Source organism: Muscardinus avellanarius (genome assembly GCF_963383645.1).
Source record: "Muscardinus avellanarius genome assembly, chromosome: 14".
Lineage (NCBI taxonomy): Eukaryota > Metazoa > Chordata > Mammalia > Rodentia > Gliridae > Muscardinus > Muscardinus avellanarius.
Window position 1 is genome coordinate 35,987,085 of NC_137800.1, and position 67,467 is coordinate 36,054,551.

At 43.2% G+C, this 67,467-nt stretch overlaps 1 protein-coding gene and 1 pseudogene across 3 annotated transcripts; both read left to right on the forward strand.

The window, feature by feature from the left end:
• Window positions 1–18,489: 18,489 nt before the first annotated feature.
• On the forward strand, window positions 18,490–20,295 carry HELT (helt bHLH transcription factor; the record flags this gene model as incomplete). 2 transcript variants are annotated; one of them, XM_080709759.1, is made up of 4 exons in its annotated part: window positions 18,490–18,516; window positions 18,925–19,029; window positions 19,299–19,395; window positions 19,796–20,295. In XM_080709759.1, the coding sequence occupies 4 exons, from the start codon at window positions 18,490–18,492 to the stop codon at window positions 20,293–20,295; spliced, it is 729 nt and encodes a 242-aa protein (XP_080565885.1). The 2 variants fall into 2 exon arrangements, with proteins under 2 accessions (XP_080565885.1, XP_080565886.1); XM_080709760.1 differs by having other exon boundaries at window positions 19,799–20,295.
• An 11,940-nt stretch (window positions 20,296–32,235) lies between these two features.
• On the forward strand, window positions 32,236–60,666 carry LOC308273125 (glomulin-like; annotated as a pseudogene). Its single transcript has 8 exons — window positions 32,236–32,361; window positions 34,525–34,605; window positions 39,601–39,709; window positions 55,616–55,703; window positions 58,143–58,243; window positions 58,852–59,018; window positions 59,075–60,111; window positions 60,303–60,666. The product of its transcript is annotated as a glomulin-like (transcript).
• Window positions 60,667–67,467: the final 6,801 nt, after the last annotated feature.

Genomic DNA, 67,467 nt, shown 5'->3' on the forward strand with positions numbered 1-67,467 from the left:
GTCTGGTGAGGAAAGCAGTGTTATCTGACTTTGGGGCAGAAAGGTCTGTGCGGAGGCTTTGGAGAAGTTGGCACAGAAGGAGAGAGAGTGGAGGCAGGAGGCAGGAGGTGCCATGAAACTCACCACACCTGAACCAGGGCTTGGTGGTGGGCCTGGGGCAGGGAAGGGGCTGGTTAGAGGTAAGGGTGAACATATTTAAGAAAGAGTATGACTGGACACATGGCACATGCCTGTAATCCCAGTTCTTGGGAGGGTGAGAGGGGAGGATCATAGGTTCAAAGCCAGCCTCTTTAACTAAGTGTACTCTGTTTCAAAGTAAATAAAAAGGGCTGGGGCCTGGTGTGGTGGCGCACGCTTGTAATCCCCACGCTTGGGAGGCAGAGACAGGAGGATCGCGCAGGTTCGAAGCCAGCCGCACATGCTGGCTTAGGAGACCCTGTTTCCAAATAAAAATGTAAAAATAGGTCTGGGAGTGTAGCCCGGAGGTAGAAGGGCTTCCAGGAACCCCAGTACCACCAAAAATAAATAAATAAATAAATAAATAAATAAATAAATAAATAAGGCTGGGGGGTGTGGCTCAGAGAGAGAGAATGTCCCTGGGTTGAATCCCCAGCGCACGTGCGCGCGCGCGCGCACACACACACACACACACACACTCACACACACTCAACAGTGCTTGGAATCTCTGTTGAACATCTGCAGGTACTACTGCAGTTCACTGAAATGTGAAATTGAGGACAGAAATACTGGAGCATGTCAGCGCACACAGAGGAAGACCCTGGACACTGTCCTGAAGGACTCAGTGTGATCCGCTTGCCTCAGGCACATCCAAGCAGAGATGCGTATCTAGCAGTCAGGATGAAGGTCGAATGAGAGAGAGACACAGAGAACAAAGGTGACAGCTGGATACTAGGGTATGGACAAAACCACTCAATCTAAGTGGAAGAGTAAAAAATTAAAAAAAATAAAGAAAATAATAAGAGGACCTAGCAGGGGACAGAACAATGGGGGCACTTATACTTAAAGGAGAAGCAGAGCAAAAAAGAAAAATCCACAAAAGAGACTGAGAAGAGGCCAGGAAGACCAGGCAAAAGGTTGCCATAGAAACCAAGTGAGCGAGGCATTTCAAAGAGGTCAACTGTACAGAACGGCAAAAGATGTCAAGTGCCCATTAGATAGGACCCCAAGCAGGCGGGATGGTGTTATTGGTGTGGTAAGGACGTAGCTGGAATCAGTGAGGGCTGCAAGTGACACAGGGACAGGGAGCTGGAGAGTGGAGGCAGCCAGTGGTGCCGATTCCTGCTGGATGCTTCACTAAAAATTGGAGATGTGCTAAAGTGAGCCTAGGCCTTAGCTTCAGTGACGCCATGATGTTAGCCTAGGTGACCCCAAGGCACTAATGTTCGTCAGCCTGAGAAAAGGTTCACCAGGTTTTTTGCTACTAATGCATTACTGCTTGTTTGGCTTCTGTAACTCCTGCTTAGCTTGCACCTGCAGAGGAACAAAGGCCATTAGAGACTTTCTATTCTTAAGACAATAAAAAGTGGACAATAGAAGGGACCGACATGGGTTGCTGAGCTCCTGTGCAATGCTGTTCCTGGCTGCTGTACCTTCCACTTGACTTGTACACTAAAAGAAACAGCTGATTGTTCATTCTATGGGAACCTCAACTCTGCACACCAAGGAGACCTGAGATACAGCTCGGGCTGCACTCGGGACTCAACACCCTGCAGTATAGGTGTCGGTCAGCTAATCAAGACTTTCTAGTTGGTTTAAACTAAGTCTGAGTGGTCTTTTCTGGTGGTTGCCCTTTAATAGAGGTAGAGAAGAGGTAAGAGTGGGATTCCCACTGTGTGTTTGTTTGGGGATGTGAAAATTTTGAGGATGCTTCTGAGCTAAGGAGAAGGGACCTAAGAATGGAGAGAGAAAGATAATATGAAAAAAGAAGGGGTGACTAGTGGAATGAAGGCTTAGAAGCAGGGAGCAAGAACACAGAACACAGGGGCCCAGTAGGAGGTGGCAAGAAGAAGTCCTAAGGACACCTTGTCATCGGGCTGGGGGGAAGGAAGGAGGCAAGAATGAATATAGCCTAGTCTTGTGTGTGGCAGAGCAGGGCAGTGAGGGAGTTCATGGCGGCAGTAACTATTTTCTTTGAGAAATAAAACACCAAAACCTTGCCTGAGAAAAGGGCGTAATATCACTTGGAGGTAATAAGGACCACGGAGAGAGTTTGGACTGACCACTGTTGAGACTGCGGTATGTGTGAGCAGCACAAGAAGTCCTAAGGTGCAACTGAGATTGGATGTCACAAAAGTGGAAGACACTGGTTGTGATTCAACACGTGACATACAGTTGAGTTCACTGCGTGCTTGTTGCTCTGCCAAAGGAGAAGAGGCAAGGGTGCGAGGGAAGAGTGGGAGTGGTTGAAATGAGATGCCATGGCATCTGGGCTGGGAAGGAAAGAAAGGAAATACAAGAAGGGCACATCATACCTAGAGAAACCAAGGAGCAGACAAGGATTAGTGGTCAGAATTGTCATGACATGGAAGTTGACGGAAAAGAATTTCCAAGACAGAGTAGAGCTACAGACAGGCTTATTGAGGAAAGCGAGAAATGCACATTTAGGATGCAGGCCATCTCCAGAGTGAGGAGACTTTCGTGAGGGTTTGGCAGGAGGAGGTACGTGAGGATGACATCAGTTCAGTAGTCACAAGGTGATTCGGGGTGTTTGGGGCATCTCCCGGGTCCTGATGAGGCCTCCAAGGACACGTCGGGCTCTGATACTTGGATTGTAGCACACTGGGCTTGCAAATCAGGACATGTCTTTGGAATTGCAACATGGCAGGTGGGCTCAGTGGGGTCTGTGGTAAGAGCACTCATTCTTGGGGCTCCCTGAAGCCTTTCCCGGCCACCTTCCGAAGTTAAACAAGGCACCACAAGGATCGGATGGTAATGGTACTTTTTTTTTATCACAACATTTACCTTTGTTGGAATTAAACCTTTAATTGGGCCATTATTTGATTGTTCTCCTACATGAGATGTATAAGTTTTATGTGAGCAGGAACCATGTCTATTTGGCTCACCACTGCATCCCTGAGCCTTATGCAGTCCCTACCACATAGTAGGTATTAATTAGTTTTTTTTCACTATTTCTGCTGTTGTTGTTGAATACTTAATGAGAGAGCTAGAAGGTCTAAGAGACACTGGATTGTGGCCAGAGAGGCATCCATCCAGGTGGAATGTTTCGAGGGATGGGTGAGATCCAGGGTGGGGCAGGGCAGCTACAGCTGGTGGCTGGAGTGGAGTGGAAAGAGAGAAGCATGCAGGAAAAGAGGTGACATTAGTGCCTTGAAGCTTCCCGGGAATGTGACTGATGGCACCCAAGAGCGTGAGCACCTGACTGGACAGGAAGTGATCCCCTCAGGTAAGGGTAGGGAAGTTGCTCAGGGGGATAGACTTTGCTTCTGATGGTCCAGGGAAGACTGGAGAATGTTGATGGGCATGTCTCCAGAGCCATGGTGAGCTGAGGAGAGGAAACACTGTGCAGGAAAGAGAAAGGAGAACCAAAAACCGAGGTGATTGTGGCTGCAGATGAAGGAGGTGGGAGCCGAGAATTCACTGGTCTCACATTTCTTTCTAAGCATTTTAGAAAGATCAGCCCAGCAACAACATGTGGGAGAGACAAGAGAAGCTTGCTGGTGACAAGCGAAAAATTTCCCAAATGCCAGGCATGATGGCCTATGCCTGTAATCCCAGTACTTGGGAGGAGATTGAGACAGGAGGATTGCAGGTTTGAGACCAGCCTTAGCAATTTAGCAAGGCTCTTAGCAACATTGTAAGACCCTGTTTCCAAACAAAATATAAGATAGGGCTGGGGTGTATCTCAGAGGTAGAATGGCCTTGGGTTCAATTCCCAGTAAGGCGCGCGCACGCGTGCGCGCGCGCACACACACACACACACACACACACACACGGAAATCAACAAAACTCGGTGGTAACAGGATACAGTCAGACCAAAGCAGAAGTCAAGGAATTTGAAAATGAGAATTTACATCTTGAGTGTCTGGGCAAAATAATTCTAAATTGAAGCCGGGCGTGGTGGCGCATGTTTGTAATCCCAGCATTCGGGAGGCTGAGACCTGGAGAATCGTGGTTCACGGACAGCCTCAGCTACTTAGTGAGGCCCTCTGCAACTCAGTGAGACCTGGTTTCAAAATAAAGAATAAAAAATAGGGCAGGGGGTGTAGCTCAGAGGTTGAATGCCCCTGGGTTCCATCCCCAGACCCGCAAAACAAAACAAAACAAAAAAGCTAAATTGAGGCTACAGAGAGGGTGCGGGTTTATCTTTAATGTCTCTGGTTTGGGATATCCAGGTAGAACGTTCCAGCAGGAATCTGGCAGTAGTTGAACATATGTAGAGGCTAAAGCCCCCGGAGTATAGGAGATGACCCAGGCCCGGCTATGGTGAAGACATAAGTTCTCAACCTTAGCTGCACACAGGGCAACTCTTACAACCTCTTGTTCCTAGGCCCCACCCCTGAGGCACTGATGCTCCAGGCCCAGGCAGCAAGAAACTGCAGGAAAGAGTCAGTTCATGGGCAGCCCGGGTGGGGACCCACTGTTGTAGAGAGGAGTGTCAGTCAGGTCTGCTGGATGCACCTCCCTGCTCTATGACTTGCCAGCCAGATGACCGTGAGGAGTGATAAGTCATTTTGGTCTTAAGTTTCCTCCTCTAGAAAATAAAGATTGCATCTCTTCAAAGAATTGTCAGTGTTAAATATTACAGTGCGTGCAGTGTCCAATGCCATTCCTGGTGCATTTTGTAGACTAGACAAGCCTTAAGATTCAGTACAAGCCGGGGTCTGGGAAAGGGCATATTCAGCCCACACTCCCTAAAAGCATCTGACTTTCTGTTTAATAGAAAGGGAAGCAAAGAAGCTTCAAAGCTGTAATGAACAGAAGGGCACCTCTCTGTGTGCTTACAGTCTGGGCGGTGCTGAGACACATACCCAGTCTTCAGGACACAGTGCAAGATACAGAAGGCAGCACCATGTCTCCACCCAGGGCGAAGTTCCAGCAGCCGTAACTCGATTGAGACACAATACTGGAACTGTGTATGGCAGGAGGGATATCCATCAGGCATCCCTTCATTTTTTCAGCAAATATTACTCAGTGCCTACTCCGTGCAGGACATTGGAGTAGGTTCAGAGAAACAATAATAGACAAGAAAAAGACAGTCTCCATCACCAATCGGTCGACCTGACTGCTTGACACCTCTCTGTTCCAGGCCCTACTCAGCATCAAAAGAGCCACCACCACAGCCACCCCAGAACGTCTCTCGGGGTTTGGCAGTAGACTCCTAACTCGTTTGCCAGTCACCAGAAACAAGCTCCTCCATCCATTCTATAATCAGATTGTAGATTATTCATTCAAATAATCAAATAAATGTTAAATAACTATGTGTTGCAACAAAGGTGCACAATGTGATACTGTGAACCATAAAATAGGGTGTTTCAACAAGCAGAGAGGTCAGAGAAGGTCTCTGAGGCCAGAACCAAGCTGTGAAGAACAAGCTGAGGAGGCAAGGGGGAGGGGCTGACTCAGGCCGGACAAGCTCCACCCACAGCTTCTGCGCACCTCCGTGCTCCTCTTCATTCCACTCCCTTCTCAGCCTGGAACTTCTGTGGTGCTGGGTCCTCAGGCCAAAACCAGCCTGGTTGTTGCATTTCTTAAGGTCGTTAACAGTTTGTACCAGTAGAGGGCACCAACCACCCCTCCATCTGCTCAAAGCTGCCTGCAGGTTGAAGTAGCGTCGGCACTTGGTCACTCTGCTCCCAGGTCTAGGCTAAGACATCTTTTGTCATCTTGTCGCAAAATAAGTCTTGCAATTCAGACAAGCTTTTAATTGCCTACACAGATTTTACTCTTGAGCCAATAAGGGGTGAGGAAGTCAAGCTGTTGTAATACAAAGGAAAGAGGCCAAAGATTGCAGTATCAAACCTATCAGGAGTAATAACATGAAGGACTCTTGTAAACCTTTGCTCATTAACCTGTTTATCTGTCAACATTTAATGTTAATACATAACCACACCATGACCTTGAATTATTAACAAACCATTAATATAGCAATCATATCTAATAAACACAAGACTGTGGGCTATGCAGGACTATAATCTGAGGGGCTTTCTCTACTTTATTTGTTTTTTATATTGGAGATTGAACCTAGGGGCATTCTACCTATAAGCTACACCCCTAGCCCTTTTTTTAAATTTTGAAGCAGAGTCTCCCTAAGTTGCTGAGGCTGGCTGCAAACCTGTGATCCTCCTGTCTCAGCCTCCCAAGTACTGGGACTACAAGCATGAGCTACCATACCTGGCTTCTCTTTTAGTTTTTTAAAGATATATATTCCAAGCTGGATGTGGTGGCACACACCTGTAATCCCAGTACTTGGGAGGCTGAGACAGGAGGATTGCAACAGATTCAAGATCAGCCTCAGGAATTAGCAACCCTGTGTCCAAATAAAAAATTAAATAGGGCTGAGAGTGTAGCTCGGAGAGGTAGAATGCCTCTGGGTTCAATATAAGCACCACAAAAAATTAAAAATAATGATAAAACAAAACTAAAAAGGGCTAAGGGTGTATGCCCCTGGGTACAATACAATCCTCAGTAACACACACTCACACACACACACACACACACACACACACACACACACACCATGACCATACCCTCAGAGATTTGTGTGTGTGTGTGTGTGTGTGTGTGTGTGTGTGGTACTGAGGGTGGAACCCAGGGCCTTTTCTACCTCTGGGCTATACTCCCAGACCTATTTTATATTTTATTTGGAAACAGGGTCTCACTAAGTTGCTGAAAGCCTCACTAAGTAGCTGAGGCTGGCTTCGAACCTGCGCAATCCTCCTGTCTCAGCCTCCCAAGCTCTGGGATTACAAGCGTGAGCCACCACACCTGGTGCCAGCGATTCTTTTTTAATAATCTAGGTCTGCAACCCAGGAATGTGTGTTGTCAGAAGGCTTCTGATGTTACAAAAGTTTGGAAACTATTGCTATATAATTGTTGTATCAGAACTTGGAAGAGCAAGAGAGAAAAATGAATTCAAATATCTGATGACTTTTGAGTTCCTGACGTCTTTGGGCTTTAAGAGCAAGGCAACCCTACAAGGTCACTGGGTGGATTGAGACTGTGCCCCTGCTCTGTGGGCACCTGTCTCTAGTCTGAGAAGTCTCTGGTGACTTCCAGCCTCCACCTGCTGGGGAGGGGGCTGGTGCTGGAGTTCCATCAGCCTCAATTCATACCCTGCTCTGCCATTTGATGGTTACAGGCCCTTGAGTCAAGTGCCCTCGAGTTCCCCAAGCCTCTGTTTTCTTATTCATAAAATAAACACAGTGCTCATCCCACTGTAGTGGGGATTACATGAGCAAAGGTCAGCAACACACTAGGTGCCCAAGAAGCGCGGTGCCTGGAGGGAAGGCGGGCTGTCTTCGTGGCAAAGGCTGCCAGTATTAGGCTAGGAAAGCGGAGCCGCAGGCATGTCCACTGTCCCGTGAGCACCGTGGCAGGGACGGCGCACTCTCAGTTACAGTCGTCATCCCTCACCACGGTTTCACTGTCTGCAACTTCAGTTATTCTCAGTCAATGGCAGCGTGAAAACATTACGTGGAAATTTCCAGAAATAAGTTATTTATACATTTTAAATCGCACGCTGTTCCCAGTAGCATGGTGAAATCTTGTGCTGTCCAGACCCATCCTGCTCTGTCCCACCCGAGATGTCAACCAATCCTCTGCTTAGCATTCTCTCCTTTTAGTTACTCAGTAACCATTTCAATGATCAGACTGGCCACCATCATATCATAACGCTGCTGCATAATACCTACTTTACTTACTAATGGCTCCGAAGTTCAAGGGTAGTGATACTGGAAATTCTATTACAGTACATTGCTATAATTATCCTATTTTATCACTAGCTAATTGTTAATCTCACTGTATCTAATTTATAAGTTAAACATAATCATGTATATAGTCTGTATATATATATGATCAATACCACATGTAGTACATACATGATCTATATATATATATTTTTTATTACAGTATATATAGGAAAAAACAGTGAGTATACATTGTGTGCGTGCACGCGTGTGTGTGTGTGTGTGTGTGTGTGTGTGTGTGTGTGTGATTTTTCAGGCATTCACTGGGGATTTTAGACTGTATTCCCATAAATAAAGGGAACTATGGCACATGATATACATGACTCAACTTCAACTGGCAGGTGACCAAACGGACTGAATTTGTCACCTGAGAAGCTTGCATACCCTTAAATCCCAGGCTGAAGAGAGTCTGAGTTCTTTTCCTTTTTCTATCTCTTTTCAGAAACTTGCAGAATTTGATGATGGCCTCCATGTTCAATCCAGTGACACTTTAGAGTCCCATAAAGATTTCTGACTCGCCTCTACATCAGATCTGCTGACCCTCTCCTTTCCAAAGCCACCTGCACCTCTGTTCCTAGAAATGCTAGGTGCCCTCTGTGCTCTCCTCCTCCTCTTCCATTCCCACCTACCTTCCTGATCAATGCCCTTCACCCACTCCTTGTACATCAGCATCCCCATCTATCCTGCCTCCCTAAGGGATTCCATCCACCTCACAGACCGTCAGCACCTATGGGCCGATGCTTCCCTCTTTACCCCCAACTTTCCATTTCAGACTTTAACTGTCTTCTGAACATCCAAGCATGGGTGTCCATATGAACTTTAAAATCAGTATCTCCAAAATTGCATGAATCTTCCTTCCCCCTGCCCATAGAACGCCCGCCCCCCAATGGCCTCTCTTCCTCTTGTCATCAACCCCAATAACAGAGCATCTGGTCAATTCCTAGACCGGAAACCCAGCAATCATCATCCCTATTTTTTTTCTTTTTGGGGTATTGGGGTTCCTGGAAGCCCTTCTACCTTGGGCTACATTCCCAGACCTATTTTATTTTTGGAAAGAGGGTCTCTTAACCCAGCGTGGCTGGCTTCGAACCTGCACAATCCTCCTGTCTCCGTCTCCCAAGCGCAGGGATTACAAGCGTGTGCCACCACGCCCAACATCATCATCCCTATTCTTCTTCCACCTTCCCTGAGCCTTCTGCTCTTCTCCATCCTCCCCTGAGCCGGCTGATTTTACCTGTCCAGTATGCTCAGCCTGTCCCTAACCCTTATCCAGAACCTCATCATCTCTACCAGAACCACAATGGCATGAGAAAGTTGAATTCCTCAGCGTCAGCCCAACCCCATGACCTGACTCTTCCTTCATTATCTACCATGCTCTTCCTCATAATTCATCATCTAGTAAGATCATCCTGTGGTGTGTTTCTGCAAGATCAGAAAGCTCTGCCATGCCTTTGTGCCCACCCTGTACTGAAAGCAGCCTCCCTGCCTGCCTTTGCTTGGCTACCTCTTACTCTCGGTAGCAGGCTAAGTGGTTCCCACTCTCCCCCAAAGATATGTCCACCTGGAACCTATATATGACCTTATTTAGAAAAAGAGTCTTTTCAGATGTAACCATGTTGAAGATCTTGAGATGAAGTCATCCTGTATTATCCATGCAGACTAAATCCAATAACAAGTATCCTTAGAAGAAGAAGAGAAGACATGGGAAGAGAGGCCCATGGAGATGGTAGCCCATGAAGACAGCGGTAAGATGGGAGTGATGTAGCACTGTGATGCAGCAGCACCCATTAGGTGCAAAGGGATGACAAGGGATGAAGGAGGAGGAGGAGGAGGAGGAGGAGGAGGAGGAGGAGGAGGAGGAGGAGGAGGAAAGGAAGGTAGGAAGGAAGGAAGGAAGGAAGGAAGGAAGGAAGGAAGGAAGGAAGGAGAGGGTGTCTCGGCCCAAGCGTTGAAACAGCATGCTGTTCTTTTCCCTGTCTCCTCCACTTGTCTTCGTCCACATTTCTGCCTCGTCTGGTGGCCTTGCCCTCAGGGCCGCAGGGCACAAATGCAGTCTTGGGTTCCACTGCGGCACTTCAGCAAGTGTGGGAAGCTGAATCATGACTCTGGAAAGACACCCAGCTCCTAGCTCCAGGGCCCTGTGAGTGTTGCCGTGTACGGCTCAGAAGGACTTTGCAGAATGTAACTCGGCTCTAGACCTGGAGACAGCAGGTTGCCTAGGAAGGTCCTGATGCAGCCACAACTGTTATGACAGGGAGGAGGCAGAAGGAGGTGTGACACTCACAGAGAGAAGGCAACCTGACGATGGACAGAGGGACAGTGACATGGCCGCAAGCCAAGGGATGCCATTAGCCGTGTGTGTGTGTGTGTGTGTGTGTGTGTGTGTGTGTGTGTGTGTGTGTGTTTCCAAGACCTCCAGGCAGGAGTAAAGACACTGAAAGCACTAGAACTGTGTGGGAGGTGCAAGTGGGACGAGTTGCTATGGTTTCAGGGCTGCCACCTGGCTGAGCAAAAGCTGCCAAGTGCTAAATCTAAAAATAGGACTGGAAAGCCCCGCACGGTGGTCACACCTATAATCCCATTACAGGAGGATCGCAGGTTTGAGGACATCCTCGGCAATTTAGCAAGACCCTGTTTCAAAATAAAAAATAGAATAGGGCTGGGGTGTATTCAGAAGTAGAATGCTCCTGGGTTCAATGCCCAGTATAAAGAATTAATTATAAATTAATTATAAGAAATTTTAAAAGGGCCAGGTTTACTCTCCAGTGCCAAAAAAAAAAAAAAAAAAAAGACAAGGTAGAAAACCAAAACTAAACAAGTTCAGAGATAAGAACCAAAGGGATGAAGCCATCTTTGGAAAATCATTCCTTTATGAATACAGGTCTCCCCGGGCCTTGGGTTCCTTCTGGCTTGGGCTTGGCAGACACCTTCACTCTGTGTTCTCAGGGTAGGAGATATTGCTGTAACACCCTACCCCCATCCCACCGAGACCCCTCTTGCTCTTGAGATGACAGCACCATCCCTGCCAATACTTACCATTAAAATCATGCTGGGGGCCAGGCGTGGTGGCGCACGCTTGTAATCCCCACACTTGGGAGGCAGAGACAGGAGGATCGTGCAGGTTCGAAGCCAGCCGCGCGCGCTGGCTTAGGAGACCCTGTTTCCAAATAAAAATGTAAAAATAGGTTTGGGAGTGTAGCCCAGAGGTAGAAGGGCTTCCAGGAACCCCAGTACCACCAAAAAAAAAAAAAAAATCATGCTGGGTTGAGGATATTCTTGGTAAGAAGGGACCCAGGATCCAGAGCTGCTGAAAAAGAAATCCAGAGAAGCCGCCAGCCCAGTGGGATAGTGGAGGCCACTCTGGGGATGGGCACTGACAGTGGCTGGGTCATCCAAGCAATGTTTTCTTTTTCTCAGAGCATGGACCTGCAGCAGCACTGCCAAGTCCCTCTGTGTATGGCTCCTGGCACCTGGCTCACCATCGGTGCTCACAGCTCGCACTTACCACAGGACTCATGAGAAGCAGAACAAGGTAGAAAGAAGCTCAGTGACACAGCTCAAGGCAGCAGTGTGTCCTGCAGAACATCTGCTAGCCCTAAATCACAGGTGTCTGACTGGACTCCCCTACACGGTAGCAGAGGGGTAAACGGAGGCCGCCCAACCTGGTGGTCACATGGCCATTCAGTCATGCACACTGAAATACGTGGTGGCGGCAGCTTGCTGTGCTGCTGGGCATCCTGGCTGTCCTCATTGACCCTGGAGTTCCTCAACCTTAAAATGGAGTATCCAATTTCATGTTCTTCTATGTCCTTTCCAAGTACTTGGCCTTACTTGCTTCAGAAGAGAACCCAGGAGTCTGGGTCCCCTCATGCCTTGTCTTTCAGGCGTCTCAGGAGCACAGTAGGGTCAGCCACATCTGTGCTTTCCCCATTTCCTGACAAGACTCCTACCTTACTCTCCCTGGTGCTCTCAGATGCATCTAGAGTTCTGCTCTGTATGGAGATGTGAGGTAGAGGAAGAACTGGAAATTACCAGAATGCTGTCTTAGAGCGATTTGGCTGAAATTACCATAGGCCCTCTTTTCTTTCCATACAAACTCCTTTCCCCCTTCCCAAACCCACAAATCCTGTTTCTAAAATTGAAAAGAAACACAAAAGGATCCATCTTTCAGTGTTTGGAAGCTACATTCAAACCTATGAAACTAAAGAAATCAGAGCAAAAGACATCAGTTGACTTTCTGTCCTTGGGGCAAAATACCTGAGAAAAACAACTTAAAGCATGAAGGGTTTATTTTGGTTCATAGTTTCAGAGGTTTAGTCCATGGGAAGTCAGCTCCATTGCTCTTGGGCCTGTGGTCATGGTGTGAAGCTCATCAAAATGCACTAAATCTGCTCAGAGCTCGAGCTCCTGTGTGTGTGTGTGTGTGTGTGTGTGTGTGTGTGTGTGTGTGTGTGTTACTAGAGATTTAACTCAAGGGTATTCTACCTCTGAGCTGCAACCCAGTTCTGTTTGTTTGTTTCTTTGTTTGTTTAGTTATTTATTTATTTATTGCAGGTCTGGGGATGGAACCCAGGGGCATTTGACCTCCGAGCTACACCCCCTGCCCTATTTTTTATTCTTTATTTTTAAACTGGGTCTCACTGAGTTGCAGAGGGTCTGAGTTGCAGAAGTAGCTGAGGTTGTCTGCGAACCATGATCCTCCTGTCTCAGCCTCCCGAATGCTGGGATTACAAGCATGCACTATCACGCCTGGCTGTTTGTTTGTTTGTTTGTTTAATTATTTATTTATTTATTTATTTTGAAACAAGGTCTTGCTAACTTGTTAAGGCTAGCATCAAACCTGCCACCCTCCTCTCTCAGCTTCTCAAGCACTGGGATTGCTACAGCTGTGCAAACTACCACACCCAGTGAGACAACTCACCTTCACGACAAAGCCTCTTCCTCCTAATTCATTGACCTATAAATCAAAAAATGTTGAGGCCATCTGCAATTTAGTGAGACTCTGTTTCAAAATAAAGGAATAAAATAGGGCTGGGGTGTAGCTCAGAAATAGAATGTCCCTGAGTTCCATCCCCAGTACAGAAAGGAAAGGAAAGGAAAGGAAAAGAAAGGAAAGGAAAGGAAAGGAAAGAAGACTGGAACAAAGCAGGCCTTCATGATCTAGTCACCTCTAAAGGCTGCTGCACTGGAGACCAAGCCATCAACACATAAGCTTTGTAGGAACATTCTGATCCCAATAAAACATAGAATAACAATGATGAATACATTCTACCTATGAGCTCTATATTCTTTAACAGAGATCTTTAGACGCCAGGAGGCTGAGCACAAAGTAAAATTTAAGCAGCGTTGCCTAATTTCTAAGTTGACTTACTTTGTTGTTTTCTTTCATCAAGTTTAATTTATTAAATTAGCATAAAATTGTATTTATGAACCAGGCAGGGTGGTGCACGCTTGTAATCCCAACTTGGAAGGCTGAGACAGGAAGATCACAGGTTTGCAGCCAGGTTCAGGTATTTAGTGAGGCCCTCCGCAACTTAGTGAGACCCTGTTTCAAAATAAAAAATAGGACTGGGGTGTGTAACTCAGAGGTAGAATGTCCCTGACTTCAACCCCCAGTACTGCAAAAAAAAAAAAAAAAAAGTATTTGTATCATATAGAAAAGATTAGGCAACTTTCTATTGATGTAACAAAATATGAGGCTGTTAACTTTATAAAGAAAAAATATTTATTTAGTTTACAGTTTGGGAGGTTCAAGGGCATGGTGTCTGCATCTACTTATCTCTCAAGAAGGCCTTCTCAGCTACATCAGGGTGGATGGCAATGTAGGAACACATACAGGAGCTTTCTACAAAGCAAGAGGTCTGGGTGGTGCCAGTCTCAGCCCTTTATAACTGGAAAGAGAACTGCTCCTCCAGGGTTCTACCAGAGCTACCTTCATCCCTTCTGAGGAAGGATATGCCCCCAGCAAACCAAGGATATTCCATTGGCTCCACCTCCTAAAAGTTCTACCACCTCCCAAGACTGCCACCTTGAGGCCAAAACACATAGACATCTGGGGAAAAAACACACCCAAATCACAGCAAGCAGGAGTTTTGAATCACAGCAAGTTGTCCCTTGGTACTCATGGGAGATTGGTTCCTGTACGCCCTCAGATACCAAAATCCATGGATGTTTAGGTCTCCGCATATAAAATGGCATAGTTTGCTGGGTGTGGTAGCACACGCTTGCAATCCCGCGCTTGGGAGGCGGAGACAGGAGGATCACACAGGTAAGAGACCCTGTTTCCAAATATATATATATATATATATAGTCTGGGAGTGTAGCCTGGAGGTAAAAGGGTTTCCAGGAATCCCAATACCACCAAAAATAAATAAAATGGCATAGTTTTGCATATAACCTACATATATTCTCCTACATACTTTAAATCATCTCTAGATTACTCACATACTTAATACAATATAAATGCCATGCACTTTGTTATTTTACTATATTGTTTAGAGAATAAAATGAGAAGAAAAGTTTAGCCATGTTCAACGAAGACACAGTTTTCCCCCTGATTTTCCCAGTCCACGACTGGTTTGATCTGCAGGTGTAGAAACCTCTGATCCTAAAGGCAGACTGTATATGTTGTGAGATGGTTATGCTTAGTTAACTATCAAAGTATTCAAATACTTTGTTAATACTTAGTTAATAATCAAAATACTTAGTTAATAATCAAAGTATTACCTCACATGGTGATCATTTTTGTGGTATGAATACTTATCTACTCTCCAAGCATTTTTCAAAAACACAATGTATCATCATTAGCTGCAGTCAGCACCCTGTGCAATAACAGACCTCTTGATCTTGATCCTCCAGGATCCTTTGAGCAACATTTCCTCTTCCTGGCTTTCTTTGTATGTCAATACTAATATAATATCTGAGGATGGTCATGTTGACATACACACTATGAGACCATTGCTACCCAGCCAGCACTAGGTGACAGTCACTTTTGGGGGGGTGCCCCAAGACCCCCATTTATTTGCCTAATTTGGGCCAACTTAAACTTTAGAAGGAGCATAGTAGCTCACACCTGTAATCCCAGCTACTCAGGAGGTTGAGACAGGAGGGCTGCAAGTTCAAGGCCAGCCTGAGCAATTTATCTCAGTCTCAAAATGAAATTTTTTAAAACTGGGCTGGAGATGTAGTTCAGATGCAGAGCACTTGCCTAACAGGAAAGGCCCTGGGTTCCATCCCCAGCATGAGAAGGGGATGACAAAGAAAAATATCAGAAGGAATTACTATGTTTTTTTTCAGGGAGATAAGGCTTTCTTAAGGGTGAGAAAAATGTCAAATGAGTGACCATATCCTAAAACAATGCAACCCCACAATGCACTGCCAAAACATATGAAAGTTATCACAGAAGAGATTTGCTGGCAAAATAAACCCATCGACTGAGTAGCTAAGACTTCTTTTAGGTGTCTTGCTTGAATTTCCTTATTTCACCCTAGCGATGAGCTTGTGATACAGTAGAAAGAACAATTATCTCCATTTTACAGAATTTTACTGAAATCCCTTAACTCGCCTAAAGTCTTTCTAGGTGCTTAGCTGTTGGAGCTGGAAGGAGAAAGGGCTGTTTGGTTCCAGTGACCACAGCTCTTCCCATTCTGCTCTCACAGTGGGTGAAACTAGGTCAAAATCCAGGAAGACTTGGCTGTCCTGCGGAGAAGGAAAAGCCACAGGAGGAGCCCGATTTGGGGACTGTGTGACTGGGCCTTCAAGCAAGGAAGGAAGAAAAAAAAAAAAAACCTTCCCTAGCCAACCTGGACTGGACGCGTGTTCCAGGTGACGCGGCAGCCCCCCAGCACCGGGCGAGCATGCGCACTGTGCCCCCCAGCTGCACCCACTCGCGCGACCACAGCCAGCTCAGCTGCACCGGAGCCTGGACTTTTAGCCCCCGGGCAAGCCTTGGGCCCAGCGCCGAGATCCAACCCAGGGAATCAAACAGTGCTCGTGGAATGAAATTTGGCCTGTACAAGGTGCCTGGCCTGCAGCTGGTGGTTAACACCGGCAGTAAGAGGATCAACTCCGAGTCCGCTGGCTTAAAAAGGGGGGTGGGGTGAGAAGCGTGCGCGCTCCCTTTTGCCCATTCACGTAAGTTAATTTGGATGATAAGGGTTCGTGTTTAATCCCTTTGTGTGCCAGTAAATATGCTGAAATGGACAACCCCTGCGAGGACACCCGCGGCTGGCAGAGCAACCTGCAGGAGGGTGCGGGTCGTGCTCAATCTGGCGTGAAGTAGAAAAGAAGCTGGAAGCCAGACGGAGAGAGGCACCCTAGGGTGCGTGGTGCAGACTGACCCTCACTCGCACTTCCCTAGCCGTGGCAGGTGGGCGACTGGCTCCTAGAGGCTCTGCACTACGGGTCTGGCTCTGCGCCCTGGGGCTCCATAGGGCCCACCCGGGCTAAGGACTACTACCACCCAAAGGGAGAGCCCGGGCCCTGCCGCGGCCTAGCAAAGTGAGAGAACTCGCGTGGAAGCTGAGGACTGACAAGGAAAGAAAGCTGTCTAAGAGAAAGTCTTCGCTGTTCCCAAACGGAAACGATTAGAAAAAGGTGAGAACTCTGTGACTCCAAAGCACGTCATAAAACAAAAGTCGTTTTTATTGTTCCCATATGCAAGAAAGCTCACCCACCGCCCACACCCCGAAGGCCGGGAGCTCTCGGAATCAGGGTTCGGAGGCAGCCTAGGGGCGCGAGGAGGGTGTCGCGGGAGGAGGCCCCGCGCGGCCCGGCCGCCGCCGCAAAGGCGCAGCCTGCCAGGAGAGTTCCCAGGCGCCGCCAGCCCCTCCTTCCCCCCAGCAAATTTCCTCCCTCGTTTCTGCGGATGCCTCCCCTCCCTCCTCCCCCACCCCGATATTTTCGCTTTCTAAAACCATAAAAAAGAGATCAACTTCCCTAACTTCACGGGGCCCTTTTCAGTGACAAATATTGATGCCCAACGCGTCTGCGCTCTCCCGCCCCCAAACGTTCAGAAAAGGCGCCCGCGAAAGAGGGACATAAAAAGTTAACAATGCTGTGAAAATATGTTTGCAGAAAATAGACAATCGTTGGATTAAACGTATTCAAGTATGAAATAATGCCTTTTTGTGTCAAAACTTGGGCGATGGGCGGGTACAAAAGTTCCCTGTGGCAGCTACTTGCTGCCTTTGTGAGCCGTGCGCTTCGGCGTCTCCACTTGGGCGCATGACTCAGAGGTCTCTAAGCGCGATTGTTTCTCCCTTTCTAATGACATTTACCGGATCAAAACATGCTGTTAATTCGATCAGAAGGCTTCACCCTCCCTGACAAAGCCACAATAATTTCTCCTGAAGTTTGTTAAATTGACCAAAATTAGGCAAATGAATAGGGGTCTGGAGGCACCCCCTCACGCAGGTGACGTCGCATAATGCTCGCCTGGCCCAGCTGCATTCCCCCTTTTCTTCTCGGCCCACTCCTCTCCGTGTTGCCCCCCAATCCTCCCACCACCACCACACCCCCCCACACACGCCCGTTTGCTTCTCCTCCCCCACCCCCTGGCATTATTAAAATTTAGCCCAATGCAACTATTCATACTTTTCAATGGACATTTTCGTATAGGATAATAGGCTACAAATTGAGCCTCTTCCCCCCACGAAGAGAGAGCCGGGGAGGGGGGAGAAAAGAAAGCGAGCGACTTGGTCAGGGAGCGGGGGGAGCGTCGCGTGCCAAAGGCCCGCGGGAGGGGCGAGGCGAGGCGGGAGCCTCGTGTGCCAGCCGCAGCCCCACACCTGCCGGGATGGCCGGACAAATAAAGCGGTGTAGACAAAAAAGGGGGAGATGGACGTGTCACCAAGTCGTGTGAGAAAAGCCTGGGAACAAACGGGGCGCCTCCGTCTCCAAGAGCTCTCCCTTGAACCCGGCGGAACAGCCTATTAAAGGCTTACTTAATTACTTTAATGACTCTGGACAGGCTTTAAAACGCACTCGGCGCTGGAACGGCGGGCTTGCTGGGATTTGTAAACAGGAGATCGTGTGAGACTCAGCAGTGGGACTAAAGGAGGCGACGCTGTTTTGTGCGGGCCCTCGCCCCCCGGTGCCCGCGGCCACTGCGCCCCTGCGCCCCGCACCCGCGACGGCTGCAGGCGCTCGCTCGCCCGCCGGCCCCAGCTCACAGCCTCCCTTTCCCGCCGGGGCTGCTACCCATGCAAATGTTATGCCCCAGCCGATCACGTGTCCTTTGAAGGGCCACGTGGATTAACAAAGCTGATCTGCCCCCAGCTCGCCCCCCTCGGCTGCTAAATTTTTTTTCTGAACTTCTTTAAAACCGATCTCGAATGCATACACCCTCCAAACGCAGATCCCCTAATCCTATGGAATAATTCAACTCGTGAATGCACTTGGCGTTCGCAGTGACCGCTTTATAAGGCAGCCTGTCGGAGCTGGAAGGCTGCAGTCTACCTGGGACACTCCAAGAGGGACACGAGGTGGAGAGGGGACGGGTGCCTCGCGCCGCCGCCTCTCCCGAGGGCGCGCACTGACCAGGATGTCAGACAAGCTCAAGGAACGCAAAGTGAGGCCTTGCGCCCTGGCTGAGCCGAGCGACCCACGGGGCGGCCACCTGGCTGGCCCGACGGCAGAGACCTGGCCGCACGGGACTCTGCTCGCGCAGGAATCCCAAGTGGTTTGGGAAGGGGATGGAGATAGAGAGGGTCCTGGACCGGGGGACGCTCGTGCTCAGAGGCTTGTGGCCACCTCTCCAAAGCCGTGGCGCTCGCTCGGCGGGGCCGAGTAGTCCGAGCGGGTAGGGCGGCTGGAAGGAGAGCGCTCCCGCGCCGGCGTAAGGGGACCCTTGCCCCGATTGTGCCTGGGCAGGCAGGCGTCTCCTACTGGGGGGGGGGGCGAGCCCCACAGCTGCGATAGCCATCTTGGATGACTCTCTGGGTAAAGCTTTCCTCAACGTGTAAACCTCTGTTTGCAGAGAACCCCGGTTTCTCATAAAGTGATAGAAAAACGGAGGAGGGACCGAATCAATCGCTGCTTAAATGAACTGGGCAAGACGGTGCCCATGGCCCTGGCGAGGCAGGTAACGTCCGCTGCGCGGGGGGCGTCAGGCGCTGGGAACCCTCTCCGCTCTGGGCGGAGATGCCAGGCTGTCTGCGGCTTCGGCAGGCCTTAAGTGCCAGCCCGGCTCTCCCGGGATGTGAGTGCAGGGTGAGCCTCTGGAGGCTGGGACGTGTATCCGCGGCCGCGTCTGGCTCGCCGGTCCTTTCCAGATTAAGAGGGGGAGGGTTAGGGGAGTTGGCCTGCTGGGGGTTGGCCGGCCGCAGCAAGGGGCCCTTTTTCCTTTTGCAGAGTTCCGGAAAGCTGGAGAAGGCCGAGATCCTCGAGATGACTGTCCAGTACCTGAGAGCCCTGCACTCCGCTGATTTTCCCCGGGGAAGAGAAAAAGGTGGGCGCGATTAAGGGAAAGGAGGACTGGGAATGAGGGATGGAGCCTCTCGGAGAGGTCTCCTGGAGGAGAGCCTCGGAGCTAGGAAGGGCAGGGATCCCGCGGAAGCGCCTCTCGTTCCTAGGCGCTGGCGAAGCGGCGCTGGAGAACTGGTATCTGGAGATGCTGGGTCCATCGCCTCCTCCCAGCTGGGGTGGGTGTGCCCAGGCTCTTAGAGAAAAGAGGGCCTTTACTCCAGGGTCCTCAGTCTTTAGCCTGCAGAAAGGAAAGCGCGGGCCTCAAATGGGAACTTTGGCTGGAAAATATGATGGGAGAAGCCAGGCCCCCTCCTCGAACTTCCCACTGGGAAGGGACTGTTCAACGACTTTTTTTCTTCCTACCACGTTTTGCGCCCCTCCAGCAGAACTTCTAACGGAGTTTGCCAACTACTTCCACTATGGCTACCACGAGTGCATGAAGAACCTGGTGCATTACCTCACCACAGTGGAACGGATGGAGACCAAGGATACCAAGTACGCGCGCATCCTTGCCTTCTTGCAATCCAAGGCCCGCCTAGGAGCGGATCCCGCTTTTCCATCGCTGGGTTCGCTCCCCGAGCCCGATTTCTCCTATCAGCTGCACCCGGCAGGGCCGGAGTTCGCTAGCCACAGCCCGAGCGAGGCCACTGTGTTCCCCCAGGGCGCCGCCCCGGGGCCTTTCCCCTGGCCTCACGGCGCGGCCCGCAGCCCCGCGCTGCCTTACCTGCCCAGCGCACCGGTGCCCCTCCCAAGCCCCGCGCAGCAGCACAGCCCCTTCCTGACGCCCGTGCAGGGTCTCGACAGACACTACCTCAACCTGATCGGTCACGCCCACCCCAACACCCTCAACCTGCACACGCCCCAGCACCCCCAGGTGCTCTGACGCCCACCGGCCCGCTAGATTATTCTGCGCTTCCGGCGCTGCTTAGGAGGGATGCTGTATATATTGTACAGGTGTAAATATGGTGCCAACAAAAGGCTGGGTAAGAGAAGAACAAGAACGAATTCGTCTTCTGAAGGATCTCCCGTTGGCAATAAATGTTTTCTGACCCAAAGAGATGGTTTCTTTGTTGCTTTCTGCTCAGCCGTGGCCCATCCCCTTCGAGGTGCCAATGGCACCGTCTGACAGGGGCCAAGAGAACGGGCCCTTGGGAATGTAGCCGGGAAGGGGACCCTCTGCGGAGTCCGAGAAGAGGGGGAGGCTAACTGGAGGCTTAAACAATTACCGGAGGCGTCGCTCTGGGGTGGAATCCGCGTGCTCCGGAGCGCTCCAGGCTCCGGGCTCTGGGGTGCTCCAGGCTCCGGAGTGCCTAGGCTCGGGAGCGGAGCGCTCCAGGCCGCACCTGCCTTGCGCGCTTCTGGGGCCTTTGCCTCGGTGAGGGGAGGGCCAAGGCTGGGAGCCCGGTTCTCGGTTCTCAGAATATTCAAATTGAAGGACCCGCCCCAAACTGGCTTTGGCGAACTTTGGGCAGCTGGGAGTCCCGATGCTTTCTCCACCGCGACGCAAATCGGATCCGCGCACTAGCCCAGAGAAATGGAACGCAGGGAAACCCTGGCCTTCGGGGCGCTTAACTGTAAAAAATAGGTAGAGAAAGTAACGGTGTGTCTTAGAAACAACACGCGTCGAAGTATTCTATCATCTGAGGACAACTGCTTTGGAGGCAGAGGGGGCAGGGAAGCTGGAGTTACCTTTGTTACTTTTTGCGCACAAATCAGCCCAGCCGCAAGGGCTCCGGGTGACTGGTTGAGAGACGGCACTGGCACTGGCCAGGTTGGAAGATGCCCTTGCCCAAAGACTTGCTTCTCCAGCGGGTCCCCACCTCAGTCCACTGGCCCCGGATCCGGAGTTGGATTCGGATCCGAGTTCCATCACTGGCCAAGAGAGAAAGTTCGACAGCCTTTTCCCTTGGCGGGATTTTTTTTTTAAATCTTTCAGAGAGCTGTGGTTTTCAATTCCAGTGGATTTGTTTTAATGACAAAAGAGTGATATATTTAGAATAACAAGCTAAAATCATATTTTCTAAGGCCAAAACAGTGAACCGCCAAGTTGTTTTATGTAAACAGGTGAAATAACAAGTTATCCAGCCAACCAAAGTTGTTTATGGACATTTAAATTTTCTCCATCGCCGGTATTTTTTCTTTGAGCTTTTGCTTCTCTTATCTTTGATACCCTTTAGCTAAATAATTTAAATTATATAGCACCATTTTCCTTTATATCCAGAAACTATTTAGCCGAATGTTTGTGAGGCGACTTGTGTTCTCCCAGATTAGCCAGAGGACAGTAAATTAACTTATTGCATTTCTCTGGACAGGGTTTAAGAGAACTCTGACCTGGTGTGTTTACAGAGGTCATGGAATGGGATGACCTGCAATTTGTAAACCACCAAACTTCATTACACAGACAGAAACAAAACAAAACAAACAAACCCCTTCCTCACCGTGTCCATAAAAACGAAACATACCATGTGCATGTTTTGGGGAGGGGAAATTCACAAACTTTAGAAAACTTTATCCAGCATGTTTTCTTGAAATATTCTTGAAATAGGGATTCTTGAAATACAGGGATTCTTGAAATAGCTGTAAAATGTGAGCTAAGCTTTCCTTGTGAGCTGACAAGAGCTGGAGATTGGAAGTGTGAGACCAGGCAGCCTTCCTGAACATTTACATGGAGCAGTAGGGATGGAAACAAATTGAGCAGAAGTGGGAGAACGGATGGTGTCCATTATTGGACACACGTCTTACACCATTTTCATCGGTGCTGGATATAGAATATGAAGAGGGCCTTTCAGGGGGTTTTTCTCTGAGCACTAAGCCAATCTGAATTCCCTTCGGCAGCGAAGCATTAAAGATATAGTGTTACCCTGGAAATATAAATTATTAATATATTCCGCATTTTTGTCACTTCTCAACTGTTAACCAAATCAGACAAAACTTCCTTTCGCTAAGTAGATTTTCTCTTTGGGATTAGCTTTGGGAACGCACAGGGCCACCACAGTCAAAACTTTAGTCATTTACATATAATTTTGCAAACTTCCACTGGTCCATGACAGTCTTTGTACCTCAAATGTTGGTATTCTTGATTTTTTTTTCTTTCTCATTTAACTTTGGAGGATAAAACCCTGCTTTGGGTTTACAATGACTTTAGGATAAAAGTCTCCCTCCCCTTTCTCTCCTTTCGTGTGTGTGTGTGTGTGTGTGTGTGTGTGTGTGTGTGTGTGTGTTGTAGTTTTTTTTTCTTTCTGAAACCTTCATCTGAAGTCCCAATTCTCTAGACTTGGCCAAAAGTCAAACTTGAAATAATTTGACTTTGCAAAAGATTAAAAATGTCACTGCAAAATGGAATTGATTCAACTCACATTGTGACTTGAATGCGTTCTTCCTGCACTTTTTCTGAAAGCACACCACTTCCAGCCTTCGGGCCCCAGGCCCCCACCACCATCCCTCCACTCTTTCTTTAAGTAAGTTGTATAGTAATGGTTTCCAAGAGAGGCCCAACCAAACCCAGAAATAACAAAAAACAAAACCCAGTGGGTTTGGCTGGAGGTAAGCCATTGTGATGTTTCTGAAAGAGGCAAGCTCTTGTTCCTTGGGCTTCATCCTTGAGTGGGCAAGAATAAAAATAATCATCCCCATGAAATCAAAGGTTTTCTCCAGGGGCTTGAGGAACAAAGCTCAAGGCCTGTGCTCAGGGTCTGTCCCCGTGGCTCTGCAGGGCTAGGACTAGTAGCTTCCAGGCACTCCAGCCACCCTGCTGAAGGACAAGGATGATAATACAGAGCTCACTTGTGCTTCCAAGCGTTATTGAACAAAGACAGCCCCCTGGATTGCGGGGGCCCCTCCAGACTGGGCTGCTGGATGTCAGGAAAGGAAGGTAAAGGAAAAGGAGCTGCTGTGCATGTTCCTGAGCCCACAAAGGCATAGGACTCCTAAGGACCTGATAATGGGAGTCTGCCTGGAGTCACACGCCAAGAAAAGGAGGCGATGAGGGACATGCAGTAGTTCAATAAATACTTGCAGAATGACAGTGAGCTACCTAGCAGTGCTGAGCCTCTTGACTCTTGAATTCTACGGCAGGTCCTCACCAAAACTCTTGTTTCCGCCTTCAGTCCCCTCCTGTGTCATCAACGGCAAGAAAATAATTGCACATTCACCCAGAAATCTGTGCCACAATCCCCACACATTCTGAGGGTTATTAGAGTGCTGAGGCCTCTGGAGCGCTTGCCCGGCCTCTGTGCCTAGCAATCCTACACCACAGTCTGGCAGCAGGAGACAATGTCTGGCTTGCTTGGCTCAGGCAGTTAGCTCCTCCTGCAGGACCAGTTTCATGCAGACACCAGAATGTGCAATCCACATTCTCTTCCTCCCACAGGGAGAAGATCCAAGGCTGATCTGAGTCAGACTCTACCTTCTCTTCGACTCTATTAACTATTCTGCGTATGGCTTTCAGAGTCAGGCTGCCTACGTTTGTATAGCTGTGTGCCTCTGGGCAAGTTGCTCAGCCCCTCAGTGCCTGCTTCGTCGTGTATAACATAGGTATATTACAGGTGCATGTCTCCTAGGGTCGCTATGAGGATTAAGAGGGTTAGCACCTTCAAACTGTTCCAGACACTGCTGTGGACATAGTGGGTGTTCAATTGATGCTAGCTGTTATCATCACCACCACCACCATCATCATCATCTTCATCTATTTTCTCTGTCTCCCTTCCAAAGAGTCAGAGCAATGGTACCACCTAAAAAACAAAATGCCCAAGCAAATCATAGAAAAGATCTTTAACCCCAGGGCTTTTTTTTTTTTTTTTTAACCATAAGGCAATTTTCCTTGTTCAGGGCCAATGGAGTTAGGGATTTCTTTACTTTTTCTTTTTCTTTTTCTTTTTTCTTTCTTTTTTTTTTTTTGGTGGTACTGGGGTTCCTGGAAGCCCTTCTACCTCCGGGATACACTCCCACGGGCTACACTCCCAGACCTATTTTTTAACTTTTTTATGTGGAAACAGAGTCTCTTAAGCCAGTGAGGCTGGCTCCTGTCTCCGCCTCCTAAGCGTGGGGGCCACCACACCCGGCAGGGATTTCTAATTCTATTTTATGACCAGTCTTGGTGCTGTGAGCCCTACTCCAGGCTATGATTGGTAATCACTACCTTGCTAACAAATTTAGACTGCTATTTCTCACACATTTTTGTGGTATTGGGGATTGAACCCAGGGGCATTCTACCTCTGAGTTACATCCCGGCCCTATTTTTTTCTCTATTTTGAAACAGGATCTCACTAAGTAGCTGAGGCTGGTCGTGAACCTGTGATCCTCCTATCTCAGCCTCCCAAGGACTGGGATTACAAGCATGTGCCACAATGCCTGGCTCTCTCTTTTTTTTTTTTTTTTTTTTTTGGTACTGAGGGTAGAAACAGGGGCTTTTCTACCTCTGGGCTATACTCCCAGACCTGCTTTATACTTTATTTGGAAACAGGGTCTCACTAAGTAGCTGAGGCTGGCTTCGAATGTGTGCGATCCACCTGTCTCAGCCTCCCAAGCGCTGGGATTACAAGCATGCGCCACCACGCCAGGCTTCTCATACTCTTTTTAAAAAAATATTTTCAATTGACATATAATAATTGTACATACTTATAGAGTACAGTGTAAAATTTCAAAACATGTATATAATATACAATGATCAGTCCAGGGTAATGGAGTATATGTATTACCTTTAACATATATATTTTTTAAATATTGATTTTAATCTGCACATTGTAACTGTACATAGTTATGTACATATTTATGGGGTATAGTATGCCATTTAATCACGTGTATACAATGTGTAATGATTAGATCAGGGTAACTGGTATATCCATCACTTCAAATACTTATCATTTCTTACTGTTGAAAGCATTCAAAATCTTTTCTACAGGCTTTTTTGAAATATTCATTAATTATTGCCAAGCATAGTTACTTTACTGTTTTGTAGAAATATTGTGAGTTATTCTTCTTGTCCAATTGGACCCCTGAACCTGGTAATGGTCTTCTCTCCGTTCCCTCTTTCCCAACATTTCTTAGCCTCTGGTAACTACTATTCTACTATCCACTTCTACAAGGTCAACTTTTTTTTTTTTTTTGGCTTCTGAACATGTCTCACATCTTCTACATAAAGAAATCTGGACTCATCTATTTGTACAACAGCTCCTATAACTATGTTTCCACATCTTCTCCTGTATACATTCTCATGCCTCGTCCCTGCTAATTGTGAATCCCTTGGCTCCTGACATCTGACTGTCCTGTGTGCCTGGCACTTGACACCATAGCGTAGAATCAGTAAGGAAAGAAGTGCCACGCAGTGAACATAGTGTGCACATGGATGGAAAAATGGGAGTCAGAGAAGAGAGCCGCCCACCAAAGAGAACGGCTGGCTTAGCACTTGAGGGACCCAGTGACTTCTGGCTCACTTGGGAGATAAGAAGCAACCATTATGAAGGTCCGTAAAGCTGTTCATTATATTTTTGACCAACCCTCTGTAGGGTGGGTAGAGCAGAAGCAGAACAGGAGAGACAGGAGGCAGCTGAACAGAGTCAGGCACAAGAGATAGTTACTGAGACCAGGGTTTGGGGTTAATGGAGCAGGAAGTCTGGGCCAAGCTATAGAGAGAAGGGGAGAGGGAAAAGAACCCCCGTGTAATTAGAACCAGGGCACTTCTTGTTTTCTCTGCTCCCTTCTAGCTTATTTATTATATTTAACTTAAAAGCAAGTGACAACAAAAGTATATTAGTTAAAACTTTGTAACTATGATGAGACAATTTTACTACAGTATTTCTAAAAGACCTTTGGCAATGCTTGCAATGACACAGAAGCAAGCCTCCTCTAAGGTGGTTTTGTTACAGGTATAACAGTAGAGACCTTTTACAACAAAATGTTTTTCAGTTCCATTTACTAGTACCAGGACTTTATTTTTAAATAAACATAATTTCTGTTTTATATTAATCAGACTATACTTTTGTGGTCTAGCCATGCTCCTTTTTTTTTTTTTTTTTTTTTTTGCGGGTCTGGGGATGGAACCCAGGGGCATTCGACCTCTGAGCTACACCTCCTGCCTTATTTTTCATTCTTTATTTTGAAACCGGGTCTCACTGAGTTGCAAAGGGCCTCACTAAGTAGCTGAGGCTGTCCGCGAACCACGATCCTTCAGTCTCAGCCTCCCGAATGCTGGGATTACAAGTGTGTGCACCACGCCCTGCTCAGTGCTCCTCTTTCTAAGTGCAACAAAAAGTATAATAAGTAGAGAAAAATTGCCACAGAAGGCAGCTATGAAGTAAAAACTGCAAGTTTTAGGGGAGTTACAATGTTTCCTGGTGTTTTTGGATATCCAGCCTTAAGTGCAACTTTTATAGTCTTAGCAATACCTGGGTAGGGGGGAATGAAGGAAGCAACTTTGCACACCTGGATAAGCTATTTTTGAAAAAGAGTCAAATTGGAGGGAGAGTCATTTGCAAATTTATATTCTGGCCACAAGTCACAAGCAATACCCTCGTGAAAGTTTGCAGAATCCCTGATTTCTCAAACCATGACTACTCTGACTCACATAGAATAAGGAGACATGAATGCGATTGAGTCCCATCTAAACCACATTACAGCTCAGTCAGAAAAGACAAGGCACCATGGATAGTTAGAAATGAACATTGGAACTGAACAGTGGCTATCCTGGCCTTGAGCCGTGGCTGATGATGGCCCAAACGTAAACTGCGAGGGAAGACAGAGTGGGGGGTAGTTACAGCATTTCATTGGTATGCCATTCGTTTCAAAGGAAAGAAATTGAGATAATCGTTTTTGAATATGATTAAATATGAAAAGATACATTCTAAATCTATTGAAATTAGAATTATGTTATCTTGTTTCTTAGGTATGAAAGGAACACTTAGCAGCAAGAAAAGTTTCAAGCTTTTCTTAGTAATATTAAAGAAAGAGACCCCAGAAAGAGTGAATGTGCTCATTGGATATTTGGCATTTTGGAAACAATTCCCAGGAAGCACCAAATGACTTTCTCTTTTGTGAGGACAATCCTCTCCTACAGTAGGTAGGATGAAGGTAAAGAGAATACATGAAGAAGTTAAGGTACACTTGATGGTGGCTCATTGACATCAGGTATGTGCTGTGATTTGCAAGTTTCTTCCCAAAAAGATTTACAGTCGATTTTCCCATCTCACTTGTGGTCATATTTCATCTTTATTAAAGAGGAAGTTGCAGAGCTGAGGAAGAGATCTGAGTTCTGAGAGGGAAAGGTAGCCAACACTATGTGTATGCAGCTTCTCAAAATTTCACTATAGCTGGGCGTGGTGGCTCATGCTTGTAATCCCAGCATTTGGGAGACTGAGACCAGAGGATCGCGGTTTGTGGACAGCTTCAGCTACTTAGGCCCTCCACAATTTAGTGAGACCCTGTTTCAAAATATAGAATAAAAAATAGGGCAGGGGGTATAGCTCAGAGGTCAAATGCCTTGGATTCCATCACCAGACCCGCAAAAAAAAAAAAAAAAAAAAAAAAAAAAGTTCACTATAGAGTCTTCCAATTACCCTGGAGCTATAGAAGAAAAAAATTGTTGGAGTGAGGCATGGTGGTGCATATCTGTAATCTCAGTGCTTGGGAAGCTGAGACAAGAGAACCGCAAGTCCACAGCCAGCCTCTACAACTCAATGAGACCCTGAGCAACTTCATGAAACTATGATTCCAAATAAAAAATAAGGACAAGGGTATAGATCAGTGGTAGAATATCCCTGGACTTAATCCTTAGCAACACACACACACACACACTATTAGACAAATAAGCTCGTCCTCTCCAAATAAGTATTTCCAAATACAATTGTTTTCACGGTCTCCCTTCCTTTTTTCATAGCCACGCATGCCCCAATTCCCAGTCTTTTTTCCTTCTCTTTCTTACAGAGTGGGACTCAGTTATCCTGAAGTAAGAACCCTTCAGGAGAACTGAAAGCATCCTACTGAAAGCATCCTAGGCAGTGGAAAGGAATTTGTTCCCATTTCCAGATCTATCCTTACTCCCACAGACTCAGTCTGTCTCTCCTTGACCACCTCAGCCCTGGCCAGGCTCTCTTTCTTCTTTTAAACTCCACATCTGAACAGTCAAGTCTTCTGTTGTTTCACCGCCTGTGTCTTTGACCCATTCATATCTGTCTCTTCTGCCTTCACATAGACCAGGTTGCCAGTGTCTCTTTTTTATTTTTATTATTTTTATTTATTTTTATTTTTATTTTATTTATTTTTTTTGATGGTACTGGGAATGGAACCCAGGGGCCCTCTACCTCTGGGCTACACTCCCAGACCTATTTTATATTTTATTTGGAGACAGGGTCTCTTAAGCCAGCTGAGGCTGGCTTCGAACCTGCGTGATCCTCCTGTCTCAGCCTCCCAAGTGCGGGGATTACAAGCATGTGCCACCACGCCCGGCTTGGGTGTCTCTTTTTAGATTCCCGTCCCAACTTACCACCAAATTCTCCCAGCTTCCATTTTTTTTCTTTCTCCAATTCATATTCAATATAGCATCCAGAGAAGTTTATTTTTTTCCTAAAACATGAGCCTGAAATTCCTCTATTTAGGATTGTCCGATGCCTTCCCATTACTCTTAGGATATTAAAGTCCCCACTCCTCCTGAGGTCTCCCCCGTGGCCCCTGCACACTTCCCATCCAGACACACAGCTTTCATTTCTTGGGTGTGCACAGCTCTCTTTCAAGCCAGACCATCATGAGTGCTACATGGGAGATGAAATAAGAGTTCAGAGTCCTTTCCCTTAGCCGGTTGGTCAGCACACAGACCTGCTGGCAATTCGCTAGGGAAGGGAGATCCTGCTCAAGAGCTGAAGTGCGCAACCGCTGCCAAGATTTTTTTCACGCATTCGAATCTGTCTCTGACATGGCTTTAGACATTCAAGGTACAAAACACTGGACAAACTATATAAGATATATGTTGTATGTTTTTTCTGGGCTGCTGTTAACACAATCAAATAATATTATTTGAGTCATTAACTATTGTCATCTCTAAGAGGCATGATGGTTAAGAATATGGCTTTGGAGCCCGAGTGCTTGCTTGGGAGTCCAGACTCTCTCATTTTCCAGTTGGACGACCTTAAACAAATTATGGTTCGGTCTCCTTGGAGTGAGTGGAACTGATGTACCTATCCTGTTGGATGGTGGGAGAATTAAAGGACTTAGTAGAGCAGGGGCTGGTCGGCGATCTGTACCTGTAACTCTTAGCACCGAAATCTGCATGAGGTTGTTCAATGGACTAAGACCGCTGAAATGGGTGACCTATTTACAATAATGAATTTTGGGGGAAAAGAAAAAATAGTTTATCTTGTCAACTCATTGTCATTCTTTTCTTTTTTATTTAAATTTATGGGTGTGTTGTAATCATCCATCTTGATGAGGTACAGGATGGTAGAGGCATATGTGTGCACATCACTCATTGAGCCCCTCCCCGCTTTGCACCCCACTCCTCCCCCTCCCTCCTTCTCCTGTTGCCAACTTTTGCATGACCCAATCTTGATGTTAGTGTTTTTCTCTTTGCAACAAGGAAGACATCAAGAATGTAAGAACGGGAAGGGGATATAGTTCAGTGGTAGAGTACTTACTTAGCATGCACAAGGCCCTGGGTTCAGTTCTCAGAAAGGATATATTTCACTGGCCCATGCCTGTAATCCTAATACTTGGGAGGCTGAGACAGGAAGACCACATGTTTGAGACCAGTCTCAGCTGCTTTTTGAGACTTTCAGCAACCTAGTAAGACTCTGTTTCAAAATTTAAAAAAAAAAAAAAAAGTTTAAAGGGCTGGAGTTGTGGCTTTGAAGAAGACTGTCCTGAGTTGATCCCCAATACAAAATTAATAATAATTACTATTATTATCATAATTATAGAAGAAATTTTTTTAAAGGATTTGCTATGTGTCAGATCCAGGAGCAGTTCCAGATATCCTAAAGTAATGAGTTCAGAATAGCCACCTGGTAGGAGGAAAGCTAGAGGATTTGCCTCATAGCTGCATTTGCACAGCAAACACCCTTTTTGGGGTAGCCTGGGTAAAGCTGGTGGACACCAACCAAGAGCTGAATCTTCCTAAGGTGTCTCCTGGTGCCTCCCCTGGCCTGGCATGGTGAATGGTGCTCTTACACCCCATTGCTCCACTATCTCCACGATAACCTCTGTAGTAGGGTTTATTGCCCATAATTTGCTAAGGGCTTGGAGAGTTTGTCCAAAGCTGCATTAGTATTTTATGGCAGAGCTAGGATTAGAATTAGAGCATGCTTGCGTCACAGTCCTGTGTCCTTTTATGTAGCAGCTGCCACATTCTCATACTTGACTGTCTTAGATGGTAGGATCCAGGATCCTCTTCATCCCCATGTAAAGTTGTGGTTCTCCATGTCTTCAAAATTGAATAGTCAATCATGCCAATGTATAGTCAGCCTCCACCTCCACAGGCTACAAATCCATGAATTCATCCAATTATGGACAGAGAATAGTTGGGGGGAAAATTGTGTACAGACTTTCTTGTCACATTTTCCTAAAATAATATAACCTAGCAACTATTTACATAGTATTTACATTGTATTAGATAATATAACTAATCTAGAGAGGATTTATTTATTTATTTATTTATTTAGTGGTGGTGGTGGTACTGGGGTGGAACCCAGAGGCTTTCTACCTCCAGGTTATCCTCCCAGACCTTTTTTGTATTTTATTTGAAAACAGGGTCTCACTAAGTTGCTGAGAGCCTTACTAAGTAGCTGAGGCTGGCTTTGAACCCATGCGATCCTCCTGTCTCAGCCTCCTAAGCGTGAGGATTACAAGCATACGCCCGGCTCTAGAGAGGATTTAAAGTATATGGAGGTTATTCATAGGTTATATGCAAATACTATGGCATTTTATATAAGAGATTTTGAACATTTATTAATTTTAGTATCCATTGCAGGAAGGGGTTTCTGGGAACCAATTCTAAATAGATTATGAGAGATAAGTATAAAATCTCTAAAATCTAGGCATAAAAATAATTACAAAAGTAATATATGTCCACTTTAGAAAGTTGGAAACACATAAAAAGGTGTATTGAAGTCACAAAAATACCTACAATTCAACAGTTCAAATATAACTACAATTAACATTTTTATGTGCTTCTTTAAAATCTTTGTATATCCACACTAATTTTTAAATACATTTCAAGTAACTAATATATTTATGTGGTGCAAATGGTACATGTAAAAGTGTCAAGAACATATAATGGAGAAAAGATAGTCTTTTCAATAAATAAATGATGCTAGAAAAATTAGATAGGCATAGGCAGAAGAATGAAATTAGGTGCCTCTTCTCACCATACACAAAAATCAACTCAAAATGGACCAAAGACCTAAATCTCAAACCTAAAACTAGGAAATTACCACAAAGAAAAGATTAGGGGAAACACTTCAAGACATAGCCACAGGAAATGATTCTTAGATAGGATCCCCAAAGCACAGGCAACAAACATGGAAATAGACACATCGGATTATATCAAACCCAAAAGCAAAGGACACAGTCAGCATGATTCAGAGACAACCTAGAGAACAGGAGAAAATATGTGCAAATGGTATGTCCAGCAAAAGTTTGGCATCTAGAATATACAAGAAACTCAAAAAGATGAGCACCAAAAAATAGACAATCCAATTTAAAAAGCTATCTAATGAACTAAGCAAACACTTATCAACAGAAGACCACAAATGACGAATAAACAAATGAAAAAAATGATTAGTTTCACGAATCATCAGAGAAATGCAAATCAAAACCACGGTGAGATAGCACCCCAGCCCGGATGGAATGGCCATCATTCAAAAAGCAAGAAGCCATCAGCGCTTTTGTGGATGTGGAAAAAAGGGTGCTCGTACCTACACAGTCGGTGGAAATGTACATCAGTAGAGCCGATATAGAAAACAGTATGGTGTTTCCTCAGAAAACTAAGAATAGAACTACCATATGACCCAGGAATTTCATTACTGGGCATAGCATATACCCAAAGAAGTTGAACTCCTTATACCAAAATTAGACTTGCAGCACTACTCACAATAGCCAAAATATAGAATCAACCTAGATGTCCTTCAGCAGATGAATAGATAAGAAATTGTGGTATATTTACATAATGGACCACTACTCAGCCATAAAAAGAATAAAACACTGTTCACAGCTACATAGACGCAATGACACAAGCCAGATACTCAAAGACAGATATCACATGTTCCCACTCTTTTAAGGAAACCTAAGACAACTTGTAGAAGTCTGGAAGAGGACAGTGGTCACTAGAAACAGGGAGGAGGGAATAGAAAGAAATTAAGAGGGACTCCTAGGGACTGGGAAGGGTGCTGGGGGATCAAGATAGAAGAAGAGTAGATAGAGACTACCAGGGGACAATGTATGCATGTGTGGCAGTATCAGTGAGCCCCATCAATGTGTAAGATAAATGTGTTAATAATTATTAAAAAGGACCCAAACCATAACAAAATAAAAAAATAGAATAAAAGTCTTTTTGAAATGTTAGAAGTACAAAAGGGTAGCTGGGTGTAGTGGTGCATGCCTATAATCCCAGTACTTGGGAGGCTAAGACAGAAGGATCACAGGTTCAAGCCAGCCTCAGCAATTTAGTGAGGTCCTCAGCAACTCAGTGAGACACTTTACTTCAAAATAATAATAGTAATAATAATAATAATAATAATAATAATAATAGGACTGAGGATGTAGCTTAGAAGTAGAATGCTCCTGGAATCAATTCCCAGCACTCCAAAAAAAGGATAGATAGACATAGATATACATATACAGACCTATTTTTTTTTTTTTTTGGTGGTACTGGGGGTGGAACCCAGGGGCTTTCTACCTCTGGGCTACACTCCCAGACCTATTTTATATTTTATTTGGAAACAGGGCCTCACTAAGTTGCTGAGAGCCTCACTAAGTAGCTGAGGCTGGCTTCGAACCTGCGCGATCCTCCTGTCTCAGCCTCCCAAGAGACCTAATTTAAATGGCTAAATTGTATTTCTGAGTTATAAGGCCAAGATTGTGAATGTTAGAAAAGAGAAAAACAAAACAACAACCAAAAAAAGAGAGTAAGAAGAAAGATAATAAAATCCCTAACAGGAATTAAACATGCTTTAAAATATATTTTATTGTAAAATAAGACAAAGATATAGAAAACTACAATAAACAAATATTGGCTCAATTACTTAATGTGTACATGCTCACAACCACTACTCAGGTCAGAACTAGAACTTTCCTACTTTTATTTACCCTCGTTCCAACCACACCCCTTTCTAGCCACATAATCATGATCTTAATTTTTGTAGCGGTCATTTCCTTGGATTACAAAATATAGTTTTGATACCCAAATGCATTCTGGATAATATAGTTTAGTTTTTGTCTTGCTCATTTAAAACATTTTATGTCTTTTAGACCTCTCTCTCTCTCTCTCTCTCTCTCTCTCTCTCTCTCTCTCTCTCTCTCTCTCTCCCTCCCTCCCTCCCTCCCTCCCTCTGGTACTGGGAATTGAACCCAGGGGCATTCTATCTCTGAGCTACACCCCCAGCCCTTCTTATGTATTATTATTATTTTTTTTTGGTGGTACTGGGGTTCCTGGAAACCCTTCTACCTCCCAGCTACACTCCCAGACCTAATATATATATATATATATATATATATATATATATATATATATATATATATATATAAAACAGTGAGGCTGACTTCGAACCAGCGCAATCCTCCTGTCTCCGCCTCCCAAGCGTATGGATTCCAAGTGTGTGCCACCACGCCTGGCTCTATTATTTTTTTATTTAGAAAGAGTTGCTGAGGACCTCATTAAGTTGCTGAGGCTGGCTTCATATCTGTGATCTTCCTGTCTCAACCTCCCAAGCACTGGGCTTACAGGTGTGCACCCCCATTCCCTGATTTAACGCTGTTCCAGTCCCTATACCCCCCTCCATCCCATTTGTCTTCTCACCTTTTACCTATTGAAAGTCCAGGCTCCTTGGCTCACAGTGTTTTGCTGAATCTGGCTTTGGCTGGTGATAGACTCACAGTGCAGCTCCACGTGGCCTGTCTTCTCTGTTTCCTGCAGCTAGACCCAGAAGCCCAAATCCCTTTGATTCCTTTAGCAAAACCAAACACTATGAAAACAAAAAATGGGAATGAACTATCGGTGAGTCTTCTCTTCACCTCTGGCCAGTTGAAGCAGAGGCTGGCTTTGCTGCTCTCGTCAGGTGCACCCTAGTCTCAGCTTCCAATATGGACGGGTTCTGTGTCTCTATTTTTGCTGCAGGAAGGCACCCCATTCATCAGTTCTCTGCCAAGGAGAAGACTGACTATTGTCCTACTGCATCAAGAAGAAGCTGCCCTCACCCAAATCACATGAAAGGGGGAAAAGTTAAAAGTTTAAACTGTTTCAGTGACCCAATTACAAGTTCTGACTGGCAGTTTGAGATTAACTTTTTTCTTGTGACTGTACTTTGGGCCCCAGGCATTCAAAACTGCCCGATTATTGCTTAGTCCCGACTTCCCCAGATCCTAGGATCCACTTGATCTGAATCAAGTCTTGTCATGAATGGGGAGCTCAGAACTGGCATTTTCATGATTCTGATGCTCCAAGCATTCCTTTAATTCTAGGAACTAAAAATACAGAGCTGGACATGGTGACACACTTGTAATCTCAGTAGCTGGGAGGCTGAGACAGGGATCACGGGTTCGAGGACAGCCTCAGCAACTTGGTGAGGCTTTCAGCAACCCAGCAAGAGCCTGTTTCTAAACAAAAAATTTTTAAAGGTCTGGGGTGTAGCTTGGACGCAGAATGTCATTCGTTTCTCCAATATCACACACACAAGAAGCAGGAGGAGGAGGAAGAGAAGGAGGAGGAGGAGGAAGAGGAGGAGGAGGAGAAGGAGGAGGAGGAGGAGATTTAGAAGTACAGTGTCAATCAGATTTTCTTGAAGTGACGTAAACTACAGTCCCTGCTCTTTGGAGCAGACTGAGTCGTGGGCCATTTGTGGCTAATTCGCAGCCACACACCAATGGCTGGGAACCACCATTCCCGCTTCTGTCACGCTCACCTGTGCAGGTATCAAAGTCTTTGTGCCTTCCTCCCCATCCTTAGACACTCCCATAGTCCCAGCCACAATTTGCCTAACTGGCTACCCAGGCTATCAGTTTTGGCTCTTCAGAATCTATTTTCCAGCCGGGCGTTGGTGGCGCACGCTTGTAATCCCAGTACTTAGGAGGCTGAAACAGGAGGATCGCACAAGTTCAAAGCCAGCTTCAGCTACTTAGTGAGGCTCTCAGCAACTTAGTGAGGCCCTTTTTCCAAATAAAATATAAAATAGGTCTGGGAGTATAGCCTAGAAGTAGAAAGCCCCTGGGTTCCATTCCCAGTACCAAAAAAAAATCTATTTTCCATACCACGGTCTGAGTGATTTGTTTCAATGGAATTTAGTGTGTGTGTGTGTGTGTGTGTGTGTGTGTGTGTGTGCGTGTGTGTGTGCGTGCGTGTGTGTGTGTGTTACTTGGGATTGAAGCCCATGGGCATTCTACCACTGAGCTACACTCCAGCCTTCTTAGAAATTTGTTTTGTTTTGTTTTGAAATAGGATCTCTCTAGGTTGCTGAAACTCTCGCTGTGTTACTGAGGCTGTGCTTGAACTTGTGGCCCTCCTGGCTCAGCCTCCCAAGTACTGAGATTACGGGTGTGCACCACTATGCCCAGCTAGATGACATTTTAACATCTCATTACTATTAGGATAATGAGAGGTAAAATTCAAATTCCTAATTCCAAATTATTAGGGCAAATTCCAAATCCTTCCCACAGCTGGCAGGGCGCACTGTGTCCCTACTCTTCCTTTGGTTTCTGCCCTCACTGCCTTCTGGGGCTGCAGAGGCCCCTCCCCCCTGCACTCAGTAATGGCCAGTACCTTCCTGGACCACCTAGACACTAGATTTCTCCTCATCCACCTACTAAATACCCACCTGCAGAAATCTGTTGCTTTTTCTTCCTTAAAATTACTTATAAACTGTGCACAGTGGCGCATGCTTGTAATCCCAGCCTTTGGGAGGCTGAGACCAGAGGATTGAGGTTCAAGGCCAGCCTCAGCTACTTAGTGAGGCCCTCTGCAACTCAGTGAGACCCAGTTTCAAAACTAAAGAATAAAAAAATATGGCTGAGGGTGTAGCTTGGAGGCAGAATGCCCCTGGATTCCATCCCCAGTACCATGAAAAATTACTTATTATTGTTGTTATTGTTATTATTATTATTATTATTATTATTATTATTAGTAGTAGTAGTAGTAGTAGTACTGGAGGTGGAACTCAGGGGCTTTCTACCTCCGGGGTATACCCTCAGACCTATTTTATACTTTATTTGGAAACAGGGTCTCACTAAGTTGCTGAGAGCCTCACTAAGTAGCTGAGGCTGGCTTCGAATCTATGTGATCCTCCTGTCTCAGCCTCCCAAGTGCAGGGATTACAAATGTGTACCACCATGCCCGGCTACCTATAATTATTATAAATTGTGGAAAAATCTGCATAACAAACTTACCACTTTAACCTTTTTTTTTAGTATACATATCTGGAGTGTTACAGCACTGCGCAACACTCACCACCTTTCTCCAAATTGACCATCTTCCCTGACTGAAGCTATCTGTTAAACACTTGCTTCCTGTTTCCCCTCCCTGCAGCTCCTGGGAACCACCATCCCACTTCCTATCTCTATGAACTTCTCTGGGCATTTTGTATAAGTAGAATGAGTAAATATTTGTCTGTTTTGTGACTGATTTATCTCAATATATAGTATCTTTGAGGCTCATATATCTAGCAGCCGATGTCAGCATGTCCTACCTTTTAGCTATTGTGATTAGTATGTTATGAACATAGGTGTTCAAATAACTATTAGAATTCCTGCTGCTTTCGATTCTTTGGGGTATATACACCCAGAAGCTGAACTGCTGGTTTAAGAATTAAAATTGTTAAACTTTTTTTGAGGAATACCCATCCCATTTTTCCCAGGGGCTTTACCATTTTACGTTCCTATCAGCAAAGAACCAGGGTTTTAATTTCTCTACATGCACAATAACACTTAAGTTCTATTTTTTAATAATCACTATCCTAATGTGTATAAAGTGGTATTTCATGGTAGTTTTGTGTGCATTTCCCCAATACCAACCAAATGTTCAGTTGATGTTGAATCTTATTTTATGCGCTTATGGGCCATTTGTAGATCTTTGATGAAATGTCTATTCAAGCCCATTGCCCATTTTTTAGTTGGGTCCTTTGCTTTGTTTTTGAGTTGTAGGGGTTCTTTATATATTCTGAATATTAGCCCTTTGTCAGATATAAGATTTGCATATATTATATACCTTCTGTGTCTCCTGTTTCATGGGTTGGTTTTGTTCTGTTGATAGCTTCCTTTGATACATGAAAGTTTAATTTTGATGAAGTTCAATTCATTTTTTCTTTCGTTGCTTGTGTTTTTGGTATCATAGCCAATAAGTTATTCATAATTTTAAATTATGTATTGATTTAACTACTTTCCTTCATAGTTGCTTGCCCTAATAGACTACAAGACACATAAAAGCAGAAAGCTCTGTTTGATCACCACTGTACCTCAAGTACCTACACCAGGGTTGGTGACTAGCAGTTTCCTGTACAAATATCTGTGATCTCATGAATACAGGTCTTCTGATGTTTTTAATTTGTGATATAGCATTATACCCTATCAACTTTTATATTTTATATACTTACATATTTATATGGTAAATATCAATTAACAAAAGTTATTTCTGTGTGATATTTAATGATCTCACTGAAAATTAAGAAACATGAATTTATCTATTTATTTATTTATTTGTGATATTAGGGATTAAACCCAGGCATGCTCTGCCTTTGAGCAACTGCATTCCCAGCCCCTTTTACTTTTTATTTTTGAAACAGGGTCTTGCTAGGTTGCTGAGAGTCTCACTAAGATGCTGATACTGATCTCAAACCTGTTATCCTCCTGTCTCAGCCTCCCAAGTACTGGGATTACAGGTGTGCCCACCATGTTGAAGTAGAAACATTAATTCTTATTTTTTGTAGAACTGGGGATTAAACTCAGGAGCATTCTACTTTTAAGCCACGCCCCTAGCCAGGTTATTTATTTATGTATTTACTTATTTACTTATTTATTTATTTATGTGTGTGTGGTACTGGGGATAGAACCCAGGGGCATTCTGTTTCCGAGCTATGCCCCCAACCCTATTTTTAATTCTTTATTTTGAAAAAGGGTCTCACTTAGTTGCAAAGGGTCTCACTAAGTAGCTAAGACTGTCCATGAACCGGGATCCTCCAGTCTCAGCCTCCCGAATGCTGGGATTACAAGTGTGCGCCACCACGCCTGGCTTATTCTTTATTTTGAAATAGAATCTCACTCAGTTGTGGAGGGCCTCACTAAATAGCTGAAGCTGGACTTAAACCTGCGATCCTCCTGTCTCAGGCTCCCACATACTGGGATTACAAGCATGTGCCACCATGCCTGGCTAGTAACATTAATTTAAAACAATATTGTTCCAATATGTTTGGGGAAGTAAAATAGACACAACAGAAACTATATCAATGGCATATTTAAAAAAACATTCTAGCCGGGCGTGGTGGCACACGCTTGTAATCCCCGCACTTGGGAGGCAGAGACAGGAGGATTGCGCAGGTTCGAAGCCAGCCGCGCGCGCTGGCTTAGGAGACCCTGTTTCCAAATAAAAATGTAAAAATAGGTCTGGGAGTGTAGCCCAGAGGTAGAAGGGCTTCCAGGAACCCCAGTACCACCAAAAAAAAAAAAAAAAAAAAAATTCTACTTTCCCCAAAGATGGAATGGCTAATGGTACATATTTCAAGTATTAATCATTGCCTTTCATATCTGATGTGACTTCATGATATATTTCTATATTTTTTACTGTCAGTTTTTCAAAAGTGTTATAGACCTTCTGCTTAAAGAGGGGGCCGGTCCCCTTGCTTTAGCTTAAGTGATAGCCCAGAAAACATGATAAAGGAACCATCATTTCTCTTATGAATTTTTTAAGCATTCAGAAAGAAATAACAAGTATTAATTTGCTTCTTAGATCAAGCAAACCCATAAAGGATTTTCTTTCATTCTTTTATGTTTCTGGGAATTAAAATTACAGGAACTTGTATTGTCAGATGAAAAACAGCAGGGGGAGCTCATGAGGTTTTTTGGGCAGCTATTGCTGGCCACCCTCCCCCTTCCAAAAAGACCCCACTACATTGCAGGAAGTATGAACTTAACAGCACAAAGAAGAAAGCCAAACAAAGAGAAAATGGACAAAAGGGGGGAAAGGCTTTCTAATGAGGCGAAAACGCCAAAATCAATTTCATAACAAAAACAATCCACACCCAGAGCCCACCGCCCAGACACCCCTGGCCACCCTAGCAGCCCAGCATACCCCTGGTAGCCAATGCCCCACCACCACTCTCCATTCCCGAGCCTGTGGACTAGATAACTAGCTTAAAAACTATCGTGTAATCTTACTAAACATGTCTTTAAAATAGTGAAATTCTTTTGGGGGAACAACTTAATATAAAAAAGTTGGGTTGTAAGCCTCAGAATAGTTAAAGAATATGAAATACAGCTCTCATTCACTGGAAAAAGTGAGGGGCACCAGGACCTATATTTCGAGCTTCAGGGGTAGGATAAGAAGTCACTCCCTGAACACAGGGCGGGGCAGGAGCAATGAGCAGGAGTATTTCTTCTGTGGGAGAAAACACAAGTGGCATAGGTACTTTGATTTTAGCCTGGGCCACAGGAATGGATGCTTAGCACACTCAGTCACCCACTCTCTTAGCCTCCACCATCTCCCACTCTGAGGCCTCCTAGAAAACTAAGCTGCGAAACCCTTGTTCAAGGACTTGGGCCACTGGGAGGGCTCATTGCTGGGCTGGGCGGGGCGGGGCTGGGGTTGAGTCTTACCTTTGCTGACACTCTGTTCATAAGGATGTCCAAATCACAGCTGAGCACCTTAGAACACAGCTTGAAGTAGTTATCACCTCTCCTGGGGCAGGGATGATCTTGGGATTGGGAAAACAGCAGATTTGGGCGAGTAGCCAAAATGCCTTACAAACTCCATGAAGTTCAAGGTCTTCTCTTGGTTTGTAATCAGTGTCCCCCAAAGAGTACAAATCGTTCCAGTGTTATTTCTAGATGAGTATAGAGCCACTGAATAAAATATTATGAATCATAATTCTACTGGAATATTGAGAAATCCAGTTTCTTTCTTCTCTTTCTTTTTCTTTTCTTTTTTTTTTTTCTTTTTTTTTTTTTTTTTGTGTGTGTGGGTCTGGGGATGAAACCCAGAGGCATTCAACTTCTGAGCTACACCCCCTGCCCAATTTTTTATTCTTTATTTTGAAACAGGGTCTCACTGAGTTGCGGAAGGCCTCACTTAGTAGCTGAGGCTGTCCACGAACCGCAGTCTTCCAGTCTCAGCCTCCCAAATGCTGGGATTACAAGCGTGTGCCACCACGCCCGGCTGAGAAATCCAATTTCAAAAGAAACTAGGATAAATATATGACTATAGAAATACATGTCTAGCTCAGTTTTATGCCACTGTGTTTTCTATGTCTTGGCATATTTCAAGGGCTTTTCATAATAGCAAACTGTGATGTAATACCATGAGTGTTTGCAACAATTTCCACCAAACAAACACATGCATGGCTTATGTATAATTACATGTTGTGGAATTTAGTTTTCTTTAAAAGATTATCTATGTGTTCTCACAAAATAGATTGTAATTTATTCTTTGGTAAAGAGTACACTTGAAAGGGAAATAAAACTGTAGGAATGAAGAGTATATAATCGTATGACCTTTAAAAACAAATCTCTTTAAACAAAACAAGATTTCTTGCTTTTTTAAAAGGATGTACAAGCCAGGCGTGGTGGCACAGGAGGATCACACAGGTTCAAACCCAGCCTCAGCTACCTAGCGAGGCCCTCAGCAACTTAGTGAGACCCTGTTTCCAAATAAAGTATAAAATAGGTCAGGGTGTAGAGCTTGGAGGTAGAAAGCCTCTGGGTTCCACCCCCAGTATCACAAAAATAAATGAATGAATAAATAAATAAATAAATAAATAAATGGATGCACATATTTTCCTGTGTATGGACCTGAAGTTTCATCTCATCTAAACTTTCCAGTTCTTTTTCTATTACCCAATAGTGTTTCCAACCCAGACTTTTAATTATCTTAAGTAACTTAGAGGGGGAAAAAAGAAAGAATAAATAAAGTTTTGTTTATTATCTAAGTACTGGTTTAATTCAATTACAATAAGAAGAATCTCTGAATTAGATGCCTACTTTTTAGCTCAAATACTAAAATTGACTAGAAATCTCAAATTATAATGCTCTTGAGGAACCATAGAAGAACAACATAATAAGTCAACATGGCTATAAGATAATTTCATATCAATGTATCAAGCAGAAAATAAAGTGGTATGTATTCCTTTTTCTGCAGTGTTTACTCAACTAAGTGTCAAAATGAATAGAATAGTATTAAGTGTCATAAGACTTGATTTCCTGTTCAGTAAATTAAGAGATTTAGGTTAGAAGATTCTTAGGTTCTTTCTAAGATCTAACACTCCAGAACTAGGCAACACAAGTATCCATCCCAAAAGTTCTGTTAAACTATGTGAAATATAAAGGTTGTATTTCCTTAAGGGGTGTAGATTGCTGCCTAATTTTAAATGGGATAGATCACACTAACATGACTAAGTCTTCAAAAGGAGCTATGGTAGTGAACAGCTGATGGAATTTGAAATGTCCCTTGGTGACAGAAACTCAACAGCAACACAAACAAGGAATTAACAAAACAGGAAATAAATTCACAGGAAGGCACAGAAGCCCCTTAAATTTATAAATTTGTTAAGTCCCACACTCACTGAGTCAATAGATAGCTCAGGAACTGATAGAATCTGATAGCTCAGGAATTGATATAATCTGATAACGATGGCCTCTGGCAGGCTCTTGCCCTGTACTAAAAGTCTTTACTATTGACTACACCAATCACCAATTGAAAAACAAAAGTGGTTTGTAATTCCAGCTGTTATCCCAACTCTTCATTCCCTCATTGTTGGCCACCCCATACTTAGTTATGAAGCCTATTGCAGGTTTCGTGTTAGATTTCCATGACTGTAACAAATAACTGAGCTGATCGCCAGAGAAAGAGGAAAGGTTTGTTATGGCTCACTATTTTGGAGGTTCCAGCCCATGGTTGGTGGTCCCACTGTCTTAAAGCCTGTGGTAAGGCAGTGCATCATGGTTGAAGCCTGTGATAGAGGAAGGTGGTCACCTCTTTATGTCCAGGAAGCAAAAGAAACAGAGTGGAAGGGGCCGCTGTCCCAATATCCCCTAGAGGGGCACTCTCCCAGTGACCTAACTTCCTCCCACGTCCTAAAGGTTTCACCACCTCTCGGCACTGCCATGGGCTGAGGATCACGTCTTCAATACATAGGCCCAGGGGGGACATTCACAATATAAGCACAATCCAAGAGCAAGTTTATGATTCCCTTGTTACTATGAAAGAAGAATGAATAAAGGATTCCTTCTGTTGATTTATAAAGTCTTAAAGTAAATTAACTCTAACTGGGCATTCACCGACTGTGACACATGCTGAGATTTTGGGGTATGCCTACAAATTATAAGAGAAATAAGAGTACCTTTATCCTTTAGCCCACCCCCTTCAAGTGATGCTGAGGGATAAAGATAGTGACATAGAGCAAGTCAACAGTCCTAAGGAGCAGCGGGAGATTCAACTCTGACCGCCACAGCAGAGCTCTCGGGGACTAGGGTGGACTGGAGGAGTCTCCTCTCACCAAGTGTGAAGAGTATAAATAGCAGAACCAAGCAGATTGTGAGGACTGTTCACTCTGCTTTCCCTACAACCTCGAGGCTCAGACTTAGATTCCAGTGGATGAAGCCAGAGCACGTGGGCCCACTTCCGAAGAACCAGAGAAAAGTGGGAATGAATTCAAAGGAGTATAAAAGAGGCCAGACATCAGTACTGCTGTGTGTAGCCACACACACTGGTGCTGCAAAAGGCATCAGGACTCAGGAAAAAATGGGAAGTGGAGACTGCTCTTTATTACCAGATGCAGGCTTAGTTACTGCTGACATTTGCTAATATAAGATGCTTAGGAACTCTTAAAGTTATTGATCTTCTAGGAATCAGTTTGATATCCATTCATTGGCTTACACCTATACCTGATTGTTTTCATACTAATATTTGCCTTCAGATTAAGGAGGCTATGATAAAGTTAAGAGTAGGATCTGATTTGTACAGGTTTCCCACATTCATGGGTGTTCAAAAGAGCCTTAGAGCCAGGCGTGGTGGCGCATACTTGTAATCCCCGCGCTTGGGAGGCGGAGACAGGAGGATCACTCAGGTTCGAAGCCAGCCATGCTGGCTTAAGAGACCCTGTTTCCAAATAAAAATATAAAATAAGTCTGGGAGTGTAGCCCAGAGGTAGAAGGGTTTCCAGGAACCCCAGTACCACACACACAAAAAAAGAGCCTTAGCATGCTTTTCATGTAACATGACACACTTTTATTTTTGCAAATAGTAAGTTATATTAGTATTTTTGTTTGCTTGTTTGGGGCTGTACTAGGGTTTGAACCTAGAGCCTTATGCAATCAAGGAAAGTGATGTACTACTGAGCTATACTCCCAATCCCATTTTTTGTTTTTTGGTGCTGGGAATTGAAACCAGGGGTGTTCTACCTGTGAGCTACACCTCAGCCCTATTTATTTTCTATTTTGAAATAGATTCTCACTAAGTTGTGAAGGGCATTGCTAGGTTCCCGAGGCTGGCCTCAAACCTGTGATCCTCCTATCTCATCCTCTCAAGTACTGGGATTACAAGTGTGGGCCACCACGTGTAGCTCAACCCTTGTTTTATTTAGAGGCATGGATTCACTGAGTCGATCAGGCTGGCTTTGAACTTACTATCCTGCTTTGCCTCCCAAGTAGATAGGATTTATAAGCATACAGCAAGGCACCCAGCTGATGTCAGAGTATTTAATAATGTTTTCATATTACTTATAATTATTTCCTTATTCTTGCTAACCATTACTTAAATATATAACCAGTAAAACATACAGAAAATATATACACATGCAAAGAAAAGAGATCTCAATTTTTAAAAATTGACCATTAAACTTTTCTTGCACATTCTTCACAATCTGCTGTGTGTGTGTGTGTGTGTGTGTGTGTGTGTGTGTGTGTGTGTATGTGTGAATGTCAGTGCATTTTCAACACTGGAATTACCAGTTCAGTGGGTAGATTAAGAGATAAGGAGAACTGATGTTCCTTAAGAACTATAGTTGGCCGGGCGTGTTGGCGCACGCTTGTAATCCCCGCGCTTGGGAGGCAGAGACAGGAGGAGACGGGAGGATGGCGCAGGTTCGAAGCCAGCCGCGCTGGCTTAAGAGACCCTGTTTCCAAATAAAACCTATAAAATAGGTCTGGGAGTGTAGCCCAGAGGTAGACAGGCTTCCAGGAACCCCAGTACCACCAAAAAAAAAAAAAAAAAAAAAGAACTATAGTTGATAACTCCTAAGAGAGTTATCTTGAGGAACAGAATAGTCTGTCATCAGTGAAGGGGACAAAGGGAGCTTCCATGCATCTGTGAATTTTAATTTCTTAAAAAGAAAAGAATAGAAGCAAATATGGCAGAATGCTCTCATTGCTGAATTTGGGTAGCAGGCAAATTAATGCTATATCCTTCTCTATAGTTTTCTCTAGATTCAAAACATCATTTTCAAAAGAAAAAAGGCTAGAATTGCTTTCTCAACTTGGCATGTGCTGCATTTCTGGTTTTTTTTTTTTTTTTTTTTACTATTTTTCAGGGTCTCTGCTTATATCTGTTTTTCTCAGAGTATAGACACTGTTGCTTTATCATAAATTGCTTTTTACAAAACTTAGAACATTTAATGGAATTTATTGTCAATAACACGGAGTAACCTTCTCCTGAAAAAAATAAAGGTGGACTTCCGGGAAGATGGCGACCGAGAAAAGCGGGGCTTAAGAGTCCCGCTAACAACCAATCTCCATTACCACAAAAAGAGCGCCTTTCATAGCCAGAAAACACCATCACCAGAAAAACAAAAAAACCACCAGGCTCCAGAGAGAAAGCGGACTGAGAACAGAGCTCAGGGCCACAGAGGAGACACACGCGCCCGAGGACACGGCAGCAGCGCCATACTGCCGGCGGCAGCGGCGAACTCAGCGGACGGCTACAACAAGCCGAGGTGAGCCGATGCGGAACAGCCAGGCGGGATCTTTCGGCGCAGACAGCATTTAAAGCTCCCAGTGGCTGAGCTCAGCACACGCTGCAGGGATTCAGAGTGGAAATCAAAACCAGAGAAGAAAAATTACGCCAGCCTCATGGCCGAGGGCGTGGCAGAGGCGCCATATTGCCACCGGCGGCGGCAGCAGCAGTGAATTCACCGAGTCCAGTACAACTACATCTACGTACTCAAGAACAGTGAGTCAAATTGCGGGCCACAGAGGAGAAATCCCAGTATTGGGCCTCCTGGGACTTGACCCAGTGAGGGAGTGGTGGTGGCAGAGATATCACACCATAGGAGAGCGTGCAACCTGGCACCCCCCATAGTTTAAAGCAGCCTCTATCGACTCCCTGGGTCGGAGACTCTGTGATACAACCCAGTAAAGGAGTAGTGGGGTCTGAGATAATACAGACTCGAGATCCAGAGCACCTTAAGTGAAGCCATAGTGACCCAAGGGAAGAACCCAGAGAAGGCACAAACCTCCGAAATCATGGGAAAGAGGAATAACACTGAAGTAATGAATGTGCAAAACCCCACAACATCAGAACCTGATAAAACAGAAAATCAGAGATTTCTAGAAGATCAAATCAGGAAAATAACTGTAGAAATAATAGAGGTGCTTCGAAAAGAACTCAGAGAGAGTCAAAAAGAGATAAAGGATGCAATTAATGAAGTAAAGGCCTCAATTCAAAGCACAAACAACCGATTAGACCACATGGAGAACAGAATCTCGCTCTTAGAAGATGAGCAATCCAAAAATGAATGCATAGTTTCTAATCTAGAAAAAGATATCCAACAGCAGGAATCTGACATTGAAGAAATATGGGCCCATCTTAAGAGAGCTAACCTAAGAATAATTGGAATAGAGGAGGGAAAAGAAAGTGATACCAAAGGGATCAACAATCTCTTCAAGGAAGTAATAGCAGAAAATTTTCCAAATATAGAGCAAGAGGTTGATACACAGATCCAGGAAACTTATAGAACTCCCTTTAGACAGGATCCGAGAAGAGGATCCCCACGCCATATAATTGTCAAAATGACCAATGTGGAAGCCAAGCAGAGAATCTTAAAGGCAACAAAAGCAAAGGGCCAAGTGACATTCAGAGGCAAACCAATTAGAATCACTCCAGACTTCCCAAACCAAGTCATGAGAGCCAGAAGGGCTTGGAGTAACATATTACAAACTCTGAAAGAAAACAACTTCCAGTCAAAAATTTCCTATCCAGCAAAACTTTCTATCAAATTAGATGGAGAAATAAAAAGCTTCCATGACAAACAGAAACTGAAGGAATTTATGTCTTCAAAACCAGCGCTAGAGAAAATACTCAAAGAGATTAACTACAAAGAAGAAATAGGTAACACTCACCAGAACCAGAGAAACAAGAGTTTCCATCCAACAGACAACTAAGATTGGTTATCTGTGGAGATTCATTATTTATGTTAGTCTTTTACCTATCTCTAAATTGTATTGTTTGCCTTTATTGTTGTTAATTTTTAGGATTTCTAGTTGGAATATTAATATACCTTCAGATATAGCATTTGGAAATATTTTATCCAATTTTATTAGTAACTTTTAACTCTGTTTACATTGTCTTTGGATATACAATATTTTCTTTTATTTTTTAGGGAGTTTGTATATTCTTCTGTTGCCTGTGCCATTGAAATCATATCCAAGAAATCACTGCCAATTTCAATGTTGTGAGGTTTTATGACCCAGATTTTCTCCTAAAAGTTTATAGTCTTAAGATTTATATTTAGGTCTTTTATCTAGTTTGAGTTAATACTTGTATGTGGGATTAGGTAAGGGTCCAATTTTATTCTTTTCCATGTAATTATTATTTTTCAACAATATTTAGTTAAAAGATTATTATTTCCACCACCAAATCTTCGTGGAAACCTTGTCAAAAATAACTTGACAATATAGGGAAGAAGTTAGCTCTAGGCTTGTATTTAACTCCAATGGTCTATATATCTGCCTTTAGAACAGTACTACACTGTTTCAATTATTGTAGCTTTATATGGTTTGAAATCAGAAAATATACATCTTCTAGCTTTGTTTTTGCTTCGAGATTGTTTTGGGTATCTAGAGTCCATATTCCATATCAGGATAGATTTTTTTCTGAAAAATAAATATATGATAGTTTCACCTAAAAAAAAGAAAAAAAATATTCTCTGGTAAGAAAGAAAGCAAAAAGAAATATTGAAATGTTATCTTTAAGACGTCAAAAGCTTGGTATCAGACAAATGAAACTGTTATGTGAGATTATCATTTTTAATTTTGGATAAATTGCTATAATACTAGATGTCAACCACTAAGCCAAGCATGGGAGGGAGGGATGGGGAGAGAATGGGGTGGGGATCGGGTGGGGGCTGACTGGGCAATGTGTGCATGTATGTCTACAAAAGTTTGTATCCCACTATGATGTATGAATACAGTGCACCAATAAAATAAAATTAAAAAAAAATAAAGGTACAACCATTAAAAAAGAAAAACACCTATCTCCTTTCTTCATAACGTAAGCTATCGATTACCACAATGTCCCAGTGCCTCATAGAGCGTCCAGCATAATTGCCAGAGTAAAATACACATTGAACACAAACTAGCAATCCAAGTGCTTGAAGTTACATTTTCTCTTTCCTGTTACTATTCCCAGATGATCACTATTGTAGAGATTGAAAAAACATCTAATAGCTCAGAGATGGCACAGACTGATGTAAGATTCATGATTTTGGTCTCTCTTACCTAAAGGACTTGTTTGAACTGGAATGTCCTCAACGCACAAAATATGACGGTGGCCAGAGAGTTCCTTTAATTATGCACACTGATCTGTGCTCTTTCAAAGCTTCCTTGACTATGGTATTCTATCGACAAGAGTAACTTGACTTTCTTTGGAGCCACAACTGTTTGCTTTTTAAAAATGCATATGATGGAACCAAATTCTTAGAAGGCTTTGGCAAATTAGGCTAGGTAATTTTTCTTTCTGGAATACTGCTTAAATATACCAAAGTAGGGGCCGGGATGTAGCTTAGTGGCAAAGTGCCTGCTTTGCAGGTGTGGCACTCTGGGTTCGATCCCCGGTTCCAAAAAACAAAAGACAAAATAAATAAATAAATAAATAAATAAATAAATAAATAAATAAATATACCAAAGTATAGTATATCAAATACATATTTAAAATTTCATCACAGAAGATATACAATGAGATTTTAAATTGGATTGTGAAGTCGATTTCTGTGTGGATAGTGAAGTCTACTTTTTCAGACTTTCATTTGGTACTGTGATATTCATTAGTCTTCTGTAGTACTCAAGGAATTCACAGTTGGGAAAAGATAACAATTGTAAGACTCTGTATCATATAGCAGGGTTTTATTTGATGGTCCAGAAGATGAAAGGAGAGAAAAAATTACAAAGAAAGTCTTCTAAATCTGAAGAACTCAACAGTATAAAATCATAGGAAACTTTAACAGAACTCTTGAAGGAAACCGAATATTGATTTAAGCAATCTTTGTGTGAATTTTTCAATAATAACAAAGGTGAGAAATTTGGTTCTCATTTAATGAGGCTAGCATATTCAATCAATAAATAGAAGGTCTAGCTTTCACCCCTGTCAAAGATCTGACCTTTGGCCTGGAAGAGACTGACCTGAGAGTGGTCAATATGGTAGCACATGGTGGCCACAACTACACAAAGTGAAGACCAGCCCAGGCTGGGAGATCAGAGAGACTTGAGAATGAGATCAGGTTCCTGCCCCTGGGCCTGCACCTCCACTGGATGTGCAGTTCAGAAAAAGGGGACAGGCCACAACCTCCCAGACTACTTTTCCAGTATCTGGGAGGCTAAGACAGGAGGATCACAGGTCCAAGGCCAGCTTCAGGATTTTAGTAAGATTCTCCAGCAACTCTGTGAGACTCTGTCTCAAATAAAAATAAATAAAATAGGGCTGAGAGTGTAACTCCTGAGTGTCCTTGGGTTCATCCTCGAGAACTAAGGGGAAAAAAAAAAAGAAGAGGAAGACAACAGCAACCACAACCTTCCTCCCACTTAGGCGCCATCATTGCTGGAGACCTTGAGACCAAACAGCCTTAGACATGGGTAGGCAGAAGACCAGGCCTGGTGCTATTACTCATTGATGGGGCTTCCCAGCAGGGTTAAAGGGAAAGTGGCCCCAGTTCTTCCAAGACCCAGGAGATTTGACACAAGCGCAACCAAGTGCACGGGATAAAGAGACCACAAATTGCTTTTGCGCTCTGGTGATTGAAGAGCTGCTTCAGGAGGTGGGGGGCTGAAAACCTTCCGCCCTTTTGTATGGGGCAACAGCAAGCACATTCTGTCCTTTCTTGGGGTGCTAAAAAAATCAGCCTTCCGGAGTCTTCATTAGAGATGTGGATTTTAAGGGCGACCTTAGGTCATACAGAACTAATCAAGCGAAAACAATAAGAAAATGAGCCCGACAGTCAGCAAGTATCTGAGGACTTTATAAAAAAGAATTAGAAACGGACAAATTCACTGGGCGCTGCAGAGGTTCCAATCTGCAAGGTGGCATTGTGTGGCTGGGATTAAATTATTTATTCATTGTTAATTTATTTATTTATGTATGTGCAAATGACCTTGCTGCTGCAGGTGCTAAGGGGCCTCTGAAAAGGCCGGGTTTTTTTTTTAGATCCAGGCCTAGAATATTGGTCCATTTAACTCATTCTTTCCTTAAGGCGATCAGCCTGACCTTTATCTGAGAAGAGAGAGGAGGAAAACCATATGTGTTTAGGGAACGAGGCAGAACGTGAGCAGCCCCGAGGACCCAAGTATTTCAGCTTCATTCAAGATTCTGGGGAAGGCACTACAAGGTTTAATGTCCAACAAATTAGCAAATGAATGCTTATGTCAATATGTGAAAAATCCCTGGTTAATTTAAACAGATAAAAAGCCTGGGGGAAAACCTCAGAAAACGCAGTCTCTTTTTTTTTTTTTTTTCTTTTTAGTTAATTTAATTTCTAAATGCGGAAGCAGCACTTCAGAAGCTCTTTGGAAACCCACAAAAGTTACTAAAAAAACGAGAGGTCCAATGTATCCTTGATCTTGTACTTGTTTGAAAAGTGTGTGATTACTAGTAGAAATAAGAAGATTGAATCAGCCATCCTCTGCATCATACCCACTATTCACTAGTGTCCTGTCCAAACTGAAAAGCAGAGAATCCATCTTCACCTCTTATAAACCCCTTAGGAGTAAAAACAAATAACCACTTTGTATGTATGACAATATTGTTTGTGGGGGAAATCTCAGGGTGAAATCAATGATGATCATCGTATTTTCTCTAGGTTTAGGCAAATACTGATGCACAATAATGGTCACCCTGTGTTCCTGCTGACCCAGCACAGTGGGGACACTGTGTAGGACACGACCTTTGGGGAAGAAGAAAACAAGGGCTCAGTGGGGGATTCAGACAAGAAGTCACACATACTGAAGCCCCTGACATCAAGCCAGTACATCCTCCTTGAGGAAGGAGCGCAGGAGCCAATTCCTCTGCAAGAGACACGTGACCATGACCGCTAATGGTTCCCGGAAGAGAATCTTTCTGCCAAATTGGTAAGGACGGGAAGCAAATGATTTGACTTGAGAAGTGCTTCAGCGAGATATCTGCCTCTCTAGGTGAATCAGGAGCTTCTCTTGGCTCACAAAGAGGTAAGCTTTCTCCAAAGGCAGAGGGGGGAGGAGACTTCTTCAGATGTCAGAGTGAGATTCTCCTTCGCATATTCTGTGCTAAATAAACCATTAAGCTCTAAAAGGGAAAAGGAAAAATTTATAGGACTTTTCTATGTTGCCGACCATCGTTCATTCGTTCTTATTATTTTGAAAGTTTTATGTTGACACTAACTGCCAAACTGCTAAAAATGAAAACATGAAAATAATTTCTGATGTTATTTCTTTTACTTACCAAAGAGTAAAGTCCAGCCAGTCTGAATCAGTAACAGTTTTGATCCCAAGACTTATAAAATTATAAATTATTCCTTAGATGTGTTTTGAACTTTAGAATTTCATGGTTATTTGTGTGTGTGTGTGTGTGTGTGTGTGTGTGTGTGTGTGTGTGAGTGTGTGTGTGTTATTGGGGATTGAACCCAGAGGCATTCTATCTCTGAGCTACACCCTCTGCTTTTTTAAATGTTTTGTTCTGAAACAGGGTCTTGCTAGGTTTCTGAGAGTCTCGCTAAATTGCCGAGGCTGGTCTTAAACCTGCCATCCTCCTGTCTCAGCTTCTCAAGTAGTGTAATTACAGGCATGTGCCACCATGCCCAGTTCAAAATTAGTTTTAAAAGTTAAGTTACTATTTTGTGGCACATTGCAGTATAATATATTCCTACTTTGAATAAGGATTTATTTTTTGGTACTAAAGACTAAACTCAGGGACATGCTACCTTCAAGCAATATCCCCAGCCCTATTTTTTTTAATTCTTTATTTTAAAACAGGGTCTCACTAAGTTGCTGAGGGCCTCACTAAGTCGATGAGGCTGGCCACAAACCTGTGGTCCTCCTGTCTCAGCCTCCCAAGCACTGGGATTACAAACATATGCCACCATGTGTGGCTTGAATAAGAATTTTAAAAGTACTTTATTTCTAGTTAGGTTTTCATTGATAATATGGGGCTGTACTGGGTTTGAAGTAATAAATCTTTTCCTTTTGTTCCCCCTCAAAGGAATAGATGAACCCCCATTATTCCAAATAAGTATTTTAGGTTAATAACAGAATAGAGAAGTAAAAGTAAAGACCTATTCAAAGTATTTTATAGAAAGAAACACAACTATCTAGGAATTCAGCAGTTTACTATTCCTGGTAGAAAGCAGAACTTGTCATTTAAAAATAAAAACTAAACTTTGTCACTCATGCATTTATTGGTGCCTTATAAGCAATTTGCAAACAAGTGTTTCTGGAGAGGAGGGAAGGAGAGTGTCCATTATTATTATTATTTTTTTTACTCTTTATGCACCACTGAAGTTTGATTTATTGGCAACTACCAGGGCAAAAATTAGCAGGTATTTTTGAAATGGGCTAATTTCTTAAAATCATCACAGTAAGACCTTTCAGAGAATAGATGTGCTAAAGAAGAATTAGCAGAAAAAAAAATATAACATTTTTAAAGTGCCAATTTTCTAGTTAGCTCTCACCAGGACCCATTTCACTAATGCTGTTTTTGAGCTCAAAGTATCCAAATAATTTCTCAAAAAAACCCCACATGGTTCAAGTACTGAATTTTGTCATTAACCTAGCTTGCTCTCTTATGGAGCCACGGGAATCTTTCAGATAACTACGTATGCAGAACATGAGCAGCTCTCGTTCAAAGGACCCTATCACATGCTTCAGAGATGGGGGAAGAAATCTAAAAGCTGTCCTCCATCAGTTGTTATAGCATACAAAAAACTAAGGCAAAAATGCACCAGGATCTTGCTACGCTCACTCTTTGCAAATAGAACACAAGTTCTCTCATATTCTCTCTCTCTCTCTCTCTCTCTCTCTCTCTCTCTCTCTCTCTCTCTCTCTTTTTAATTTTTATTTTTTTGGTGGTACTGGGGATGGAGCCCTTCTACCTCCGGGCTACACTCCCAGACTTATTTTATATTTTATTTGGAAACAGGGTCCCTTAAGCCAGCACGGCTGACTTTGAACCTGTGTGATCCTCCTGTCTCCGCCTCCAGAGCCGCCACCAGGCCCAGCCTCACTCTCTCTCTTTTTATAACAATAGCACTAAGCAATAGTAACAACACCCACTAGTCCCTGAGACTGTTCTGGAACTGTGATAAGCAGGAACCATAAAATATCTCCTTCAGTTCTGAGAGTCTGATGGTCTCCAAAAGAGGAAACTGATTATCAACAAGGCTGAAAATTTAGCTCAGGTCATATCACAGTAAAGGGGAGAGCTGGGAGTTAAAATTGGGCTAGTTTGATTTCAGAGCCTGAACTCTTAGACACTACTTTCTTTCTTTTCTTCTTTCTTTCTTTCTTTCTCTTTTTTCTTTTCTTCTTTTTTTTTTTTTTTTTTTCAGGTCTGGGGATGGAACCCAGGGGCATTCAACCTCCGAGCTACAGCCCCTGCCCTATTTTTTTTTATTCTTTATTTTGTTTTTTTGGGTTTTTTGTTTGTTTGGTTTTTTTTGGTGGTACTGGGGGTGGAACCCAGAGGCTTTCTACCTCCGGGCTATACTCCCAGACCTTTTTTATATTTTATTTGAAAACAGGGTCTCACTAAGTTGTTGGAAGCCTCACTGAGTAGCTGAGGCTGGCTTTGAACCCGTGCGATCCTCCTGTCTCCGCCTCCCAAGCGCGGGGATTACAAGTGTGCACCACCATGCCTGGCTTTATTCTTTATTTTGAAACAGGGTCTCACTGAGTTGCAGAGGGCCTCACTAAGTAGCTGAGTCTGTTTGCAAACCGCGATCCTCCGGTCTCAGCCTCCCAAATGCTGGGATTACAAGCATGCACCACCACGCCCAGCTTCTTACACACTATTTTTCTTCCTCTTTTTGCATCTGTTCCTTCTGCCTTTTGCCTTTAAATAACCAAAAGAATGATTAGAATCTTTATTGCAACAGATAGGAAGAGTACACTTTCTGTAGACTTTTGTTTTTTTTGTAGACTTTGATAGCCCTCAGGAGGGTTGAAGTGGTGGCTTCTTTGCTTCTTCCAGAACCTTCAGCTCTTCTCTGATGTTGGCGAGTCTGAACTCCAGCCCTCCAGCTTCCAAACCCACCATTCTACCATGCTCATAACCACCATTCTCTTTCTCTGCATTTTTCTGCGTTAGCTCTTCTATCACCTAGTACTTAGTTGTGCTGAATAATAATAGCAAAAGTTTATATACAATGCTTCTGTGTGCTAGGCACTGTCCTAAATACTTTAGATATACTAAATACTAGCTAGATCTTCAAATAAGCCCTTCTTGGAAGGTACAATAATTTATCCCTTCTTATAGATGTGGACCTTAGATACAGGTCAAGTAACTTAATAAAGGTCACACAACTAGGAAATAATTCATGATCTTAACCACTTTACTGTTTTTGGTGTGTGTGTGTGTGTGTGTGTGTGTGTGTGTGCGCGCGCGCGCGCGCGGTACTGGGGATGGAACCCTTCTACCTCCGGGCCACAGTCCCAGACCTATTTTATATTTTTTTATTTGAAAACAGGGTCTCTTAAGCCAGCAAAAGCTGGCTTCGAACCTGCGTGATCCTCCTGTCTCCGCCTCCCAAGTGCGGGGATTATAAGCGTGCGCCACCACGCCCAGCTTTACTGTGTTTTTTGATAGCTTATATATTTACTGTTGGCCTCATGTTTCTAGCATATATGAGGAGAGGAATATCTGCCTCACTCATCAATAAATCTACAGCATTTACAACAGTGTCTAGCTCACAGTAGGTGCTTAATAAATATATGTGGACCAACTGACAGCTTCTTTCCTACCTTTCAGCTTTCTGGGATATTTCTCTGACCTGCATGGATTTGGCCAGATAACCTAAGCACCTCTGTACTTTCACATGATGATGCGCAGAGTATCAGGTGTAATCTCCAGGTCTTTTGCTCCTTTCAAGTTTGGGTGGGGAGGTGAAAACTGGGCCGTTGGCTATGTGAAGCAAGCACATCATAGCCTCAAAGTGCACAGATCTCAGAGATGAAAGAAACCTCAGAGTCACAATGCTCTGCTCTGCGCAGCGCCTTAGGAAGTTCATCCCTCTGCACAGGCAGTAACACCTGAGCTCCAAAGCCTTCTGGCTTTTATCTGGCTTTGCAGTGAGAGAGGAGAGATAAATGTAGGAGCTGGAGGGCTGGAAGTGCTCACCCACTGCTCCAATGGCTGCTTCCTCTAGCAGTCCTTTCTGCTGTTGGTGACCCCTCCTCCACAGCTCCACTGGGCTCCATGAACAGCAACACCCCCTCGCTCCTCCAGGCTAGATGGTAAGACCTTCACACCGTTGCTAGTTCTCAGATGCCCCAACATCCCTTACTGATCTCACAATCTTTCTCACACCTCTGCAAAGAGCGCCTTTATTAAATACCCTTCAAAGTCCCAGCTTCATGAAAACCCTTCTTCTTCCTGATGTGTGGTAAACACTCAGACCCGCTGGTCCAAATTCCCATCTGATGGCACCATCCCCTTGGCTACATACTCAGCCTCTGTTTATCCACCTCTGCCATTCCAACACGTCTATTCCACGTATAAATTGTCCTATCTATTAAAGTAATATTCTTTATCAGAGGCAGATCTTGCCTCTCATGAAATCCCATTTCGGTCGTCTGGAACACAGAGAATAAGCCTACCCTTTACTCTCCCTGACAGCTCTGTAAATATTCGAACACAGCTGTCCTGGTCTCCCCTAAGACTTCTCCCTCCCAGATGAAACACATCCCATTTGTTTTCCACCTTAAATCTCTCCAAGCTCTCTAATCAGTGACTAGAAATAAGGGAGTAAAGAAGTGGGAGAATAAATACGTCCTAGTTGATGGGCTTGCGGTGTAGGATAACGAAGCCGGGAAGGAAACAGACTCTCCCAATTTCTGACCTTGTCCCTGAGGACGACTCATGAACTTCCCATTACACACCTTTCACTGTTATTACTATTTAAATGTATATATTGCTTCATCCTTCTCTTTTTTAGGACTTAAAGTTTTATGACAGCTATATTGTGTTTTAAATTCAAATTAAACTTATGTCTTGATGGATAAAAGCACAAATTTGTTTATATTTATAGGGTACAATGGGATGTTTTGATCTACATATATATAAAGTTGATATCAGGGTTACCATATCAATCTCCTCAAATGCTTGCCATTTCTTTATGGGGAAAACAATTAAAATCCTTTCTTCCAGCTTCTTGAAATGTACATTATTGTTATATAGATAACAATATCTACATATCGTTATATTATGTTATCATATATATATATATATGAAAATATCTCTATGTGAACCCTCTGTGCAATAGCATACCAGAACTCTCCTGTCTAACCGTAACTGAGTGCACATTGATTGGATCCTCCCGTTTCTCTCTTCCCCTTTTCTTCTCAGCTTCTGGCAACCACCATTCTATTCTTAACTCCCATGAGACCAATGTCTTTTATATTCCATATATGAATGCGATCATTTGGCACTTGTCTTTCTGTACTGGCTAATTTCACTTGTCGTAATGATGTTTTTGCATTCTAATAGACATACTGGTACATTATAGTCTCACATCATAACGCAGTTTATAATGACAGTGACATACATGTACGCAGCGCTTGGTGGGCTTCCCCTGGCTCTCTCCCCACTCCCCCACCTTCCCCATACATGATATTGAGACTGGCTTGGGTATGTTTCCTCTTTAATTCTCCCTCCCACACCCCCTCTGGACCACCTCTTTTGCTCCACTGAGGTTTATTCTCCATCATCTAAAGTCCCCCTTGTATCCTTATTACTCCCTAGAATTTTTTATTCTGGCAAATATGCATAGCACAAAATTTGCCATTTTAAGCCGGGAATGGTGGCGCATGCTTATAATCCCTGTACTTGGGAGGCTGAGACAGGAAGATCATGCTTAGTAAGGCTCTCAGCAACTTAGTGAGACCCTGTTTCCAAATAAAATATAAAATAGGTCTGAGAGTATAGCCTGGAGGTAGAAAGCCCCTGGGTTTCATCCCCAGTACCAAAAAAAAATTTTTTTTTTTTTTTGCCATTTTAACCTTAATGTTTGCTCTAACCATTTTAAGTGTACAAGTTAGTGGCATTAAGCTATTCACAATATCCTGCAAGCATCACCACTATCCATTTCTAAAACATTTTTAGCATAATTATTTTACTTATTATTAAAATTAAATATTGCCGGGCGTGGTGGCGCAGGCTTGTAATCCCCACGCTTGGGAGGCGGAGACAGGAGGATCGCACTGGTTTGAAGCCAGTCTCGCTGGCTTAACAGACACTGTTTCCAAATAAAAATATAAAATTGGTCTGGGAGTGAAGCCCAGAGGTAGGAGGGTTTCCAGGAACCCCAGTACCACCAAAAAAATTAAATATTTATTATTTTACTAAATGTTTAATATTTTAGCATAATTATTATTTTAGCATAATATTCTTCAAATGCTAATCTAAACCAAAACATTCTCAAAATTCTCTTAACTCTTAAACTCTTTGCACTTTCTTAAAATTCTTAAACATATTGGACTTGTCAATGATACATAAGATACCGCCTAGTGTATTCTATATCTTTTTTCTCTAAATTTCATACGGTCAGAATTAGATTCACCAGGTGTTGAAGACCTACATATGTGTTAGTCAGTTTTTTTTTCCCCCTATGGCAAGAGCAATTTAGAGGAGAAACGCTTTTCTTTTGGCTCATGGTTTTAAAGGCTCACTCATAGTTGGCAGGCTCCAAGGCAGAAACATCACAGGTGCAAGTGTAAGAGGAAAGCTGCTCCACTCATGGTACCCAGGAAGAAGAGGGAAGCAGACAGAGAAAGGGGTCAGGGATAGATCTAGTCCTTAAGGTCACACTTCCAGTGGCCCACCTCCTCCAACCACACCCCACCTCTGAACCTTGCTACATTGAGGACTAGACTTTCAACATGAAATTTTGGGGGGGACATCTCAGATCCAATCCATTATAGGGTGTTAGTTATTCTCACATGCTATTTAATGAACATAGTACAGTGGCTATATTAGTGCTATGTGGAGGTAAATGTTAAACATTTTTGAAAAGTTAAATTTTTATACCCATAAAATCAATTTGATAGTGGTGATATAGGACAGATTATGTGTATGCCAATGTCTTCAGCAATGAATCATTTAAGAATATAGTTTTGGGCCAGGCGTGGTGGCGCACGCTTGTAATCCCCGCGCTTGGGAGGCGGAGACAGGAGGATCGCGCAGGTTCGAAGCCAGCCGTGCTGGCTTAAGAGACCCTGTTTCCAAATAAAAAATAGGTGTCTGGGAGTGTAGCCCGGAGGTAGAAGGGTTTCCAGGAACCCCAGTACCACCAAAAAAAAAAAAAAGAATATAGTTTGGGGCCAGGGGCGCGGCCCAAGTGGCATCAATGCAGAGGAGCACAACGTCTCCTAGGAGAATAATTAGGAGTGGCTGTGGAGGAACTTCAGTCTGTAATAATGAGATGTCAAATCCTAGAAGAGCATGACTTTACAGAAGAAGACTTTGGTCTATTTCAGTTAGCAGGCCAAAGATGCATAGAAGAAGGGCACATGGAACAACTATTAGAAATTACTCAAAATGAAAAGAACAAGGTGTGGCACACACTTGTAATCCCCGGACCTGAGAGGCCGAGACAGAGAGATCACAGATCATCATCAAGACAATGGCCTGGAATCTCATTGGCCTTGTTGTTCAATGCCTTTTATGGAAAAATGAACCTGATAAAAGATTATTTTCTTATGCTTGATTTATTGGTAAAGTTATGTAACCCAAAGGAATTATTGTTGGGTTTGCTTGAACTGATTGAAGAGCCCTCTGGAAAACAGATATCCCAAATTAGTCTTCATTTACTTCAACCATTAAAAACAGTGATTCAGAAACTTCGTGACAACAAGGCATATTCAGTTGGATTAGCATTGTCTACCTTTGGAGTCAACTCTCTCTCCTTCCTGTTCCATACTCAAAAGAACAAATGCAAACAGATGACTATGGCCTTTGTCAATGTTGCAAGGCCTTAACAGAATTTGCTAAACCCTTTGTGGAAGAAGTCATTAATGACAAAGAAAACAAGGCAAATGAAAAAGAAAAATTAAAGGATGAATTGCTGAAGCTTTGTTTCAAAAGCTTGAAGTGGCCTTTGCTGACAGCACAATTCCTCTAACAGCCTGAGGAAGCTGGGAATGATCCTTTAAGGTGTTTTCACCTGAAATAATAGGCTTTTGATCAGCAGTTGGATACCCTTTCCCCCAAACTATTTTTAATCATGGAAGGAAAAAGAGGACTTGGGACTACCTGGAGCTTGAGGAAGAAGACAAACAATTAGCAGACTCTGTGGTTTCTTTCGCGTATCTAGTATTTGTTCAGGGCATCGGCACTGATCAGCTTTCAATGGTCTTAAGCCCATCATATCTTTTGCAGTTTAATATGGGGTATGTTGACGTTTCTTGCAAAAAACAGAAGAATCTATTTTCTCCAAAGGATTGGAACTGCTGAGAATAGTTCATTGAGAATAGAAGACAACAGTCTCCTTTACCACTACTTAGAAATCAAGAGTTTTCTTACAGTACCTCAGGGCTTAGTCAAAGTAATGACACTTTGCCACATTGAGACATTGAGAAAAAAAGAGTTTAGCTATGCTTCAGCTATGTATCAACAAGTTGGATTCACAAGGCAAACATACATTCTGTAGGTGCTTATTGAGTACAAGTAATCACTCAGGTGTGGAGTCCTTTATTATTCAAAATATAAAAAATCAAACTGACATGTCACTTAAGAAAACACATAAAGGATAGTTTACAGGACCACAGCGGATTCTCTTTTAGATTTGGTACTGTGTCTCCCAGAAGGTGCTAAAACAGATTTACTTAAAACTTCAGACAGCATTATGGCTTCATTAGATTTATTGAGGTATTTAGTTATCAGAGATGATGAAAATGACAGACTGGATTATGGCCAGAACTCGGAAAGATTGGGAACAATTTCTTAAAGCCACTTCATGTGGAACTTAATATGTCAAAAGCACATTGTGAAGCAGAAATTTAAAATAGCCATGTAGTCCAGGAGTCTAAGGATCTTTGTTCTATAACTGTAGGTGAAGAGATCCCAAATATACCTCCTGAAATGCAGTTACATTCAGCTCTTTTCACATTTGATTTGATTGGAAGGGTTTGGGCTTGAGTAGAAGAACTCATTGATATAAAAACAAAGTCTACCTCTGAAGAAAATGTTGGGATAAAGTAGAAGTTCTACTTCCTAAATAAAAACTAATAAAGTACTGTAAAAATAAAAAGAATATAGCTTTAATTAACTGGTAGAATAAAGTGAGATTTGGTAGGTGGGCTCTGGTGCAGGTGTATTACCAATGTAGGTTTATCATTAAAGATACTTGGATTCACATTAAAATTAATCCCTAAAAATAATCTTTTCTGGAAGTCTCACCTCTCTGAGACTCAGATTCTTTCTTTATATCAGAAAGAAGTGGGTCAACATGACCTCTAAGGATCTTTTTGGTGTTAGCTTGCTAAGAATGTGAATTTGCTCCTGGAACCAACAAAAGGTAAAAAAAAAAAAAAAAAAAAAAAAGAGTGCATGTATCCTGAGTAAGCATATTATCTTAAGATTTGCTGAAAAGAAAATTTTCTAGGAATATACCAGCATACTTCAGAATGTAGTAAGTATATTTGATTTGGGTCATTTACACTGAGACAAATGAACATTCCTTTAAGATTTTAAGTTAGGAGTTATTTATTTAGTTATTTAAGTAAAATGAATAAATTAATTACATTATTTAAGTTACTACTTATTTATTTGGTGTTGGGGATTGAACCTAGGGCCATTCTACCTCTACATCCCCAGCCTTTAAAAAAAAAAATCATCTTTTGAACCAGGCATAGTGGCGCATGCTTGTAATCCCCGTGCTTGGGAGGCTGAGACAGGAGGATCGCGCAGGTTCAAAGCCAGCCTCAGCTACTTAGGCTCTCAGCAACTTAGTGAGACCCTGTTTCCAAATAAAGTATAAAATAGGTCTGGGAGTATATCCCGGAGGTAGAAAGCCCCTGGGTTCCACCCTAAGTACCAGAAAAGAAAGTAATAAAATAAACTTTTTGTTTTGTTTTAAAACAGGATCTCACTCAATTGTTAAGATTTGCCTTGAACCTGTAATCCTGCCGGGCGGGCGTGGTGGCGCACGCTTGTAATCCCTGTGCTTGGGAGGCGGAGACAGGATCTCGCAGGTTCAAAGCCAGCCTCGCTGACGTAAGAGACTCTGTTTCCAAAAATAAAATAGGTCTGGGAGTGTAGCCCGGAGGTAGAAGGGCTTCCACGAACCCCAGTACCACCAAAAAAAAAAAAAAAAAAAAGAATTTTGTAAAGTACTAAAAATACATGGTACTGTTGAAATAAAAAGAGACTTGGTCTGTAACTAATTGCCCATCCTAATACTTTTAATAGACCTAACTTGATACAGATACCCTTGGGTATCTGCCCTGGCTGAGGGAAACACATTCCAAGCTTATCCTACTGGATTGCTAAGTGTAACACAATGTCACAAAGTCCTGCTTTTTAGCTTATTTAAACGTCTTCCTATAGTTTAATACTCAATATGTGATCATTCTGGTAAAGTTAACCTACCCAAATTGAAGCATTCTAGAGGGGTTTAGAATTAAGGAGTGTAGCTGAGCCGTTCCTGGGCCAGCAGGCAGAAGGAGAGCTGTTTACTTTGACATTCTGAGGAACTAAAGTCCTCCCAGGAGATGCATTTTAAGTTCCTAGAATCTTAAATCTCTCGAAATCCATGCAGTTCAACAAGAGCAAATTGGACAGGAGTAAGAAAGGTGACAGTCGGAAGTGGGAAAGGTGAACCTAACAATAAGGCTGTTTTCCCACTAAATAACACTCATTGCTTCTTGTGTACTTAGCCATCCCATATTAATTTGCACATATATATACATATATATGCAAAATATACTTTTTTTTTTTTGCTAAAGTAATGCAGGCAAATCTGAAATGAGAAAATCTTGGAACAGAGACCAGGCCAGCGGTTTCCTGTGGCTACTAGGGGAAGGGAATGTGATGTTATGCATTCATCAGAATCCACCAAACTATACACCTACAAGGGAGAATTTTATTACATGTATGTTATACCTCAGTATATCTGAGTTAAATTTTATTTAGTCATACATGAAAACACACAAAGCATATAATTGTATTTAATCCAATTCTGTGGATATTTTAAATACTGCAAACACATACCTAAATCCTGGTGAGAATGAATACCTTGACTGCTAATGTAGAGCCTAGACTAGGAGAACAGAAGGCTAGTAGACCACGGAACAATTTGGAAAAGTACTGTTATGAAATCTCAGAGAGATAAAACTATATTTTATCATCAATGTTATGGAATATATTCAACAGCTGGTAACATAAATAATTAAGCCAGAATACTGGGTCATAACTATCTGGGACGTCATTGTAGAATTAGACAACCTAGTCTCTAGAAGTCTAACACTTATTATCTAAAATTTTGTCACATATGAGTCTGGGTCCATTTATAATATGCCTACTGATTCCTTCAGTCACCTTGATGAATACCTCAATAGCATTTTTTATACTTTATCATAATCAGTCATTACAATAATATTTTCCTATGTATCATAATATTTCAAAACTTTTCTGTTTGCCTCAATAGATGCCCTCCAGGCTTTCCCATGCCATTATTGATAAATATACAATTCTGAACCCACTGACCAGTTAAATTTATTAGCAGATGTCAATATTCATGAAATCTAACCCATCTTAAAAGAATTGCCACCAAATTTTTTTTGTTTGTTTGTGGTACTGGAGATTGAACTCAGTGGATAAATTAAAGAGTGAGGAACTGGAAAGGGGTCATCAAGGACAGTGGGACCAGCATCAGGTATCCTCATAATCAAGAATTAAGTCTACTCACTCAGTCATTTAAACCGAAAATATTTTGTACCACTGGCCTTCTTGAATGGTAGTCAGGGTAATACTCCCAAGGCAAAAAGAAGAGGAGGCTATTAAGTGACACTCACAGCCAGGCATGGTGGCACACACCCGCAATCCCAGCTACTCAGGAGGCTGAAGCAAGAGGATCAAAAGTTTGAGATGAGCCTGGGAAACTCAGTGAAAAACAAAAAATAAGAAAAAGGGCTGAGGGTATAGCTCAGAGGTAGAATGTTCTGAGTTCACACCCTAGCACTCCCTAAATAAATAAGTAAATAATGACAGTACTTTGATGAGTAGTGTCACATCTTTCTTGACAAGTATTAATAATTTTGTTGCATAGATATGCTTCGCCTATAGAAGTGCTAAACTATTCCTGTTTTCCCATCTGTCCAATAGGCAGAGTCCCACTTACAGTATTTCAAGTAGCAAAGGTTACGTAAATTTTTACTAATAAGTGCATTTTTTTTGGTGGTATTGGGGTTCCTGGAAGCCCTTCTACCTCCGGGCTACACTCCCAGACCTATTTTTACATTTTTATTTGGAAACAGGGTCTCCTAAGCCAGTACGCGCGGCTGGTTTCGAACCTGCGCGATCCTCCTGTCTCTGCCTCCCAAGCACGGGGATTACAAGCGTGCGCCACCACGCCCGGCAATAAGTGCATTTTTAAGGGGAGAGATGTCATTGATGTTAGAATTACAGCATAGCTTGGCTGTCGATGCTACAGAAAAAGGGAGAGGTGGGAAAAGAGGTCTTACCATTAAGCAGGTACAAAAGAGTAAAATTTTCCATGTACTTTGAGAATCATAACTCTGGGAAACCAGGAAGAATTGAAAACATCTTGTTCCAAAGATAATAGTCTAAATCCTTTTCTAGATTCCTCTGAAAAACATCTTAGGATAGATAAGAGTTCTCAGTATTTTAAATAAAAATAAAGTTAAAGTGTGTTTTAAATGAAAGCAATAAAATGAGATTAGAAGACCAAAACTTTCTAAGATAATAGTTTATGAGTAAATCAAGACAAAACTTCATTTCAACTAAAATGAAGTCTGATTATTAAGGTACATAATAAGAAATGGAGCTATAGGTTTTATTTTACCTTTTTATATTTTCCTCTATCAAGTTATAAAGGTCTCCCCCCCCTTTCCTTTTCCTTTTTATGGGAGAATAATCTTTGTGAAATGAAATGCACTCCAAAGGTTACAATCGTTTTTCCTCTCTTCTACCACTTAGCATTTTACCAAATGTGACTGATAGTGGGGATTCAGGAGAAATCCCTCCATCTGAATGAGTTTGATGAGGTTTCAAGCTGCGCCTAAATTTTTCCAATTTCTCTCCATGCTCAGACATACTGGAAGTAAAAGTTTGTTAGTAACCATGATATTACTGAAGCAAAACTTAACTATGTATATCATTTTTCTCCCAAGTACAAATTTCCACATTGTCTTCACACACACACACACACAAAAAAAAAAAAAAAAAAAAAACCACAAAACCAAGAAAGCCTAGACAGTTGGAAGACACAAGCATGTCTCATGTTGCCAAAGAAAAGAAGACGGAGCTGACAAACTACAGGCTAAGCATTAGACACATAGATAGAATTAATGTGCTTTTTCTCATGCAAAGAAAAAAATTAGATGCAAACTTTACATTTAAAACTGCATTGTCCCCTTTAATCTGGCCACCATCCGAGTGGTGATCTGGATGTTAGAGAAGAGATGAATGGGAGACATTGGCAGGGATTGAAGCTTGAGGATGAATGTGGAAATGTAGAATGGATGTTTCTTTTTTTTGGCTTTGAGTTGACTGTTGTTTCTGTCTGTTTTTTAGAACTGATCCGAGGGGACAGGGAAGTCAGTGTGGGCGGCTCTGAGGAGCCTCCCTCTCTACAGCTGCGGCTCAGAGGATTACGGGGCTTCGTCCACAAGGCAACATCGCACAAGTAGCCTTTGAACAAAAGTCATGGATACTATTAATGATATGGTAATCCTTAATCGAGCTACCTCCCAGTAGTGATTATACTGACATGGGAAGAATATCTAAGTCTTGGAGGCAGCCCACAACAACACTGTGTCATTGTTCCCCCCAGGCTTGACCACGACTAACTTTTACCAGCATCTCTCACATCACTTTTCCCTTCGGAGCCTCCCCCCACCCTGAGCCCTGGCCCCAGCTTCCACCCCCCCACCCCCATCGTGGTAAAAAACGTGGCAAAGAAAACCCGGCTCTGAAATCTCCTTTTAGATTTGTTTTTGTGCGTTCCCACACACATTTAGTGTCATCTCAAAGCTCATGCTGTCCACCGTCTCCAGGAACCATTTCCATCTGAGAACAAGACCACACAAAGGTTAGTTCGGTGGGTCTCAGAGAAGATGTTTTAATTGTCTCACAATAGACGCCTCTGTCATTTGACTTGCAAATGTTGCCCTCTTGCTCTCAGATAACATGTTCAGAATTAGACAATTTGGTGATAAATTTCCCCAAAATCCTTAGTTATGATATTGGACAGACAAATGGCTCCCGCTGGATGTGACTCAGGGGAGAATCTTATGGCTCGGTCCCTGTGGACCTTGAGTAAGAGCCAGCCCTAATTTACTCATAGGTGATTTCCCTGAATCTAAGGAAAGCAACTGTTTTGAAGAAGAAATATATTTATGATTTTTATGTAATTTTATGTGTATAATAAACTTGTTTACATGAACATTTCAAACGACTTGTGAGAAACGTACTAAATGAGGCTAAAGAAACTATACCCTAGTCACCATCCTGACCTAATTTGTCTTTTTCATGGCTTATTAATTTTTCAAATAATGCCATTTTCCACCATCCAAAATAAACCTTAACAAAACCAACAGCTAATACAATTTTATAATCTCCCATATTCATGCAACCACATAATCTTTCTAAACTCCATAATAATCCATGTTCAGCACACAATGAAATTGTGATGTGAAAAAAACCTAATTTTTCTAACAGTACTCTCTAACATGGATTAGCTCATCACTTATGATATTTCTACTTCAATGGATGATGCTTCCTGCAAATGTTGGGTCACGTGATTTGTAACAACCTTTGCTCAATTTGTTAAACTAAACTTGTGGGAAAAATTCAAGTTTTCTACCACACTATACAGATCAAGAAACTAAGCAGAGACTTTCAGAACTGATTTTCTTGGGGTCAAGACAAGAAAATTAGAGAGCTAGTCTTGCATTATGCTGCCTACTCCAAAAGATCCGCTCTCCAATTCAGTGCTAGCCAACAGAAACATCTTGCAAGCTACATAAGTAATCTGAATTTTTCTAAGAGCACTTAAGAAAGGTGAAATTGTTTTTTGTGGGTTTTTTTTTTTTTTTTTTGGTGGTACTGGGGTGGTTTTTTTTTTTTTTTTTTTTTTTTTTGGTGGTACTGGGGTTCCTGGAAGCCCGTCTACCTCCAGGCTACACTCCCAGACCTATTTTATATATTTTTTAAATTTGGAAACAGTGTCTCTGAAACCAGTGTGGTTGGCTTCAAACCCACGCAATCCTCCTGTCTCCACCTCCCAAGCGTGGGGATTACAAGCATGCGCCACCACACCCAGCGCGTGAAATTGGTTTTAATAATGCATTTTATGTCAGAATAGTATGGTGGCACATGCCTGTAATCCTAGTACTTGGGAGGCTGAGATGGGAGGCCAGCCTCAGCAACTTAGCAAGAACCTGTTTCAAAATGAAAAATAAAAAGGGAAAGAGGTGGGGGTATAGCTTAGAGGTAGAATGCCTCTAGGTTCAATCCTGTGTGTGTGTGTGTGTGTGTGTGTGTGTGTGTGTGTGTTAGATACCAATATATCCAAATTATAATATGTAATCAATATAAAATCATCAATGAGATGTTTTAATTTTTAATACATTTTGTAATCAAGTATATGTTCCATTATATAACGACTAAATTTGGACTTAAAACAAACAACAATAAATGGCCAGAAATTGTGAATTGCTTGAGATTTCAGGACCTTTTATTTCAAGCCACATGTCAATGCTTAATTGCCATATGGAACCTTACTGATTAGCACAGATAGAATGGCTTGTACTTAATGTA